A 68425-nucleotide genomic window follows, 5' to 3' on the forward strand; every position below is an offset into this window, starting at 1 on the left:
CGTCTGAGCGGCTGAGGGGGTGAGCGTTTAAGCGTCTTAGGGGGTGAGGGGGTGAGCGTCTGAGGGGGTGAGCATCTGAGGGGGTGAGGGGGTGAGCGTCTTAGGGGGTGAGGGGGTGTGCGTCTTAGGGGGTGAGGGGGTGTGCGTCTGAGCGTCTGAGGGGGTGAGCGTCTGAGGGGGTGAGCGTCTGAGGGGGTGAGCGGGTGAGTGTCTGAGGGGGTGAGTGTCTGAGGGGGTGAGCGTCTGAAGGGGTGAGCGTCTGAGGGGGTGAGCGTCAGAGGGGGTGAGCGTCAGAGGGGGTAAGGGGGTGAGCGTCAGAGGGGGTGAGCGTCAGAGGGGGTGAAGGGGTGAGCGTCTGAGGGGGTGAGCGTCTGAGGAAGTGAGGGGGGTAAGCGCCTGAGGGGGTGAGCGTCTGAGGGGGTGAGCGTCTGAGGGGGTGAGGGGGTGAGCGTGTGAGTGTCTGAGGGGGTAAGGGCGTGACGGCGTTAGGTGGTGAGCGTCTGAGGGGGTGAGGGGGTGAGCGTCTGTGGGGGTGAGGGGGTGAGCGTCTGAGGGGGTGAGGGGGTGAGCGTCTGAGGGGGTGAGCGCCTGAGGGGGTGAGGTGGTGAGCGTCTGAGGGCGTGAGCGTCAAAGCGTCTTAGGGGGTGAGGGGGTGAGCGTCTGATGGGGTGAGGGGGTGAGCGTCTTAGGGGGTGTGCGTCTGAGGGGGTATGGGGGTAAGGGAGTAAGCGTCTGAGGGGGTGAGCGGGTGTGCGTCTGAGGAGGTGAGCGTCTGAGGAGGTGAGCGTCTGAGGGGGTGAGCGTCTGAGGGGGTGAGCGTCTGAGGGGGTGAGCGTCTCAGAGGGTGAGGGGGTTAGAGTCTGAGGGGGTGAGTGTCTGAGGGGGTGAGTGTCTGAGGGGGTGAGTGTCTGAGGGGGTGAGTGTCTGAGTGGGTGAGCGTCTGAGGGGGTGAGGGGGTGAGCGTGTGAGGGGGAAAGCGTCTGAGGGGGTGAGGGGGAAAATGTCTGAGGGGGTATGGGGGTGAGGGGGTAAGCATCTGAGGGGGTGAGGTCGTGAGCGTCTGAGGGGGTGAGCGTCTGTGGGGGTGAGGGGGTGAGCGTCTCAGAGTCTGAGGGGGTGAGCGTCTGAGGCTGTGAGCGTGTGAGGGGGTGAGCGTCTGAGGGGGTGAGCGTCTGAGGGGGTGAGCGTCTGAGGGGGTGAGCGTCTGAGGGGGTGAGGGAGTGAGCGTCTCAGCGTCTTAGGGGGTGAGCGTCTCAGCGTCTTAGGGGGTGAGGGGGTGAGCGTCTGAGGGGGTCAGCGTCTGAGGTGGTGAGGGGGTGTGCGTGTGATGGGATGAGCGTCTGAGGGGGTGAGCTTGTGAGGGGGTGAGCGTCTGAGTGGGTGAGAGGGTGAGGGGGTGAGCGTCTGAGGTGGTGAGGGGGTGTGCGTGTGATGGGATGAGCGTCTGAGGGGGTGAGCTTGTGAGGGGGTGAGCGTCTGAGTGGGTGAGCGTCTGAGGGGGTGAGCGTCTGAGGGGGTGAGGGTCTGAGGGGGTGAGGGGGTGCGTCTGAGGGGTGAGCGTCTCAGGGGGTGAGGGGGTGAGCGTTTGAACATCTGGGGGGGTGAGCAAATGAGCGTCTGAGGGGGTGTGCGGGTGAGGGGGTGAGCGTCTGAGGGGGTGAGAGGGTGAGGGGGTGAGCGTCTGAGGGGGTGAGCGTCTGAGGGGGTGAGCGTCTGAGGGGGTGCGTCTGAGGGGTGAACGTCTCAGGGGGTGAGGGGGTGAGCATCTGAACGTCTGGGGGGGTGAGCGGATGAGCGTCTGAGGGGGTAAGCGTCTGAGGGGGTGAGCGTCTGAGGGGGTGAGGGGGTGAGCGTCTGAGGGGGTGAGTGGGTGAGCATCTGAGGGGGTGAGCGTCTGAGGGGGTAAGGGGGTGAGGGGGAGAGCGTCTGAGGGGGTGAGCGGCTGTGCGTCTGAGGAGGTGAGCGTCTGAGAGGGTGAGGGGGTGAGCGTCTGAGGGGGTGAGCGTCTCAGAGGGTGAGGGGGTTAGAGTCTGAGGGGGTTAGAGTCTGCGGGGGTGAGTGTCTGCGGGGGTGAGTGTCTGAAGGGGTGAGCCTCTGAGGGGGTGAGCGTCTGAGGGGGTGAGGGTCTGAGGGGGTGAGGGGGTGCGTCTGAGGGGTGAGCGTCTCAGGGGGTGAGGGGGTGAGCGTTTGAACGTCTGGGGGGGTGAGCAAATGAGCGTCTGAGGGGGTGTGCGGGTGAGGGGGTGAGCGTCTGAGGGGGTGAGAGGGTGAGGGGGTGAGCGTCTGAGGGGTTGAGCGTCTGAGGGGGTGAGGGGGTGCGTCTGAGGGGTGAACGTATCAGGGGGTGAGGGGGTGAGCATCTGAACGTCTGGGGGGTTGAGCGGATGAGCGTCTGAGGGGGTAAGCGTCTGAGGGGGTAAGCGTCTGAGGGGGTGAGCGTCTGAGGGGGTGAGCGTCTGAGGGGGTGAGTGGGTGAGCGTCTGAGGGGGTGAGCGTCTGAGGGGGTAAGGGGGTGAGGGGGAGAGCGTCTGAGGGGGTGAGCGGCTGTGCGTCTGAGGAGGTGAGCGTCTCAGAGGGTGAGGGGGTTAGAGTCTGAGGGGGTTAGAGTCTGAGGGGGTGAGTGTCTGAGGGGGTGAGTGTCTGAAGGGGTGAGCCTCTGAGGGGGTGAGCGTCTGAGGGGGTGAGGGGGAGAGCGTCTGAGGGGGTATGGGGGTGAGGGGGTAAGCGTCTGAGGGGGTGAGGGGGTGTGCGTCAGAGGGGGTGAACGTCTGAGGGGGTAAACTTCTGAGGGGGTGAGCGTCTCAGAGGGTGAGGGGGTGAGCGTCTCAGAGGGTGAGGGGGTGACCGTCTCAGAGGGTGAGGGGGTTAGAGTCTGAGGGGGTTAGAGTCTGAGGGGGTGAGTGTACTGAGGGGGTGAGGGGGTGAGCGTCTGAGGGGGTGAGCCTCTGAGGGGGTGAGGGGGAGAGCGTCTGAGGGGGTGGGGGGGTGAGCGTCTGAACGTCTGAGAGGGTGAGAGTCTGAGGGGGTGAGGGGGTGAGCGTCTGAGGGGGTGAGGGGGTGAGCGTGTGAGGGGGTGAGCGTCTGAGGGGGTGAGGGGTGAGCGTCTGAGGGGGTGAGCGTCTGAGGGGGAGAGCGTCTGAGGGGGAGAGCGTCTGAGAGGGTGAGGGGGTGAGCGTGTGAGGGGGTGAGGGGGTGAGCGTCTGAGGGGGTGAGCGTCTGAGGGAGTGAGGGTCTCAGAGGGTGAGAGGGTTAGAGTCTGAGGGGGTTAGAGTCTGAGGGGGTGAGACTGAGGGGGTGAGCGTCTGAGGGGGTGAGGGGGACAGCGTCTGAGGGGGTAAACGTCTGAGGGGGTGAGGGGGTAAACTTCTGAGGGGGGTGAACGTCTGAGGGGGTGAGCGTCTCAGAGGGTGAGGGGGTGACCGTCTCAGAGGGTGAGGGGGTATGGGGGTGAGGGGGTAAGCGTCTGAGGGGGTGAGGGGGTGTGCGTCTGAGGGGGTAAACGTCTGAGGGGGTGAGGGGGTAAACTTCTGAGGGGGGTGAACGTCTGAAGGGGTGAGCGTCTCAGAGGGTGAGGGGGTGACCGTCTCAGAGGGTGAGGGGGTTAGAGGGTGAGGGGGTTAGAGTCTGAGGGGGTGAGTGTACTGAGGGGGTGAGGGGGTGAGCGTCTGAGGGGGAGAGCGTCTGAGGGGGTGGGGGGGTGAGCGTCTGAACGTCTGAGGGGGTGAGAGAGTGAGAGTCTGAGGGGGTGAGCGTCTGAGGGGGTGAGCGTCTGAGGGGGTGAGCGTCTGAGGGGGTGAGCATCTGAGGGGGTGAGAGCGTGAGGGGGTGAGCGTCTGAGGGGGTGAGCGTCTGAGGGGGTGAGCGTCTGAGGGGGAGAGCGTCTGAGGGGGAGAGCGTCTGAGGAGGAGAGCGTCTGAAGGGGTGAGCGTCTGAGGGGGTGAGCGTCTGAGGGGGTGAGCGTCTGAGGGGGTGAGCGTCTGAGGGGGTGAGCGTCTGAGCGGGTGAGGGGGTGAGCGTCTGAGCGGGTGAGAGGGTGAACGTCTTAGGGGGTGAGCGTCTGAGGGGGTGAGCGTGTGAGGGGGTGAGCGTCTGAGGGGGTGAGCGTCTGAGCTTCTGAGGGGTTCAGGGGGTGAGGGGGTGAGGGAGTGAGCGTCTGAGGGGGTGAGCGTCTGAGGGGGTGAGGGGGTGAGCGTCTGAGGGGATGAGGGGGTGAGCGTCTGAGGGGGTGAGCGTCTGAGGGGGTGAGCGTCTGAGGGGGTGAGGGAATGAGAGTCTGAGGGGATGAGCGTCTGAAGGGGTGAGCGTCTGAAGGGGTGAGCGTCTGAGGGGAAGAGCGTCTGAGGGGAAGAGCGTATGAGGGGAAGAGCGTCCGAGGGGCTGAGCGTCCGAGGGGCTGAGCGTCCGAGGGGCTGAGCGTCCGAGGGGAAGAGCGTCTGAGGGGGAGAGCGTCTGAGGGGATGAGCGTCTGAGGGGGTGAGGATCTGAGGGGGTGAGCATCTGAGGAGTTGAGGGGGTGAGGATCTGAGGGGGTGATCGTCTGAGGGGGTGAGGGTGTGAGCGTCTGAGGGGTTGAGCGTCTGGGGGGGTGAGCGTCTGACGGGGTGAGCGTCTGAGGGGGTGAGCGTCTGAGGGGGTGAGCGTCTGAGGGGTTGAGGGGATGAGCGTCTGGGGGGGTGAGCGTCTGACGGGGAGATCGTCTGAGAGGGTGAGCGTCTGAGGGGGTGAGCTTCTGAGAGGGTGAGCATTTGAGGGGGTGAGCATCTGAGGGGGTGAGCGTCTGAGCGGGTGAGGTGGTGAGCGTCTGAGGGAGTGAGGTGGTGAGCGTCTGAGGGGGTGAGCGTCTGAGGGGGTGAGCTTCTGAGGGGGTGAGGGGGTGAGCGTCTGAGGGGGTGAGCGTCTGAGGGGATGAGCGACTGAGCGTCTGAGGGGGTGAGCATCTGAGCTTCTGAGGGGGTGAGCTACTGAGGGGATGAGCGTCTGAGGGGATGAGCGTCTGAGGGGGTGAGCGTCTGAGGGGGTGAGGGGGGTGAGCGTCTGAGGGGGTGAGAGTCAGAGTCTGAGGGGGTGAGCGTCTGAGGGGGTGAGCGTCTGAGGGGGTGTGCGTCTGAGGGGGTGAGCGTCTTAGGGGGTGAGCGTCTGAGCGTCTGAGAGGGTGAGCATCTGAGCGTCTGAGAGGGTGAGCGTCTGAGGGGGTGAGCGTCTGAGGGGGTGAGCGTCTGAGGGGGTGAGCGTCTGAGGGGGTGTGCGTCTGAGGGGGTGTGCGTCTGAGGGGGTGAGGGGGTGTGCTTCTGAGGGGGTGAGCTTCTGAGGGGGTGAGCGGGTGAGAGTCTGAAGGGGTGAGGGGGTGAGCGTCTGAGTGGGTGAGCGTCTGAAGGGGTGAGGGGGTTAACGTCTGAGGGGGTGAGCGTCTCAGGGGGTGAGGGGTGAGCTTCTCAGGGGGTGAGCATCTGAGGGGGAGAGCGTCTGAGGGGGTGAGCGTCTGAGGGGGTGAGCGTGTGAGGGGGTGAGCGTCTTAGGGGGTGAGTTTCTGAAGGGGTGAGGGGGTGAGCGTCTGAGGGGGTGAGAGGGTGAGCATCTAAGGAGGTGAGCGTCTGAGGGGGAGAGGGGGTGAGCGTCTTAGGGGGTGAGCGTCTGAGGGGGTGAGGGTGTGAGTGTCTGAGGGGGTGAGAGTCTGAGCATCTTAGGGGGTGAGCGTCTGAGGGGGTGTGCGGGTGAGCGTCTGAGGGGGTGAGCGTCTTATCGTCTGAGGGGGTGAGCTTCTGAGCGTCTGAGGGGGTGAGCGTCTTAAGGGGTGAGCGTCTGAGAGGGTGAGAGTCTGAGGGGGTGAGCTTCTGAGGGGGTGAGCATCTGAGGGGGTGAGCGTCTGAGCAGGTGAGGTGGTGAGCGTCTGAGGGAGTGAGGGGGTGAGCGTGTGAGGGGGTGAGCGTCTGAGGGGGTGAGCATCTGAGCGTCTGAGGGGGTGAGCATTTGAGCGTCTGAGGGGGTGTGCGTCTGAGGGGGTGAGCGTCTGAGGGGGTGAGCGTCTGAAGGGGGGGAGGGGGTGAGCATCTGATGGAGTGAGGGGGTGTGCGTCTGAGGGGGTGTGCGTCTGAGGGGGTGAGCGTCTGAGGGGGTGAGCGTCTGAGGGGATGAGCGTCTGAGGGGATGAGGGGGTGAGCGTCTGAGGGAGTGAGGGGGTGAGCGTCTGAGGGGGTGAGCATCTGAGCGTCTGAGGGGGTGAGCGTCTGAGGGAGTGTGGGGGTGAGCGTCTGAGGGGGTGAGCATCTGAGCGTCTGAGGGGGTGAGCGTCTGAGGGGGTGAGCGTCTGATGGGGTGAGCGTCTGAAGGGGGGGAGGGGGTGAGCGTCTGATGGAGTGAGGGTGTGAGGGGGTGAGCGTCTGAGGGGGTGAGCATCTGAGGGGGTGAGCGTCTGAGGGGATGAGCTTCTGAGGGGATGAGGGGGTGAGCGTCTGATGGGGTGAGCATCTGAGGGTTGAGGGGATGAGCGTCTGAGGGGTGATCGTCTGAGGGTTGAGGGGATGAGCGTCTGAGGAGGTGAACGTCTGGGGGGGTGAGGGGGTGAGCGTCTGAGGGGGTGAGCGTCTGAGGGGTTGAGGGGGTGAGCGTCTGAGGGTGTGAAGGGGTGCGCGTCTGAGGGGGTGAGCGGGTGAGGGGGTGAGCGTCTGAGGGGGTGAGGGGAATGAGCGTCTGAGGGGGTGAGGGGGTGAGCGTCTGAGTGGGTGAGCTCCTGGGGGGATGAGCGTCTGAGGGGGTGAGCGTCTGGGGGGGTGAGCGTCCGAGGGGATGAGCGTCTGAGGGGGTGAGCGTCTTAGGGGATGAGCTTCTGAGGGGATGAGGGGGTGAGCGTCTGATGGGATGAGCGTCTGAGGGGGTGAGCGTCTGAGGGTTGAGGGGATGAGCGTCTGAGGGGGTGAGCGTCTGGGGGGGTGAGCGTCTGGGGGGGTGAGGGGGTGAGCATCTGAGGTGGTGAGGGGGTGAGAGTCTGAGGGGGTGAGCATCTCAACGTCTGAGGGGGTGAGGGGTTGAGCAGGTGAGGTGGTGAGCGTTTGACGGGGCGAGGTGGTGAGCGTCTGAGGGAGTGAGGGGGTGAGCGTCTGAGGGGGTGAGCATCTGAGCGTCTGAGGGGGTGAGCGTCTGAGGGGGTGAGCGTCTGATGGGGTGAGCGTCTGAAGGGGGGAGGGGGTGAGCGTCTGATGGAGTGAGGGTGTGAGGGGGTGAGCGTCGGAGGGGGTGAGGGGGTGAGCGTCTGAGGGGGTGAGCGTCTGAGGGGATGAGCTTCTGAGGGGATGAGGGGGTGAGCGTCTGATGGGGTGAGCATCTGAGGGTTGAGGGGATGAGCGTCTGAGGGGTGATCGTCTGAGGGTTGAGGGGATGAGCGTCTGAGGGGGTGAGCGTCTGGGGGGGTGAGCGTCTGAGGGGGTGAGCGTCTGAGGGGGTGAGCGTCTGAGGGGTTGAGGGGGTGAGCGTCTGAGGGTGTGAAGGGGTGCGCGTCTGAGGGGGTGAGGGGGTGAGAGTCTGAGGGGGTGAGCATCTCAACGTCTGAGGGGGTGAGGGGTTGAGCAGGTGAGGTGGTGAGCATTTGACGGGGCGAGGTGGTGAGCGTCTGAGGGGGTGAGCGTCTGAGGGGGTGCGCGTCTGAGGGGGTGAGCGTCTGAGAGTGAGGTGGTGAGCGTCTGAGGGGGTGAGCGTCTGAGGGAGTGAGGGGGTGAGCGTCTGAGGGGGTGAGCATCTGAGCGTCTGAGGGGGTGAGCGTCTGAGGGGGTGAGCGTCTGATGGGGTGAGCGTCTGAAGGGGGGAGGGGGTGAGCGTCTGATGGAGTGAGGGTGTGAGGGGGTGAGCGTCGGAGGGGGTGAGGGGGTGAGCGTCTGAGGGGGTGAGCGTCTGAGGAGATGAGCGTCTGGGGGGGTGAGCGTCTGAGGGGGTGAGCATCTGAGCGTCTGAGGGGGTGAGCGGGTGAGTGTCTGAGGGGGGGAGGGGGTGTGGGGGTGAGCGTCTGAGGGGGTGAGCGTCTGAGGGGGTGAGCGTCTGAGGGGGTGAGCTTCTGAGGGGGTGAGTGGGTGAGCGTCTGAGGGGGTGAGCGTCTGAGGGTGTGAAGGGGTGCGCGTCTGAGGGGGTGAGGGGGTGAGAGTCTGAGGGGGTGAGCATCTCAACGTCTGAGGGGGTGAGGGGTTGAGCAGGTGAGGTGGTGAGCGTTTGACGGGGCGAGGTGGTGAGCGTCTGAGGGGGTGAGCGTCTGAGGGGGTGAGCGTCTGAGGGGGTGAGCGTCTGAGGGGGTGAGCGTCTGAGAGTGAGGGGGTAGCGTCTGAGGGGGTGAGCGTCTGGGGGGGTGAGCGTCTGGGGGGTGAGCGTCTGGGGGGGTGAGCGTCTGGGTGGGTGAGGTTCTGAGGGGTGAGGGGGTGAGCGTCTGGGGGGGTGAGGTTCTGAGGGGTGAGGGGGTGAGCGTCTGAGGGGGTGAGCGTCTGAGGGGGTGAGCATCTGAGGGGGTGAAGGGGTGAGCGTCTGAGGGGGTGAGGGGGTGAGTCTGAGGGGGTGAGCATCTCAACGTCTGAGGGGGTGAGGTGGTGAGCGTCTGAGGGGGTGAGCGTCTGAGGGGGTGAGCGACTGAGCGTCTGAGGGGGTGAGAGTCTGAGGGGGTGAGCGTCTGAGGGGGTGAGCGTCTGAGGGGGTAAGGGGGTGAGCGTCTGAGGGGGTGAGCGTCTGAGAGTGAGGGGGTGAGCGTCTAAGGGGGTGAGAGTCTGAGGGGGTGAGCATCTGAGGGGTTGAGGGGGTGAGCGTCTGAGGGGGTGAGGGGATTAGCGTCTAAGGGGGTGAGCGTCTGAGGGGGTGAGCATCTGAGCGTCTGAGGGGGTGAGCGGGTGAGTGTCTGAGGGGGGGACGGGGTGTGGGGGTGAGCGTCTGAGGGGGTGAGCGTCTGAGGGGATGAGGGGGTGAGGGTGAGGGGGTGAGCGTCTGAGGGGGTGAGCGTCTTAGGGGGTGAGTGTCTGAGGGGGTGAGGGGGTGTGCCTCTGAGGGGTTGAGGGGGTGAGCGTCTGAGGGGGTGAGCATCTGATGGGTTGAGCTTCTGAGGGGGTGAAGGGGTGAGCGTCTCAGGGGGTGAGCGTCTGAGGGGGTGAGGGGAATGAGCGTCTGAGGGGGTGAGGGGGTGAGCGTCTGAGTGGGTGAGCTCCTGTGGGGATGAGCGTCTGGGGGGGTGAGCGTCTGGGGGGGTGAGCGTCCGAGGGGGTGAGCGTCCGAGGGGGTGAGCGTCTGAGGGGATGAGCGTCTGAGGGGATGAGCGTCTGAGGGGATGAGGGGGTGAGCGTCTGATGGGGTGAGCATCTGAGGGTTGAGGGGATGAGCGTCTGAGGGGGTGAGCGTCTGAGGTTTGAGGGGGTGAGCGTCTGAGGGGGTGAGCGTCTGGGGGGGTGAGCGTCTGGGGGGGTGAGGGGGTGAGCGTCTGAGGTGGTGAGCGTCTGAGGGGTTGAGGGGGTGAGCGTCTGAGGGGGTGAAGGGGTGCGCGTCTGAGGGGGTGAGCGGGTGAGGGGGTGAGAGTCTGAGGGGGTGAGCATCTCAACGTCTGAGGGGGTGAGGGGTTGAGCAGGTGAGGTGGTGAGCGTCTGACGGGGCGAGGTGGTGAGCGTCTGAGGGAGTGAGCGTCTGAGGGGGTGAGCGACTGAGCCTCTGAGGGGGTGAGCGTCTGAGGGGGTGAGCGTCTGAGGGGGTGAGCGTCTGAGGGGGTGAGCGTCTGAGGGGGTGAGCGTCTGAGGGGATGAGCGTCTGGGGGGGTGAGCGTCTGGGGGGGTGAGCGTCTGGGGGGGTGAGGTTCTGAGGGGTGAGGGAGTGAGCGTCTGAGGGGGTGAGGGTCTGAGCATCTGAGGGGGTGAGCATCTGAGGGGGTGAAGGGGTGAGCGTCTGAGGGGGTGAGCATCTCAACGTCTGAGGGGGTGAGGTGGTGAGCGTCTGAGGGGGTGAGCGACTGAGCGTCTGAGGGGGTGAGCGTCTGAGGGGGTGAGCGTCTGAGGGGGTGAGCGTCTGAGGGGGTGAGCGTCTGAGGGGGTGAGGGGAATGAGCGTCTGAGGGGGTGAGGGGGTGAGCGTCTGAGTGGGTGAGCTCCTGGGGGGATGAGCGTCTGAGGGGGTGAGCGTCTGGTTGGGTGAGCGTCTGGGGGGGTGAGGGGGTGAGCGTCTGAGGGGGTGAGCGTCTCAACGTCTGAGGGGGTGAGGTGGTGAGCGTCTGAGGGGGTGAGCGTCTGAGGGGGTGAGCGACTGAGCGTCTGAGGGGGTGAGAGTCTGAGGGGGTGAGCGTCTGAGGGGGTAAGGGGGTGAGCGTCTGAGGGGGTGAGCGTCTAAGGGGGTGAGAGTCTGAGGGGGTGAGCGTCTGAGGGGTTGAGGGGGTGAGCGTCTGAGGGGGTGAGGGGATTAGCGTCTAAGGGGGTGAGCGTCTGAGGGGGTGAGCGTCTGAGGGGGTGAGCGGGTGAGTGTCTGAGGGGGGGAGGGGGTGTGGGGGTGAGCGTCTGAGGGGGTGAGCGTATGAGGGGGTGAGGGTGAGGGGGTGAGCGTCTGAGGGGGTGAGCGTCTTAGGGGGTGAGCGTCTGAGGGGGTGAGGGGGTGTGCCTCTGAGGGGTTGAGGGGGTGAGCGTCTGAGGGGGTGAGCATCTGATGGGTTGAGCTTCTGAGGGGGTGAAGGGGTGAGCGTCTCAGGGGGTGAGCGTCTGAGGGGGTGAGGGGAATGAGCGTCTGAGGGGGTGAGGGGGTGAGCGTCTGAGTGGGTGAGCTCCTGGGGGGATGAGCGTCTGAGGGGGTGAGCGTCTGGGGGGGTGAGCGTCTGAGGGAGTGAGCGTCCGAGGGGGTGAGCGTCTGAGGGGGTGAGCGTCTGAGGGGATGAGGGGGTGAGCGTCTGATGGGGTGAGGATCTGAGGGTTGAGGGGATGAGCGTCTGAGGGGGTGAGCGTCTGAGGGTTGAGGGGATGAGCGTCTGAGGGGGTGAGCGTCTGGGGGGGTGAGCGTCTGGGGGGGTGAGGGGGTGAGCGTCTGAGGTGGTGAGCGTCTGAGGGGTTGAGGGGGTGAGCGTCTGAGGGGGTGAGCGGGTGAGGGGGTGAGAGTCTGAGGGGGTGAGCATCTCAACGTCTGAGGGGGTGAGGGGTTGAGCAGGTGAGGTGGTGAGCGTCTGACGGGGCGAGGTGGTGAGCGTCTGAGGGGGTGAGCGACTGAGCCTCTGAGGGGGTGAGCGTCTGAGGGGGTGAGCGTCTGAGGGGGTGAGCGTCTGAGAGTGAGCGTCTGAGAGTGAGGGGGTGAGCGTCTGAGGGGGTGAGCGTCTGAGGGGGTGAGCGTCTGAGGGGGTGAGCGTCTGGGGGGTTGAGCGTCTGGGGGGGTGAGGTTCTGAGGGGTGAGGGGGTGAGGGTCTGAGCGTCTGAGGGGGTGAGGGGGTGAGCGTCTGAGGGGGTGAGCATCTGAGGGGGTGAAGGGGTGAGGGGGTGAGGGGGTGAGCATCTCAACGTCTGAGGGGGTGAGGTGGTGAGCGTCTGAGGGGGTGAGCGACTGAGCGTCTGAGGGGGTGAGCGTCTGAGGGGGTGAGCGTCTGAGGGGGTGAGCGTCTGAGGGGGTGAGCGTCTGAGGGGGTGAGCGTCTGAGGGGGTGAGGGGAATGACCGTCTGAGGGGGTGAGCGTCTGAGTGGGTGAGCTCCTGGGGGGATGAGCGTCTGAGGGGGTGAGCGTCTGGGGGGGTGAGCGTCTGAGGGGGTGAGCGTCTGAGGGGTTGAGGTGGTGAGCGTCTGACGGGGCGAGGTGGTGAGCGTCTGAGGGGGTGAGCGTCTGAGGGTTGAGGGGGTTAGCGTCTGGGGGGCTGAGCGTCTGGGGGGTGAGCGTCTGGGGGGGTGAGCGTCTGGGGGTGTGAGGTTCTGAGGGGGTGAGCGTCTGAGGCGGTGAGGGGGTGAGCGTCTGAGGGGTTGAGGGGGTGAGCGTCTGAGGGGGTGAGCATCTGAGGGGGTGAAGGGGTGAGCGTCCGTGGGGGTGAGCGGGTGAGGGGGTGAGAGTCTGAGGGGGTGAGCATCTCAACGTCTGAGGGGGTGAGGGGTTAGCAGGTGAGGTGGTGAGCGTCTGACGGGGCGAGGTGGTGAGCGTCTGAGGGAGTGAGCGTCTGAGGGGGTGAGCGACTGAGCCTCTGAGGGGGTGAACGTCTGAGGGGGTGAGCGTCTGAGAGTGAGGGGGTGAACGTCTGAGGGGGTGAGCGTCTGAGGGGGTGAGCGTCTGAGGGGATGAGCGTCTGGGGGGTGAGCGTCTGGGGGGGTGAGCGTCTGGGGGGGTGAGCGTCTGGGGGGGTGAGGTTCTGAGGGGTGAGGGGGTGAGCGTCTGAGGGGGTGAGGGTCTGAGCATCTGAGGGGGTGAGCATCTGAGGGGGTGAGGGGGTGAGCATCTCAACGTCTGAGGGGGTGAGGTGGTGAGCGTCTGAGGGGGTGAGCGACTGAGCGTCTGAGGGGGTGAGCGTCTGAGGGGGTGAGCGTCTGAGGGGGTGAGGGGAATGAGCGTCTGAGGGGGTGAGCGTCTGAGTGGGTGAGCTCCTGGGGGGATGAGCGTCTGAGGGGGTGAGCGTCTGGGGGGGTGAGCGTCTGAGGGGGTGAGGTGGTGAGCGTCTGAGGGGGTGAGCGTCTGAGGGGGTGAGCGACTGAGCGTCTGAGGGGGTGAGAGTCTGAGGGGGTGAGCGTCTGAGGGGGTGAGCGTCTGAGGGGGTAAGGGGGTGAGCGTCTGAGGGGGTGAGCGTCTAAGGGGGTGAGAGTCTGAGGGGGTGAGCGTCTGAGGGGGTTAGGGGATTAGCGTCTGAGGGGGTTAGGGGATTAGCGTCTAAGGGGGTGAGCGTCTGAGGGGGTGAGCATCTGAGCGTCTGAGGGGGTGAGCGGGTGAGTGTCTGAGGGGGGGAGGGGGTGTGGGGGTGAGCGTCTGAGGGGGTGAGCGTCTGAGGGGATGAGGGGGTGAGGGTGAGGGGGTGAGCGTTTGAGGGGGTGAGCGTCTTAGGGGGTGAGCGTCTGAGGGGGTGAGGGGGTGTGCCTCTGAGGGGTTGAGGGGGTGAGCGTCTGAGGGGGTGAGCATCTGATGGGTTGAGCTTCTGAGGGGGTGAAGGGGTGAGCGTCTCAGGGGGTGAGCGTCTGAGGGGGTGAGGGGAATGAGCGTCTGAGGGGGTGAGCGTCTGAGTGGGTGAGCTCCTGGGGGGATGAGCGTCTGAGGGGGTGAGCCTCTGGGGGGGTGAGCGTCTGGGGGGTGAGGGGGTGAGCGTCTGAGGGGGTGAGCGTCTCAACGTCTGAGGTGGTGAGCGTCTGAGGGGGTGAGCGTCTGAGGGGGTGAGCGACTGAGCGTCTGAGGGGGTGAGAGTCTGAGGGGGTGAGCGTCTGAGGGGGTGAGCGTCTGAGGGGGTAAGGGGGTGAGCGTCTGAGGGGGTGAGCGTCTAAGGGGGTGAGAGTCTGAGGGGGTGAGCGTCTGAGGGGTTGAGGGGATTAGCGTCTAAGGGGGTGAGCGTCTGAGGGGGTGAGCATCTGAGCGTCTAAGGGGGTGAGCGGGTGAGTGTCTGAGGGGGGGAGGGGGTGTGGGGGTGAGCGTCTGAGGGGGTGAGCGTCTGAGGGGATGAGGGGGTGAGGGGATGAGGGGGTGAGCGTCTGAGGGGGTGAGCGTCTTAGGGGATGAGGGGGTGAGGGTGAGGGGGTGAGCGTCTGAGGGGGTGAGCGTCTGAGGGGGTGAGCGTCTTAGGGGGTGAGCGTCTGAGGGGGTGAAGGGGTGTGCCTCTGAGGGGTTGAGGGGGTGAGCGTCTGAGGGGGTGAGCATCTGATGGGTTGAGCTTCTGAGGGGGTGAAGGGGTGAGCGTCTCAGGGGGTGAGCGTCTGAGGGGGTGAGGGGAGTGAGCGTCTGAGGGGGTGAGGGGGTGAGCGTCTGAGTGGGTGAGCTCCTGGGGGGATGAGCGTCTGAGGGGGTGAGCGTCTGGGGGGGTGAGCGTCTGAGGGGGTGAGCGTCCGAGGGGGTGAGCGTCCGAGGGGGTGAGCGTCCGAGGGGGTGAGCGTCTGAGGGGGTGAGCGTCTGAGGGGATGAGCGTCTGAGGGGATGAGCGTCTGAGGGGATGAGGGGGTGAGCGTCTGATGGGGTGAGGATCTGAGGGTTGAGGGGATGAGCGTCTGAGGGGGTGAGCGTCTGAGGGTTGAGGGGATGAGCGTCTGAGGGGGTGAGCGTCTGTGGGGGTGAGCGTCTGGGGGTTGAGGGGGTGAGCGTCTGAGGTGGTGAGCGTCTGAGGGGTTGAGAGGGTGAGCGTCTGAGGGGGTGAAGGGGTGCGCGTCTGAGGGGGTGAGCGGGTGAGGGGGTGAGAGTCTGAGGGGGTGAGCATCTCAACGTCTGAGGGGGTGAGGGGTTGAGCAGGTGAGGTGGTGAGCGTCTGACGTGGCGAGGTGGTGAGCGTCTGAGGGAGTGAGCGTCTGAGGGGGTGAGCGACTGAGCCTCTGAGGGGGTGAGCGTCTGAGGGGGTGAGCGTCTGAGAGTGAGGGGGTGAGCGTCTGAGTGGGTGAGCGTCTGAGGGGGTGAGTGTCTGAGGGGGTGAGCGTCTGAGGGGATGAGCGTCTGGGGGGGTGAGCGTCTGGGGGGGTGAGCGTCTGGGGGGGTGAGGTTCTGAGGGGTGAGGGGGTGAGCGTCTGAGGGGGTGAGGTTCTGAGGGGTGAGGGGGTGAGCGTCTGAGGGGGTGAGGGTCTGAGCGTCTGAGGGGGTGAGGGGGTGAGCGTCTGAGGGGGTGAGCATCTGAGGGGGTGAAGGGGTGAGCGTCTGAGGGGGTGAGCATCTCAACGTCTGAGGGGGTGAGGTGGTGAGCGTCTGAGGGGGTGAGCGACTGAGCGTCTGAGGGGGTGAGAGTCTGAGGGGGTGAGCGTCTGAGGGGGTGAGCGTCTGAGGGGGTGAGGGGAATGAGCGTCTGAGGGGGTGAGGGGGTGAGCGTCTGAGTGGGTGAGCTCCTGGGGGGATGAGCGTCTGAGGGGGTGAGCGTCTGGGGGGGTGAGCGTCTGGGGGGGTGAGGGGGTGAGCGTCTGAGGGGGTGAGCGTCTGAGGGGTTGAGGTGGTGAGCGTCTGAGGGGGTGAGCGGGTGAGGGGGTTTGCATCTGAACGTCTGAGGGGGTGAGGGGTTGAGCGGGTGAGGTGGTGAGCGTCTGACGGGGCGAGGTGGTGAGCGTCTGAGGGGGTGAGCGTCTGAGGGGGTGAGCGTCTGAGGGGGTGAGCGTCTGAGGGTTGAGGGGGTTAGCGTCTGGGGGGGTGAGCGTCTGGGGGGTGAGCGTCTGGGGGGGGTGAGCGTCTGGGGGTGTGAGGTTCTGAGGGGGTGAGCGTCTGAGGCGGTGGGGGGGTGAGCGTCTGAGGGGTTGAGGGGGTGAGCGTCTGAGGGGGTGAGCATCTGAGGGGGTGAAGGGGTGAGCGTCTGTGGGGGTGAGCGGGTGAGGGGGTGAGAGTCTGAGGGGTGAGCATCTCAACGTCTGAGAGGGTGAGGGGTTGAGCAGGTGAGGTGGTGAGCGTCTGAGGGGGTGAGCGACTGAGCGTCTGAGGGGGTGAGCGTCTGAGGGGGTGAGCGTCTGAGGGGGTAAGGGGGTGAGCGTCTGAGAGTGAGGTGGTGAGCGTCTGAGGGGGTGAGCGTCTGAGGGGGTGAGCGTCTGAGGGGTTAAGGGGTTGAAGTGGTGAGCGTCTGAGGGGGTTAGCGTCTAAGGGGGTGAGCGTCTGAGGGGGTGAGCGTCTGAGGGGGTGAGCATCTGAGCGTCTGAGGGGGTGAGCGTCTCAGGGGGTGAGGGGGTGTGGGGGTGAGGGGGTGTGCCTCTGAGGGGGTGAGGGGGTGAGCGTCTGAGGGGGTGAGCGTCTGAGGGGGTGAGCGTCTGAGGGGGTGAGGGGAATGAGCGTCTGAGGGGGTGAGCGTCTGAGTGGGTGAGCGTCTGAGGGGGTGAGGGGGTGAGGGGAATGAGCGTCTGAGGGGGTGAGCGTCTGAGGGGGTGAGGGGAATGAGCGTCTGAGGGGGTGAGCGTCTGAGGGGGTGAGCGTCTGAGGGGTTGAGGGGGTGAGCGTCTGAGTGGGTGAGCGTCTGAGGGGGCGAGCGTCTGAGGGGTTGAGCGTCTGAGGGGGTGAGGGGGTGTGGTGGTGAGCGTCTGAGCGTGTGAGCGTCTGAGGGGATGAGGGGGTGAGGGTGAGGGGGTGAGGGGGTGAGCGTCTGAGGGGGTGAGCGTCTGAAGGGGGGGGTGATCGTCTGAGGGAGTGAGGGTGTGAGGGGGTTAGCGTCTGAGGGGGTGAGCGTCTGAGGGGGTGAGGATCTGAGGGGGTGAGGATCTGAGGGGGTGAGCGTCTGAGGGGATGAGGGGGTGAGCGTCGGAGGGGGTGAGGGTGTGAGGGGATGAGGGGGTGAGCGTCTGAGGGGGTGAGCGTCTGAGGGTTGAGGGGATGAGCGTCTGAGGGGGTGAGCGTCTGTGGGGGTGAGCGTCTGGGGGTTGAGGGGGTGAGCGTCTGAGGTGGTGAGCGTCTGAGGGGTTGAGAGGGTGAGCGTCTGAGGGGGTGAAGGGGTGCGCGTCTGAGGGGGTGAGCGGGTGAGAGTCTGAGGGGGTGAGCATCTCAACGTCTGAGGGGGTGAGGGGTTGAGCAGGTGAGGTGGTGAGCGTCTGACGGGGCGAGGTGGTGAGCGTCTGAGGGAGTGAGCGTCTGAGGGGGTGAGCGACTGAGCCTCTGAGGGGGTGAGCGTCTGAGGGGGTGAGCGTCTGAGAGTGAGGGGGTGAGCGTCTGAGTGGGTGAGCGTCTGAGGGGGTGAGCGTCTGAGGGGGTGAGCGTCTGAGGGGGTGAGCGTCTGAGGGGATGAGCGTCTGGGGGGGTGAGCGTCTGGGGGGGTGAGCGTCTGGGGGGGTGAGGTTCTGAGGGGTGAGGGGGTGAGCGTCTGAGGGGGTGAGGTTCTGAGGGGTGAGGGGGTGAGCGTCTGAGGGGGTGAGGGTCTGAGCGTCTGAGGGGGTGAGGGGGTGAGCGTCTGAGGGGGTGAGCATCTGAGGGGGTGAAGGGGTGAGCGTCTGAGGGGGTGAGCATCTCAACGTCTGAGGGGGTGAGGTGGTGAGCGTCTGAGGGGGTGAGCGACTGAGCGTCTGAGGGGGTGAGAGTCTGAGGGGGTGAGCGTCTGAGGGGGTGAGCGTCTGAGGGGGTGAGGGGAATGAGCGTCTGAGGGGGTGAGGGGGTGAGCGTCTGAGTGGGTGAGCTCCTGGGGGGATGAGCGTCTGAGGGGGTGAGCGTCTGGGGGGGTGAGCGTCTGGGGGGGTGAGGGGGTGAGCGTCTGAGGGGGTGAGCGTCTGAGGGGTTGAGGTGGTGAGCGTCTGAGGGGGTGAGCGGGTGAGGGGGTGAGCATCTGAACGTCTGAGGGGGTGAGGGGTTGAGCGGGTGAGGTGGTGAGCGTCTGACGGGGCGAGGTGGTGAGCGTCTGAGGGGGTGAGCGTCTGAGGGGGTGAGCGTCTGAGGGGGTGAGCGTCTGAGGGTTGAGGGGGTTAGCGTCTGGGGGGGTGAGCGTCTGGGGGGTGAGCGTCTGGGGGGGGTGAGCGTCTGGGAGTGTGAGGTTCTGAGGGGGTGAGCGTCTGAGGCGGTGGGGGGGTGAGCGTCTGAGGGGTTGAGGGGGTGAGCGTCTGAGGGGGTGAGCATCTGAGGGGGTGAAGGGGTGAGCGTCTGTGGGGGTGAGCGGGTGAGGGGGTGAGAGTCTGAGGGGTGAGCATCTCAACGTCTGAGAGGGTGAGGGGTTGAGCAGGTGAGGTGGTGAGCGTCTGAGGGGGTGAGCGACTGAGCGTCTGAGGGGGTGAGCGTCTGAGGGGGTGAGCGTCTGAGGGGGTAAGGGGGTGAGCGTCTGAGAGTGAGGTGGTGAGCGTCTGAGGGGGTGAGCGTCTGAGGGGGTGAGCGTCTGAGGGGTTAAGGGGTTGAAGTGGTGAGCGTCTGAGGGGGTTAGCGTCTAAGGGGGTGAGCGTCTGAGGGGGTGAGCGTCTGAGGGGGTGAGCATCTGAGCGTCTGAGGGGGTGAGCGTCTCAGGGGGTGAGGGGTGTGGGGGTGAGGGGGTGTGCCTCTGAGGGGGTGAGGGGGTGAGCGTCTGAGGGGGTGAGCGTCTGAGGGGGTGAGCGTCTGAGGGGGTGAGGGGAATGAGCGTCTGAGCGGGTGAGCGTCTGAGTGGGTGAGCGTCTGAGGGGGTGAGGGGGTGAGGGGAATGAGCGTCTGAGGGGGTGAGCGTCTGAGGGGGTGAGGGGAATGAGCGTCTGAGGGGGTGAGCGTCTGAGGGGGTGAGCGTCTGAGGGGTTGAGGGGGTGAGCGTCTGAGTGGGTGAGCGTCTGAGGGGGCGAGCGTCTGAGGGGTTGAGCGTCTGAGGGGGTGAGGGGGTGTGGTGGTGAGCGTCTGAGCGGGTGAGCGTCTGAGGGGATGAGGGGGTGAGGGTGAGGGGGTGAGGGGGTGAGCGTCTGAGGGGGTGAGCGTCTGAAGGGGGGGTGATCGTCTGAGGGAGTGAGGGTGTGAGGGGGTTAGCGTCTGAGGGGGTGAGGATCTGAGGGGGTGAGGATCTGAGGGGGTGAGCGTCTGAGGGGATGAGGGGGTGAGCGTCGGAGGGGGTGAGGGTGTGAGGGGATGAGGGGGTGAGCGTCTGAGGGGGTGAGCGTCTGAGGGTTGAGGGGATGAGCGTCTGAGGGGGTGAGCGTCTGTGGGGGTGAGCGTCTGGGGGTTGAGGGGGTGAGCGTCTGAGGTGGTGAGCGTCTGAGGGGTTGAGAGGGTGAGCGTCTGAGGGGGTGAAGGGGTGCGCGTCTGAGGGGGTGAGCGGGTGAGGGGGTGAGAGTCTGAGGGGGTGAGCATCTCAACGTCTGAGGGGGTGAGGGGTTGAGCAGGTGAGGTGGTGAGCGTCTGACGGGGCGAGGTGGTGAGCGTCTGAGGGAGTGAGCGTCTGAGGGGGTGAGCGACTGAGCCTCTGAGGGGGTGAGCGTCTGAGGGGGTGAGCGTCTGAGAGTGAGGGGGTGAGCGTCTGAGTGGGTGAGCGTCTGAGGGGGTGAGCGTCTGAGGGGGTGAGCGTCTGAGGGGGTGAGCGTCTGAGGGGATGAGCGTCTGGGGGGGTGAGCGTCTGGGGGGGTGAGCGTCTGGGGGGTGAGGTTCTGAGGGGTGAGGGGGTGAGCGTCTGAGGGGGTGAGGTTCTGAGGGGTGAGGGGGTGAGCGTCTGAGGGGGTGAGGGTCTGAGCGTCTGAGGGGGTGAGGGGGTGAGCGTCTGAGGGGGTGAGCATCTGAGGGGGTGAAGGGGTGAGCGTCTGAGGGGGTGAGCATCTCAACGTCTGAGGGGGTGAGGTGGTGAGCGTCTGAGGGGGTGAGCGACTGAGCGTCTGAGGGGGTGAGAGTCTGAGGGGGTGAGCGTCTGAGGGGGTGAGCGTCTGAGGGGGTGAGGGGAATGAGCGTCTGAGGGGGTGAGGGGGTGAGCGTCTGAGTGGGTGAGCTCCTGGGGGATGAGCGTCTGAGGGGGTGAGCGTCTGGGGGGGTGAGCGTCTGGGGGGGTGAGGGGGTGAGCGTCTGAGGGGGTGAGCGTCTGAGGGGTTGAGGTGGTGAGCGTCTGAGGGGGTGAGCGGGTGAGGGGGTGAGCATCTGAACGTCTGAGGGGGTGAGGGGTTGAGCGGGTGAGGTGGTGAGCGTCTGACGGGGCGAGGTGGTGAGCGTCTGAGGGGGTGAGCGTCTGAGGGGGTGAGCGTCTGAGGGGGTGAGCGTCTGAGGGTTGAGGGGGTTAGCGTCTGGGGGGGTGAGCGTCTGGGGGGTGAGCGTCTGGGGGGGGTGAGCGTCTGGGGGTGTGAGGTTCTGAGGGGGTGAGCGTCTGAGGCGGTGGGGGGGTGAGCGTCTGAGGGGTTGAGGGGGTGAGCGTCTGAGGGGGTGAGCATCTGAGGGGGTGAAGGGGTGAGCGTCTGTGGGGGTGAGCGGGTGAGGGGGTGAGAGTCTGAGGGGTGAGCATCTCAACGTCTGAGAGGGTGAGGGGTTGAGCAGGTGAGGTGGTGAGCGTCTGAGGGGGTGAGCGACTGAGCGTCTGAGGGGGTGAGCGTCTGAGGGGGTGAGCGTCTGAGGGGGTAAGGGGGTGAGCGTCTGAGAGTGAGGTGGTGAGCGTCTGAGGGGGTGAGCGTCTGAGGGGGTGAGCGTCTGAGGGGTTAAGGGGTTGAAGTGGTGAGCGTCTGAGGGGGTTAGCGTCTAAGGGGGTGAGCGTCTGAGGGGGTGAGCGTCTGAGGGGGTGAGCATCTGAGCGTCTGAGGGGGTGAGCGTCTCAGGGGGTGAGGGGGTGTGGGGGTGAGGGGGTGTGCCTCTGAGGGGGTGAGGGGGTGAGCGTCTGAGGGGGTGAGCGTCTGAGGGGGTGAGCGTCTGAGGGGGTGAGGGGAATGAGCGTCTGAGGGGGTGAGCGTCTGAGTGGGTGAGCGTCTGAGGGGGTGAGGGGGTGAGGGGAATGAGCGTCTGAGGGGGTGAGCGTCTGAGGGGGTGAGGGGAATGAGCGTCTGAGGGGGTGAGCGTCTGAGGGGGTGAGCGTCTGAGGGGTTGAGGGGGTGAGCGTCTGAGTGGGTGAGCGTCTGAGGGGGCGAGCGTCTGAGGGGTTGAGCGTCTGAGGGGGTGAGGGGGTGTGGTGGTGAGCGTCTGAGCGGGTGAGCGTCTGAGGGGATGAGGGGGTGAGGGTGAGGGGGTGAGGGGGTGAGCGTCTGAGGGGGTGAGCGTCTGAAGGGGGGGTGATCGTCTGAGGGAGTGAGGGTGTGAGGGGGTTAGCGTCTGAGGGGGTGAGCGTCTGAGGGGGTGAGGATCTGAGGGGGTGAGGATCTGAGGGGGTGAGCGTCTGAGGGGATGAGGGGGTGAGCGTCGGAGGGGGTGAGGGTGTGAGGGGATGAGGGGGTGAGCGTCTGAGGGGGTGAGCGTCTGAGGGGGTGAGCGTCTGAGGGCGTGAGAGTCTGAGCTTCTGAGGGGTTGAGGGGGTGAGCATCTGAGTGGGTGAGAGGGTGAGGGGGTGAGCATCTGAGGGGGTGAGCGGGTGAGGGGGTGAGCATCTGAACGTCTGAGGGGGTGAGGGGTTGAGCGGGTGAGGTGGTGAGCGTCTGACGGGGCGAGGTGGTGAGCGTCTGAGGGGGTGAGCGTCTGAGGGCGTGAGGGGGTGAGCGTCTGAGGGCGTGAGGGGTTGAGCGGGTGAGGTGGTGAGCGTCTGACGGGGCGAGGTGATGAGCGTCTGAGGAAGTGAGCGTCTGAGGGCGTGAGGGGGAGAGCGTCTGAGCGCGTGAGGGGGTGAGCGTCTGAGGGGGTGAGGGAGTGTGCCTCTGAGGGGGTAAGGGGGTGAGCGTCTGAGCGGGTGAGGGGGTGAGCGTCTGAGGGGGTGAGGGGGTGAGCGTCTGAGGGGGTGAGGGGAATGAGCGTCTGAGGGGGTGAGGGGGTGAGCGTCTGAGGGGGTGAGCGTCTGAGGGGGTGAGCGTCAGGGGTTGAGGGGGTGAGCGTCTGAGTGGGTGAGCGTCTGAGGGGGCGAGCGTCTGAGGGGTTGAGCGTCTGAGGGGGTGAGGGGGTGTGGTGGTGAGCGGGTGAGCGTCTGAGGGGATGAGGGGGTGAGGGTGAGGGGGTGAGCGTCTGAGGGGGTGAGGGGGTGAGCGTCTGAGGGGGTGAGCGTCTGAGGGGGTGAGCGTCTGAAGGGGGGGTGATCGTCTGAGGGAGTGAGGGTGTGAGGGGGTTAGCGTCTGAGGGGGTGAGGATGTGAGGGGGTGAGGATGTGAGGGGGTGAGGATGTGAGGGGGTGAGGATCTGAGGGGGTGAGGATCTGAGGGGGTGAGCGTCTGAGGGGATGAGGGGGTGAGCGTCGGAGGGGGTGAGGGGGTGAGCGTCTGAGGGGATGTGGGGGTGAGCGTCTGAGGGGGTGAGCGTCTGAGGGCGTGAGCATCTGAGCTTCTGAGGGGTTGAGGGGGTGAGCATCTGAGGGGGTGAGCGTCTGAGGGTTGAGGGGGTGAGGGTTGAGGGGGTGAGCTTCTGAGGGTTGAGGGGGTGAGCGTCTGAGGGGGTGAAGGGGTGAGCGTCTGTGGGGGTGAGCGGGTGAGGGGGTGAGAGTCTGAGGGGGTGAGCATCTGAACGTCTGAGGGGGTGAGGGGTTGAGCGGGTGAGGTGGTGAGCGTCTGACGGGGCGAGGTGGTGAGCGTCTGAGGGGGTGAGCGTCTGAGGGCGTGAGGGGGTGAGCGTCTGAGGGCGTGAGGGGTTGAGCGGGTGAGGTGGTGAGCGTCTGACGGGACGAGGTGATGAGCGTCTGAGGCAGTGAGCGTCTGAGGGCGTGAGGGGGTGAGCGTCTGAGGGGGTGAGCGTCTGAGGGGGTGAGGGAGTATGCCTCTGAGGGGGTAAGGGGGTGAGCGTCTGAGTGGGTGAGGGGGTGAGCGTCTGAAGGGGTGAGCGTCTGAGGGGGTGAGCGTCTGAGGAGGTGAGCGTCTGAGGGGGTGAAGGGGTGAGCGTCTGAGGGGGTGAGGGGGAGAGCGTCTGAGGGGGTGAGGGGGAGAGCGCCTGAGGGGGTGAGGGTCTGAGCGGGCCATGGGGTGAGCGTCTGAGGGGGTGAGCGTCTGGGGGGGTGAGGGGGTGAGCGTCTGAGGGGGTGAGCGTCTGGGGGGGTGAGGGGGTGAGCGTCTGAGGGGGTGAGGGGAATGAACGTCTGAGGGGGTGAGGGGAATGAGCGTCTGAGGGGGTGAGGGTGTGAGGGTCTGAGAGGGTGAGGGTGTGAGGGTCTGAGCGGGTCATGGGGTGAGCGTCTGAGGGGGTGAGCGTCTGAGCGGGTCATGGGGTGAGCGTCTGAGGGGGTGAGCGTCTGAGGAGGTGGGGGGGATGAAGGGTTGAGCATCTGAGGGGGTGAGGGTCTGAGCGGGTCATGGGGTGAGCGTCTGAGGGGATGAGCGTCTGAGGGGATGAGGGGAATGAGCGTCTGAGGGGGTGAGCGTCTGAGGGGGTGAGGGTCTGAGGGGGGTTGCGTCTGAGGGGGTGAGAGGGTGAGCGTCTGAGGGGGTGAGAGGGTGAGCGTCTGAGGGGGTGAGAGCGTGAGCGTCTGAGGGGGTGAGGGTCTCAGCGTCTGAGGGGGTGAACGTCTGAGGGGGCGAGCGTCTGAGGGGGCGAGCGTCTGAGGGGGCGAGCGTCTGAGGGGGCGCGCGTCTGAGGGGGCAAGCGTCTGACGGGGTGAGGGGGCGAGCGTCTGAGGGGGTGAGTGTCTGAGGGGGTGAGGGAATGAGCGTCTGAGGGGGTGAGGGAATGAGAGTCTGAGGGGGTGAGCGTCTGAGGGGGTGAGGGAATGAGCGTCTGAGGGGGTGAGGGGGCGAGCGTCTGAGGGGGTGAGGGAATGAGCGTCTGAGGGGGTGAGGGAATGAGAGTCTGAGGGGGTGAGCGTCTGAGGGGGTGAGGGAATGAGCGTCTGAGGGGGTGAGGGAATGAGCGTCTGAGGGGGTGAGAGGGTGAGCATCTGAGGGGGTGTGGGGTTGAGCTTCTGAGGGGGTGAGCTTCTGAGGGGGTGAGCGTATGAGGGGGTGAGGGGAATGAGCGTATGAGGGGGTGAGGGTCTGAGCGGGTTATGGGGTGAGCGTCTGAGGGGGTGAGGGGGCGAGCGTGTGAGGGGGTGAGGGGGCGAGCGTCTGAGGGGGTGAGCGTCTGAGGGGGTGAGGGAATGAGCGTCTGAAGGGGTGAGGGAATGAGCGTCTGAGGGGGTGAGGGAATGAGAGTCTGAGGGGGTGAGTGTCTGAGGGGGTGAGGGAATGAGCGTCTGAGGGGGTGAGGGAATGAGCGTCTGAGGGGGTGAGAGGGTGAGCATCTGAGGGGGTGTGGGGGTGAGCGTCTGAGGGGGTGAGCGTCTGAGGGGGTGAGAAGGTGAACGTCTGAGGGGGCGAGCGTCTGAGGGGGCGAGCGTCTGAGGGGATGAGGGGGCGAGCGTCTGAGGGGGTGAGGGGGCGAGCGTCTAAGGGGGTGAGGGAGCGAGCGTCTAAGGGGGTGAGGGAATGAGCGTCTGAGGGGGTGAGGGAATGAGCGTCTGAGGGGGTGAGGGTATGAGCGTCTGAGGGGGTGAGGGAATGAGCGTCTGACTGGGTGAGCGTCTGAGGGGGTGAGCGTCTGAGGGGGTGTGGGGGTGAGCGTCTGAGGGGGTGAGCGTCTGAGGGGGTGTGGGGGTGAGCGTCTGAGGGGATGAGGGGGTGAGGGTGAGGGGGTGAGTGTCTGAGGGGGTGATCGTCTGAGGGGGTGATCGTCTGAGGGGGTGAGCGTCTGAGGGGTGAGCGTCTGAGGGGGTGAGCGACTGAGGGGGTGTGCTTCTGAGGGGGTGAGCGTCTGAGGGGTTGAGCGTCTGAGGGGGTGTGCTTCTGAGGGGGTGAGCGTCTGAGGGGGTGAGGGTGTGAGCGTTTGAGGGGGTGAGGGGGTGAGAGTCTGAGGGGGTGAGGTTGTGAGGGGGTGAGCGTCTGAGGGGGTGGGGGGGTGAGGGGGTGAGCGTCTTAGGGGGTGGAGGGTGAGCGTCTGGGGGGTGGGGGGGTGAGCGTCTGAGGGGGTGGGGGGTGAGCGGGTGAGCGTCTGAGGGGTTGATCGTCTGAAGGGGTGAGCGTCTGAGGGGGTGACCGTCTGAGGGGGTGAGCGTCTGAGAGTCTGAGGGGGTGAGGTTGTGAGAGGGTGAGCGTCTGAGGGGGTGGGGGGGTGAGGGGGTGAGCGTCTTAGGGGGTGGCGGGTGAGCGTCTGGGGGGTGGGGGGGTGAGCGTCTGAGGGGGTGAGCGTCTGAGGGGGTGAGGGGGTGAGCGTCTGAGGGGGTGGGCGTCTGAGGGGGTGAGGAGGCGAGCTTCTGAGGGGATGAGGAGGCGAGCGTCTGAGGGGGTGAGGGGGCGAGCGTCTGAGGGGGTGAGGGAATGAGCGTCTGAGGGGGTGAGGGAATGAGCGTCTGAGGGGGTGAGGGAATGAGCGTCTGAGGGGGTGAGGGCATGAGCGTCTGAGGGGGTGAGGGAATGAGCGTCTGAGGGGGTGAGCGTCTGACGGGGTGAGAGGGTGAGCGTGTGAGGGGGTGTGGGGGTGAGCGTCTGAGGGGGTGTGGGGGTGAGCGTCTGAGGGGATGAGGGGGTGAGGGTGAGGGGGTGAGTGTCTGAGGGGGTGATCGTCTGAGGGGGTGAGCGTCTGAGGGGGTGAGCGTCTGAGGGGGTGAGCGTCTGAGGGGTGAGCGTCTGAGGGGGTGAGCGTCTGAGGGGGTGTGCTTCTGAGGGGGTGAGCGTCTGAGGGGGTGAGCGTCTGAGGGGGTGAGGGGGTGAGCGTTTGAGGGGGTGAGAGTCTGAGGGGGTGAGGTTGTGAGGGGGTGAGCGTCTGAGGGGGTGAGGGGGTGAGCGTCTTAGGGGTGGCGGGTGAGCGTCTGGGGGGTGGGGGGGTGAGCGTCTGAGGGGGTGGGGGGGTGAGGGGGTGAGCGTCTGAGGGGTTGATCGTCTGAAGGGGTGAGCGTCTGATGGGGTGACCGTCTGAGCGGGTGAGCGTCTGAGAGTCTGAGGGGGTGAGGTTGTGAGGGGGTGAGGTTGTGAGGGGGTGAGCGTCTGAGGGGGTGAGAGTCTGAGGGGGTGAGGTTGTGAGGGGGTGAGCGTCTGAGGGGGTGAGGGGGTGAGCGTCTTAGGGGGTGGCGGGTGAGCGTCTGGGGGGTGGGGGGGTGAGCGTCTGAGGGGGTGGGGGGGTGAGGGGGTGAGCGTCTGAGGGGTTGGGGAGGTGAGCGTCTGAGGGGGTGGGGCGGTGAGCATCTGAGGGGGTGAGCGTCTGAGGGGGTGGGGGGGTGAGCGTCTGAGGGGGTGGGAGGGGTGAGCGGGTGAGCGTCTGAGGGGTTGGGGAGGTGAGCGTCTGAGGGGGTGGGGGGGTGAGCGTCTGAGGGGGTGGGGGGTGAGCTTCTGGGGGGGTGAGGGGGTGAGCGTCTGAGGGGTGAGCGTCTGAGGGGTTGGGGAGGTGAGCGTCTGAGGGGGTGGGGGGGTGAGCGTCTGAGGGGGTGGGGGGTGAGCTTCTGGGGGGGTGTGGGGTGAGCGTCTGAGGGGGTTGTGGGAGAGGAGGTGAGCGTGTGAGGGGGTGAGCTTCTGGGGGGTGAGGGGGTGAGTGACTGAGGGGGTGAGCGTCTGAGTGGGTGGGGGGGTAATGGGGTGAGCTTCTGAGGGGGTGAGGGGGTGAGCGTCTGAGGTGGTGAGCGTCTGAGGTGCTTCTGAGGGGATGAGGGGGTGAGCGTCTGAGGGGGTGAGCTTCTGAGGGGGTGAGCGTTTGAGGGGAGAGCGTCTGAGGCGAGAGCGTCTGAGGGGGTGAGAGTCTGAGGGGGTGAGGTGAGGGGGTGAGCGTCTGAGGGGGTGGGGGGTGAGGGGGTGAGCGTCTGGGGGGGTGGGGGGGTGAGAATCTGAGGGGGTGGGGAGGTGAGGGGGTGAGCGTCTGAGGGGTTGGGGAGGTGAGCGTCTGAGTGGGTGGGGGGGTGAGCGTGTGAGGGGGTGAGCGTCTGAGGGGGTGAGCGTCTGAGAGGGTGAGGGGGATGAGCGTCTGAGGGGGTGGGGGGTGAGGAGGTGAGAGTTTGAGGGGGTGGGGGGGTGAGGAGGTGAGCGTCTGAAGGGGTGGGGGGTGAGGGGACGAGCGTCTGAGGGGGTGGGGGGGTGAGCGTCTGAGGGGGTGGGTGGGTGAACGTCTGAGGGGGTGAGCGTCTGAGGGGGTGAGCGTCTGAGAGGGTGAGGGGATGAGCGTCTGAGGGGGTGGTGGGTGAGGGGGTGAGCGTGTGGGGGGGTGGGGTGTGAGGGGGTGAGCGTGTGGGGGGGTGAGCGTCTGAGGGGGTGGGGGGTGAGCGTTTGAGGGGGTGGGGGGGTGAGCGTCTGAGGGCGTGAGCTTCTGAGGTGGTAAGCGTCTGAGGGGGTGGGGGGTGAGGGGACGAGCGTCTGAGGGGGTGGGGGTGAGGGGACGAGCGTCTGAGGGGGTGGTGGGTGAGGGGACGAGCGTCTGGGTGGGTGAGGGGGTGAGCGTCTGAGGGGCTGGGTGGGTGAGCGTCTGAGGGGGTGAGGGGGTGAGCGTCTGAGGGGGTGAGCGTCTGAGAGGGTGAGGGGGATGAGCGTCTGAGGGGGGGTGAGGAGGTGAGCGTTTGAGGGGGTGGGGGGGTGAGGGGGTGAGCGTCCGATTGGGTGAGGGGTTGAGCGTGTGGGGGGGTGAGGGGGTGAGCGTCTGAGGGGCTGAGCGTCTGAGGGGGTGAGCGTCTGAGGGGGTGAGCGTCTGAGGGGGTGTGCTTCTGAGGGGGTGAGCCTCTGAGGGGGGTTGAGCGTCTGAGGCGGTGGGGGGTGGGGGGGTGAGCGTCTGAGGGGCTGAGCGTCTGAGGGGGTGAGAGTCTGAGGGGGTGAGGTTGTGAGCGTCTGAGGGGGTGGGGGGGTGAGCGTTTGAGGGGGTGAGCGTCTGAGGGGGTGAGCGTGTGAGGGTTTGGGGAGGTGAGCGTCTGAGGGGGTGAGGGGGTGAGCGTTTGAGGGGGTGAGCGTGTGGGGGGGTGAACGTCTGAGGGGGTGGGGGGGTGAGGCGGTGAGCGTCTGAGGGGGTGGGGGGGTGAGGGGATTAGCGTCTGAGGGGGTGGGGGTGAGCGTCTGTGAGGGTGAGGGGGGTGAGCGTCTGAGGGGGTGAGGGGGTGAGCGTCTGAGGGGGCTGAGCGTCTGAGGGGGTGAGCGTCTGAGGGGGTGAGCGTCTGAGGGGCTGAGCGTCTGAGGGGGTGAGGTTGTGAGCGTCTGAGGGGATGGGGGTGTGAGCGTCTGAGGGGATGGGGGTGTGAGCGTCTGAGGGGGTGAGCGTCTGAGGGGGTGAGCGTGTGAGGGTTTGGGGAGGTGAGCGTCTGAGGGGGTGAGGGGGTGAGCGTTTGAAAGGGTGGGGGGGTGAGCGTCTGAGTGGGTGAGCGTGTGGGGGGGTGAGCGTCTGAGGGGGTGGGGGGTGAGGCGGTGAGCGTCTGAGGGGGTGGGTGGGTGAGGCGGTGAGCTTCTGAGGGGGTGGGGGGTGAGGGGATTAGCGTCTGAGGGGGTGGGGGGTGAGCGTCTGTGAGGGTGAGGGGGATGAGCGTCTGAGGGGGTGGGGTGTGGGTGGGTGAGGGGGTGAGCGTGTGGGGGGGTGAGCGTCTGAGGGGGTGGGGGGTGAGGGGGTGAGCGTCTGAGGTGGTGGGGGGGTGAGGGTCTGGGGGGGTGAGGGGGTGAGCGTCTGGGGGGGTGAGGGGGTGAGCGTCTGAGGGGGTGGTGGGTGAGGGGGTGAGCGTCTGAGGTGGTGGGGGGGTGAGGGTCTGGGGGGTGAGGGGGTGAGCGTCTGGGGGGGTGAGGGGGTGAGCGTCTGAGGGGGTGGTGGGTGAGGGGAGAGCGACTGGGGTTGAGGTGAGGGGGTGAGCGTCTGGGGGTGTGAGGGGGTGAGCGTCTGAGGGGGTGGAGGGGGTGAGCGACTGAGGGGGTGAGCGACTGAGGGGGGGTGAGGGGGTGAGCGTCTGAGGGGGTTGGGGGGTGAGCGTCTGAGGGGGTGAGGGGTTGAGCGTCTGAGGGGGTGAGCGTCTGAGGGGGTGGGGGGGGGTGAGGGGGAGAGCGTCTGAGGGGGTGGGGGGTGAGGGGGTGAGGGGGTGAGCGTCTGAGGGGGTGGGGGGTGAGCGTCGGAGGGGGTGGTGGGTGAGCGTCTGAGGGGGTGAGCATCTGAGGGTGGGGGGGTGAGGGGATGAGCGTCTGAGGGGGTGGGGGGTGAGGGGGTGAGCGTCTGAGGGTGTGAGGGATGAGCGTCTGAGGGGCTGAGCGTCTGAGGGGGTGAGCGTCTGAGGGGGTGATCGTCTGAGGGGTTGAGGGGGTGAGCGTCTGTGAGGGTGAGCGTCTGAGGGTGTGAGGGGGTGAGCGTCTGAGGGGCTGAGCGTCTGAGGGGGTGAGCGTCTGAGGGGGTGATCGTCTGAGGGGTTGAGGGGGTGAGCGTCTGAGGGGGTGAGAGGGTGAGCGTCTGAGGGGGTGAGCGTCTGAGGGGGTGAGTGTCTGAGGGGGTGAGCGTCTGAGGGGGTGTGCGTCTGAGGGGGTGAGCGTCTGAGGGGGTGAGAGGGTGAGCGTCTGAGGGGGTGAGCGTCTGAGGGGGTGAGAGTCTGACGGGGTGAGCGTCTGGGGGGGTGAGCGTCTGAGGGGGGTGAGGGGGTGAACGTGTGAGGGGGTGTGCGTCTGAGGGGGTGAGCGTCTGAGGGGGTGTCGGGTGAGGGGGTGAGCGTCTGAGGGGGTGGGGGGTTGAGGGGGTGAGCGTCTGAGGGGGTGAGCGGGAGAGCGTCTGAGGGGGTGAGCGGGAGAGAGTCTGAGGGGGTGGGGGGGTGAGGGAGTGAGCGTCTGAGGGGGTGGGGGCTGAGGAGGTGAGCATCTGAGGGGGTGGGGGTTGAGCGTCTGAGTGAGGGGGTGGGGGTGAGCGTTTGAGTGGGTAGGGGGGTGAGCGTCTGAGGGGGTGGGGGGGTGAGCGTCTGACGGGGTGAGCGTCTGAATGGGTGAGGGGGTGAGCGTCTCAGGGGGTGGGGGGGTGAGCGTGTGAGGGGGAGAGCGTTTGAGGGGGTGAGGGGGAGTGAGCGTCTCAGGGGGTGAGCGTCTGAGGGCGTGGGGGTGAGCGTCTGAGGGGGTGGGGAGGTGAGCGTCTGAGGCGGTGGGTAGGTGAGGGGGTGAGCGTCTAAGGAAGTAAGCGTCTGAGCGTCTGAAGGGGTGAGCGTCTGAGGGGGTGAGCTTCTGAGGGGCTAGCGTCTGAGGGGGGTGTGCATCTGAGCGTCTGAGGGGGTGAGCGTCTGAGGGGGTGAGAATCTGAGGGGGTGAGAATCTGAGGGGGTGAGCGTCTGAGGGGGTGAGCGTCTGAAGGGGTGAGGCGGTGAGCGTCTGAGGGAGTGAGGGGGTGAACCTCTGAGGGGGTGAGCGTCTGATGGGGTGAGGGGGTGAGTTGGTGAGGGGTTGAGCGTCTGAGGGGGTGCGGGGGTGAGCGTGTGAGGGGGTGAGCGTGTGAGGGGGTGAGGGGTTGAGCGTCTGAGGGGGTGGGGGGATGGGGGGGTGAGCGTCTGAGCTGAGGGGGTGAGCGTCTGAGGGGGTGAGCGTCTGAGGGGGTGGGGTGTGAGCGTCTGAGGGGGTGAGCGTCTGAGGGGGTGAGGTGATGGGGTGGGGGTTTGGGGGGGTGAGCGTCTGAGGGGGTGAGCGTCTGAGGGGGTGGGGGGTGAGCGTCTGAGGGGGTGAAGGGGTGAGCGTCTGAGGGGGTGGGGGGTGAGCGTCTGAGGGGGTGGAGGGGTGAGCGTCTGAGGGGATGGGGGGGTGAGCGTCTGAGGGGGTGAGCGTCTGAGAGGGTGAGCGTCTGAGGGGGAGGGGGTGGGGGTGAGGGGGTGAGCGTTTGAGGGGGTGGTGGGGTGAGGGGGTGAGCGTCTGAGGGGGTGGGGGGTCGGGGGTGGGGGTGTGGGGATGGGGGGGTGAGCGTCTGAGGGGGTGGGGGGGTGAGCCTGTGGGGGGCTGAGAGTTTGAGGGGGTGAGGGAGTGAGCGTCTGAGGGGGTGGGTGGTGAGGGGGTGAGTGGGGGGGTGAGCGTCCGAGGGGGTGGGGGTATGGGGGTGAGCGTCTGAGGGGGTGAGCGTCTGAGGGGGTGAGCATCTGAGGGTGTGAGCGCCTGAGGGGGTGAGGGGGAGAGCGTCTGAGTTGGTGAGGGGATGAGCGTCTGAGGAGGTGATATTGTGAGGGGGTGAGCGTCTGAGGGGTTGGGGATGTGAGAGTCTGAGGGGGTGGGAGGGTGAGCGTCTGACGGGGTGAGCGTCTGAGGGGGTGGGGGGTGAGCGTCTGAGGGGGTGAGCGTCTAAGGGGGTAGGCAGGTGAGCGTCTGAGGGGGTTGGGGGGGTTAGGGGGTGAGTGTCTGGGGGGGTGAGGGGGTGAGGGAGTGGGGGTGGGGGGGTGAGCGTCTGAGGGGGTGGGGGGTCAGGGGGTGAGCGTCTGAGGAGGTGGGGGATGGGGGTGTGAGCGTCTGAGGGGGTGGGGGGGTGAGCCTGTAGGCGGTGAGAGTTTGAGGGGGTGAGCGTCTGAGGGGGTGGGGGGTGAGGGGGTGGGTGGAGTGGTGAGGTGGTAAGCAAGCGTGTGAGGGGGTGGGGGGTGAGCGTCTGAGTGGGTGGGGGGGTGAGCGGGTGAGCGTTTGAGGGGGTGGGGGGGTGAGGGGGTGAGCGTCTGAGGAGGAGGGGGGTGAGCTTGTGGGGGGGTGAGCGTCTGAGGGGGTGGGGGGTGAGCGTCTGAGGGGGTGGGGGGGTGAGGGAGTGAGCGTGTGAGGGGGTGAGCGTCTGAGGGGGTGGGGGGGTGAAAGTGTGAGCGTCTGAGGCGGTGTGGGGGTGAGGGGGTGAGCGTCTAAGGAGGTGAGCGTCTGAAGCGGTGAGCGTCTGAGGGGGTAGCGTCTGAGGGGGTGAGCGTCTGAGGGGGTGTGCATCTGAGCGTCTGAGGGGGTGAGCGTCTGAGGGGGTGAGAATCTGAGGGGGTGAGAATCTGAGGGGGTGAGCGTCTGAATGGGTGAGGCGGTGAGCGTCTGAGGGGATAAGCATCTGAGGGGGTGAGTTGGTGGGGGGGTGAGCGTCTGAGGGGTTGGGGGTTGAGGGGTTGAGAATCTGAGGGGGTGCGGCGGTGAGCGTCTGAGGGGGTGAGCGTCTGAGGGGGTAGGGGGTGAGCGTCTGAGGGGGTGGAGGGGTGAGCGTCTGAGGGGGTGAGCGTGTGAGGGGGTGAGGGGTTGAGCGTCTGAGGGGGTGGGGGGATGGGGGGGTGAGCGTCTGAGGGGGTGAGAGGGTGAGCGTCTGAGGGGGTGAGCATCTGAGGGGGTGGGGTGGTGAGCGTCTGAGGGGGTGGGGGATGAGTGTCTGAGGGGGTGGGGGGGTGAGGGGGTGAGGTGGTGGTGAGGTGGGGGTTTAGGGGGTGAGCGTCTGAGGGGGTAAGCGTCTGAGGGGGTGAAGGGGTGAGCGTCTGAGGGGGTGGGGCGTGAGCGTCTGAGGGGGTGGAGGGGTGAGCGTGTGAGTGGGTGAGAGGGTGAGGGGTTGAGCGTCTGAGGGGATGGGGGGGTGAGCGTCTGAGGGGGTGAGCGTCTGAGGGGGTGGGGGTGAGGGGGTGAGCGTCTGAGGGGGTGGGGGTGAGGGGGTGAGCGTTTGAGGGGGTGGTGGGGTGAGGGGGTGAGTGTGTGAGGGGGTGGGGGGTCAGGGGGTGAGCGTCTGAGGGGGTGGGGGGATGGGGGGGTGAGCGTCTGAGGGGGTGGGGGGGTGAGCCTGTGGGGGGGTGAAAGTTTGAGGGGGTGAGGGAGTGAGCGTCTGAGGGGGTGGGTGGTGAGGGGGTGGGGGGGTGAGCGTCTGAGGGGGTGGGGGTATGGGGGTGAGCGTCTGAGGGGGTGAGCGTCTGAGGGGGTGAGCATCTGAGGGTGTGAGCGCGTGAGGGGGAGAGCGTCTGAGTTGGTGAGGGGATGAGCGTCTGAGGAGGTGAGGTTGTGAGGGGGTGAGCGTCTGAGGGGGTGGGGGGTGAGCGTCTGAGGGGGTGGGGGGGTGAGGAGGTGAGCGTCTGGGGGGGTGGGGTATGAGCGTCTGAGGGGGTGGGGGGTGAGGAGGTAAGCGTCTGGGGGCGTGAGGGTCTGAGTGGGTGGGGGGGTGAGCGTCTGAGGTGGTTGGGGGGTGAGCGTCTGAGGGGGTGAGGGGGGTGGGGGGGTGAGCGTCAGAGGGGGTGGAGAGGTGAGCGTCTGAGGGGATAGGGGGGTGAGCGTCTGAGGGGGTGGGGGGGTGAGCGTCTGAGGGAGTGTGGGGTGAGGGGGTGAGCGTCTGAGGGGGTGGAGGGGTGAGCGTCTGAGGGGGTAGGGGGGTGAGCGTCTGAGGGAGTGGAGGGGTGAAGGGGTGAGCGTCTGAGGGGGTGGGGGGATGGTGGATGAGCATCTGAGGGGGTGAGGGGGTGAGCGTCTGAGGGGGTGACCGTCTGAGGGGGTGGGGGATGGGGGATGAGCATCTGAGGGGGTGCGGGGGTGAGCGTCTGAGCATCTGAGGGGGTGAGTGTCTGAGGGGGTGAGTGTCTGAGGGGGTGAGCGTCTGTGGGGGTGAGCGTCTGAGGGGGTGAGGTTGTGAGGGGGTGAGGTTGTGAGGGGGTGAGCGTCTGAGGGTGTGGGGGGGTGAGGGGTTGAGCGTCTGATGGGTTGGGGGGTGAGCATCTGATGGGTTGGGGGGTGAGCATCTGAGGGGGTGGGGGTGAGCGTCTGAGGGGGTGGGGGGTGAACGTCTGAGGGGGTGAGGGTCTGAGGGGGTGAGGGCATGGGTGGTTGAGCATCTGAAGTGGTTGGGGGTTTAGCGTCTGAGGGGATGGGGGGGTGAGGGGGTGAGCGTCTGAGGGGGTGGGGATGTGAGAGTCTGAGGGGGTGGGAGGGTGAGCGTCTGAGGGGGTGAGCGTCTGAGGGGGTGGGGGGGTGAGCGTCTGAGGGGGTGAGCGTCTGAGGGGGTGGTGGGTGAGCGTCTGAGTGGGTAGGGGGGTGAGCGTCTGAGTGGGTAGGGGGGTGAGCGTCTGAGGGTGAGAGCGTTTGAGGGGGTTGGGGGGGTTAGGGGGTGAGTGTCTGGGGGGTGAGGGGGTGAGCGTGTAGGGAGGTGAGCGTCTGAGGGGGTGAGCTTCTGAGGGGGTGGGGGGGTGAGGGAGTGGGGGTAGAGGGGTGAGCGTCTGAAGGGGTGGGGGTCAGGGGGTGAGCGTCTGAGGGGGTGGGGGGATGGGGGGTGAGCGTCTGAGGGGGTGGTGGGGTGAGCCTGTGGGGGGGTGAGAGATTGAGGGGGTGAGGGAGTGAGCGTCTGTGGGTCTGGGGGGTGAGTGGGGGGGTGAGCGTCTGAGGGGGTGGGGGGTGAGCGTCTGAGTGGGTGGGGGGTGAGCGTCTGAGGGGGTGAGCGTTTGAGGGGGTGGGGGCGTGAGGGGGTGAGCGTCTGAGGGGGAGGGGCGTGAGCGTGTGGGGGGGTGAGCGTCTGAGGGGGTGGGGGGGTGAGGGAGTGAGGGGGTGAGCGTCTGAGGGGATGGGGGGGTGAGCGTCTGAGGGGGTGAGCGTCTGAGGGGGTGGGGGTGAGCGTCTGAGGGGGTGGTGGGGTGAGGGGGTGAGCGTCTGAGGGGGTGGGGGGGTCGGGGTTGGGGGGTTAGGGGGGTGAGCGTCTGAGGGGGTGGGGGGATGGGGGGGTGAGCGTCTGAGGGGGTGGGGGGGTGAGCCTGTGGGGGGGTGAGAGTTTGAGGGGGTGAGGGAGTAAGCGTCTGAGGGGGTGGGTGGTGAGGGGGTGAGTGGGGGGGTGAGCGTCTGAGGGGGTGGGGGTATGGGGGTGAGCGTCTGAGGGGGTGAGCGTCTGAGGGGGTGAGCATCTGAGGGTGTGAGCGCCTGAGGGGGTGAGGGGGAGAGCGTCTGAGTTGGTGAGGGGATGAGCGTCTGAGGAGGTGAGGTTGTGAGGGGGTGAGTGTCTGAGTGGGTGGGGGGGGGTGAGCGTCTGAGGGGGTGGGGGGGTGAGGAGGTGAGCGTCTGAGGGGGTGGTGGGTGAGCGTCTGAGTGGGTAGGGGGGTGAGCGTCTGAGTGGGTAGGGGGGTGAGCGTCTGAGGGTGAGAGCGTTTGAGGGGGTTGGGGGGGTTAGGGCGTGAGTGTCTGGGGGGTGAGGGGGTGAGCGTGTAGGGAGGTGAGCGTCTGAGGGGGTGAGCTTCTGAGGGGGTGGGGGGGTGAGGGAGTGGGGGTAGAGGGGTGAGCGTCTGAAGGGGTGGGGGGTCAGGGGGTGAGCGTCTGAGGGGGTGGGGGGATGGGGGGGTGAGCGTCTGAGGGGGTGGTGGGGTGAGCCTGTGGGGGGGTGAGAGATTGAGGGGGTGAGGGAGTGAGCGTCTGAGGGTCTGGGGGGTGAGTGGGGGGGTGAGCGTCTGAGGGGGTGGGGGGTGAGCGTCTGAGTGGGTGGGGGGTGAGCGTCTGAGGGGGTGAGCGTTTGAGGGGGTGGGGGCGTGAGGGGGTGAGCGTCTGAGGGGGAGGGGGGTGAGCGTGTGGGGGGTGAGCGTCTGAAGGGGTGGGGGGGTGAGGGAGTGAGCGTGTGAGGGGGTGAGCGTCTGAGGGGATGGGGGGGTGAGCGTCTGAGGGGGTGGGGGTGAGCGTCTGAGGGGGTGGTGGGGTGAGGGGGTGAGCGTCTGAGGGGGTGGGGGGTTAGGGGGTGAGCGTCTGAGAGGGTGGGCGTCTGAGGGGGTGGGGGGGTGAGCCTGTGGGGGGGTGAGAGTTTGAGGGGGTGAGGGAGTAAGCGTCTGAGGGGGTGGGTGGTGAGGGGGTGAGTGGGGGGGGTGAGCGTCTGAGGGGGTGGGGGTATGGGGGTGAGCGTCTGAGGGGGTGAGCGTCTGAGGGGGTGAGCATCTGAGGGTGTGAGCGCCTGAGGGGGTGAGGGGGAGAGCGTCTAAGTTGGTGAGGGGATGAGCGTCTGAGGAGGTGAGGTTGTGAGGGGGTGAGCGTCTGAGGGGGTGGGGGGGGTGAGCGTCTGAGGGGGTGGGGGGGTGAGGAGGTGAACGTCTGAGGGGGTGGGGTGTAAGCTTCTGAGAGGGTGGGGGGTGAGGAGGTAAGCGTCTGGGGGGGTGAGGGTCTGAGGGGGTGGGGGGGTGAGCGTCTGAGGTGGTTGGGGGGTGAGCGTCTGAGGGTGAGAGCGTCTGCGGGGGTGGGGGGGTGAGCGTCTGAGGTGGTTGGGGGGGTAAGCGTCTGAGGTGGTTGGGGGGTGAGCGTCTGAGGGGGTGGGGGGGTGAGCGTCTGAGGGGGTGAGGGGGGTGGGGGGGTGAGCGTCAGAGGGGGTGCGGGGGTGAGCGTCTGAGGGGTTGAGCGTCTGAGCATCTGAGGGGGTGAGCGTCTGAGGGGTGAGCGTCTGTGGGGGTGAGCTTGTGAGGTTGTGAGCGAGTGAGGTTGTGAGGGGGTGAGGTTGTGAGGGGGTGAGCGTCTGAGGGGGTGAGCGTCTGACGGGGTGGGGGGGTGAGGGGTTGAGCGTCTGATGGGTTGGGGGGTGAGCGTCTGATGGGTTGGGGCTTGAGCGTCTGAGGGGCTGGGGGTGAGGGGTTGGGGAGGTGAACGTCTGAGGGGGTGAGCGTCTGAGGCGGTGGTGTGTGAGCGTCTGAGTGGGTAGGGGGGTGAGCGTCTGAGGGTGAGAGAGCGTTTGAGGGGCTTGGGGGGGTTAGGGGGTGAGTGTCTGGGGGTGAGCGTGTAGGGAGGTGAGCGTCTGAGGGGGTGAGCTTCTGAGGGGGTGGGGGTGGAGGGGTGAGCGTCTGAAGGGGTGGGGGGTCAGGGGGTGAGCGTCTGAGGGGGTGGGGAGATGGGGGGGTGAGCGTCTGAGGGGGTGGTGGGGTGAGCCTGTAGGGGGGTGAGAGTTTGAGGGAGTGAGCGGCTGATGGGCTGGGGGGTGAGTGGGGGGGTGAGCGTCTGAGGGGGTGGGGGGTGAGCGTCTGAGTGGGTGGGGGGTGAGCGTTTGAGGGGGTGAGCGTTTGAGGGGGTGGGGGCGTGAGGGGGTGAGCGTCTGAGGGGGAGGGGGTGAGCGTCTGAGGGGGTGGGTGGGTGAGGCAGTGAGCGTGTGAGGGGGTGAGCGTCTGAGGGGATGGGGGGGTGAGCGTCTGAGGGGGTGAGCGTCTGAGGGGGTGGTGGGGTGAGGGGGTGAGCGTCTGAGGGGGTGGGGGGGTCGGGGGGTGAGCGTCTGAGGGGGTGGGGGGATGGGGGGGTGAGCGTCTGAGGGGGTGTGGGGGTGAGCCTGTGGGGGGGTGAGAGTTTGAGGGGGTGAAGGAGTAAGCGTCTGAGGGGGTGGGTGGGTGAGCGTCTGAGGGGGTGGGGGTATGGGGGTGAGCGTCTGAGGGGGTGAGCATCTGAGGGTGTGAGCGCCTGAGGGGGTGAGGGGATGAGCGTCTGAGGAGGTGAGGTTGTGAGGGGGTGAGCGTCTGAGGGGGTGGGGGGGTGAGCGTCTGAGGGGGTGGGGGGTGAGGAGGTGAGCGTCTGAGGGGGTGGGGTGTAAGCTTCTGAGGGGGTGGGGGGTGAGGAGGTAAACGTCTGGGGGGGTGAGGGTCTGAGGGGGTGGGGGGGTGAGCGTCTGAGGGTGAGAGCGTCTGAGGGGGTGGGGGGGTGAGTGTCTGAGGTGGTTGGGGGGTGAGCGTCTGAGGGGGTGGAGGGGTGAGCGTCTGAGGGGATAGGGGGGTGAGCGTCTGAGGGGGTGGGGGGTGAGCGTCTGAGGGGGTGGGGGGTGAGGGGGTGAGCGTCTGAGGGGGTGGAGGGGTGAGCGTCTGAGGGGGTGGGGGGGTGAGCGTCTGAGGGGGTGAAGGGGTGAGCGTCTGAGGGGGTGGGGGGATGGTGGATGAGCATCTGAGGGGGTGACCGTCTGAGGGGGTGGGGGGATGGGGGATGAGCATCTGAGGGGGTGCGGGGGTGAGCGTCTGAGGGGTTGAGCGTCTGAGCATCTGAGGGGGTGAGCGTCTGAGGGGTGAGCGTCTGTGGGGGTGAGCTTGTGAGGGGGTGAGGTTGTGAGGGAGTGAGGTTGTGAGGGGGTGAGGTTGTGAGGGGGTGAGCGTCTGAGGGGGTGAGCGTCTGACGGGGTGGGGGGGTGAGGGGTTGAGCGTCTGATGGGTTGGGGGGTGAGCGTCTGATGAGTTGGGGCTTGAGCGTCTGAGGGGGTGGGGGTGAGGGGGTGGGGAGGTGAACGTCTGAGGGGGTGAGGGTCTGAGGGGGTGGGGGGTTGAGCGTCTGAAGTGGTTGGGGGTTTAGCGTCTGAGGGGATGGGGGGGTGAGGGGGTGAGCGTCTGAGGGGGTGGGGATGTGAGAGTCTGAGGGGGTGGGAGGGTGAGCGTCTGAGGGGGTGAGCGTCTGAGGGGGTGGGGGGGTGAGCGTCTGAGGGGGTGAGCGTCTGAGGGGGTGAGCATCTGAGGGGGTGCTGGATGAGCGTCTGAGTGGGTAGGGGGGTGAGTGTCTGAGGGTGAGAGCGTTTGAGGGGGTTGGGGGGGTTAGGGGGTGAGTGTCTGGGGGGTGAGCGTGTAGGGAGGTGAGCGTCTGAGGGGGTGGGGGGGTGAGCGTCTGAGGGGGTGGGGGGTCAGGGGGTGAGCGTCTGAGGGGGATGGGGGGGTGAGCGTCTGAGGGGGTGAGCCTTTGGGGGGTGAGAGTTTGAGGGGGTGAGGGAGTGAGCGTCTGAGGGAGTGGGGGGTGAGGGGGTGGGTGGAGTGGTGAGGGGGTAAGCGTGTGAGGGGGTGGGGGGGTGAGCGTCTGAGGGGGTGGGGGTATGGGGGTGAGCGTCTGAGGGGGTGAGCGTCTGAGGGGGTGAGCATCTGAGGGTGTGAGCGCCTGAGGGGGTGAGGGGGAGAGCGTCTGAGTTGGTGAGGGGATGAGCGTCTGAGGAGGTGAGGTTGTGAGCGTCTGAGGGGGTGGGGGGGTGAGCGTCTGAGGGGGTGGGGGGGTGAGGAGGTGAGCGTCTGAGGGGGTGGGGTGTAAGCTTCTGAGGGGGTGGGGGGTGAGGAGGTAAGCGTCTGGGGGGGTGAGGGGGTGGGGGGGTGAGCGTCTGAAGTGGTTGGGGGGTGAGCGTCTGAGGGTGAGAGCGTGTGAGGGGGTGGGGGGGTGAGCGTCTGAGGTGGTTGGGGGGTGAGCGTCTGAGGTGGTTGGGGGGTGAGCATCTGAGGGGGTGGGGGGTGAGCGTCTGAGGGGGTGGGGGGGTGAGCGTCAGAGGGGGTGGAGGGGTGAGCGTCTGAGGGGATAGGGGGGTGAGCGTCTGAGGGGGTGGGGGGGTGAGCGTCTGAGGGGGTGGGGGGTGAGGGGGTGAGCGTCTGAGGGGGTGGAGGGGTGAGCGTCTGAGGGGGTGTGGGGGTGAGCGTCTGAGGGGGTGGAGGGGTGAGCGTCTGAGGGGGTGGGGGGATGGTGGATGAGCATCTGAGGGGGTGACCGTCTGAGGGGGTGGGGGGATGGGGGATGAGCATCTGAGGGGGTGCGGGGGTGAGCGTCTGAGGGGTTGAGCGTCTGAGGGGTGAGCGTCTGTGGGGGTGAGCTTGTGAGGGGGTGAGGTTGTGAGGGAGTGAGGTTGTGAGGGGGTGAGGTTGTGAGGGGGTGAGGTTGTGAGGGAGTGAGGTTGTGAGGGGGTGAGCGTCTGACGGGGTTGGGGGGTGAGGGGTTGAGCGTCTGATGGGTTGGGGTGTGAGCGTCTGATGAGTTGGGGCTTGAGCGTCTGAGGGGGTGGGGGTGAGGGGGTGGGGAGGTGAACATCTGAGGGGGTGAGGGTCTGAGGGGGTGGGGGGTTGAGCGTCTGAAGTGGTTGGGGGTTTAGCGTCTGAGGGGATGGGGGGGTGAGGGGGTGAGCGTCTGAGGGGGTGGGGATGTGAGAGTCTGAGGGGGTGGGAGGGTGAGCGTCTGAGGGGGTGAGCGTCTGAGGGGGTGGGGGGGTGAGCGTCTGAGGGGGTGAGCGTCTGAGGGGGTGAGCATCTGAGGGGGTGGTGGGTGAGCGTCTGAGTGGGTAGGGGGGTGAGTGTCTGAGGGTGAGAGCGTTTGAGGGGGTTGGGGGTGTTAGGGGGTGAGTGTCTGGGGGGTGAGCGTGTAGGGAGGTGAGCGTCTGAGGGGGTGGGGGGGTGAGCGTCTGAGGGGGTGGGGGGATGGGGGGGTGAGCGTCTGAGGGGGTGAGCCTGTGGGGGGGTGAGAGTTTGAGGGGGTGAGGGAGTGAGCGTCTGAGGGAGTGGGGGGTGAGGGGGTGGGTGGAGTGGTGAGGGGGTAAGCGTGTGAGGGGGTGGGGGGGTGAGCGTCTGAGGGGGTGGGGGTATGGGGGTGAGCGTCTGAGGGTGTGAGCGTCTGAGGGGGTGAGCATCTGAGGGTGTGAGCGCCTGAGGGGGTGAGGGGGAGAGCGTCTGAGTTGGTGAGGGGATGAGCGTCTGAGGAGGTGAGGTTGTGAGGGGGTGAGCGTCTGAGGGGGTGGGGGGGGGTGAGCGTCTGAGGGGGTGGGGGGGTGAGGAGGTAAGCGTCTGGGGGGGTGAGGGGGTGGGGGGGTGAGCGTCTGAAGTGGTTGGGGGGTGAGCGTCTGAGGGTGAGAGCGTGTGAGGGGGTGGGGGGGTGAGCGTCTGAGGTGGTTGGGGGGTGAGCGTCTGAGGTGGTTGGGGGGTGAGCATCTGAGGGGGTGGGGGGGTGAGCGTCTGAGGGGGTGGGGGGGTGAGCGTCTGAGGGGGTGGGGGGGTGAGCGTCTGAGGGGGTGGGGGGGTGAGCGTCAGAGGGGGTGGAGGGGTGAGCGTCTGAGGGGATAGGGGGCTGAGCGTCTGAGGGGGAGGGGGGTGAGCGTCTAAGGGGGTGGGGGGTGAGGGGGTGAGCGTCTGAGGGGGTGGAGGGGTGAGCGTCTGAGGGGGTGGGGGGGTGAGCGTCTGAGGGGGTGGAGGGGTGAAGGGGTGAGCGTCTGAGGGGGTGGGGGGATGGTGGATGAGCATCTGAGGGGGTGACCGTCTGAGGGGGTGGTGGGATGGGGGATGAGCATCTGAGGGGGTGCGGGGGTGAGCGTCTGAGGGGTTGAGCGTCTGAGCATCTGAGGGGGTGAGCGTCTGAGGGGTGAGCGTCTGTGGGGGTGAGGTTGTGAGGGGGTGAGGTGTGAGGGGGTGAGCGTCTGAGGGGGTGAGCGTCTGACGGGGTGAGGGGTTGAGCGTCTGATGGGTTGGGGGGTGAGCGTCTGATGAGTTGGGGCTTGAGCGTCTGAGGGGGTGGGTGTGAGGGGGTGGGGAGGTGAACGTCTGAGGGGGTGAGGGTCTGAGGGGGTGGGGGGTTGAGCGTCTGAAGTGGTTGGGGGTTTAGCATCTGAGGGGATGGGGGGGTGAGGGGGTGAGCGTCTGAGGGGGTGGGGATGTGAGAGTCTGAGGGGGTGGGAGGGTGAGCGTCTGAGGGGGTGAGCGTCTGAGGGGGTGGTGGCTGAGCGTCTGAGTGGGTAGGGGGGTGAGCGTCTGAGTGGGTAGGGGGGTGAGTGTCTGAGGGTGAGAGCGTTTGAGGGGGTTGGGGGGTTAGGGGGTGAGTGTCTGGGGGGTGAGCGTGTAGGGAGGTGAGCGTCTGAGGGGGTGGGGGGTGAGCGTCTGAGGGGGTGGGGGGTCAGGGGGTGAGCGTCTGAGGGGATGGGGGGGTGAGCGTGTGAGGGGGTGAGCCTGTGGGGGGGTGAGAGTTTGAGGGGGTGAGGGAGTGAGCGTCTGAGGGAGTGGGGGGTGAGGGGGTGGGTGGAGTGGTGAGGGGGTAAGCGTGTGAGGGGGTGGGGGGTGGGGGGGTGAGCGTCTGAGGGGGTGGGGGTATGGGGGTGAGCGTCTGAGGGTGTGAGCGTCAGGGGGTGAGCATCTGAGGGGGTGAGGGGGAGAGCGTCTGAGGGGGTGGGGGGGTGAGGAGGTGAGCGTCTGAGGGGGTGGGGTGTAAGCTTCTGAGGGGGTGGGGGGTGAGGAGGTAAGCATCTGAGGGGGTGAGGGTCTGAGGGGGTGGGGGGGTGAGGAGGTAAGCATCTGGGGGGGTGAGGGTCTGAGGGGGTGGGGGGGTGAGCGTCTGAGGTGGTTCGGGGGTGAGCGTCTGAGGGTGAGAGCGTCTGAGGGGGTGGGGGGGTGAGCGTCTGAGGTGGTTGGGGGGTGAGCGTCTGAGGGGGTGGGGGGGTGAGCGTCTGAGGGGGTGGAGGGGTGAGCGTCTGAGGGGGTGGGGGGGTGAGCGTCTGAGGGGGTGGAGGGGTGAGCGTCTGAGGGGGTGGGGGGATGGTGGATGAGCATCTGAGGGGGTGACCGTCTGAGGGGGTGGGGGGATGGGGGATGAGCATCTGAGGGGGTGCGGGGGTGAGCGTCTGAGGGGTTGAGCGTCTGAGCATCTGAGGGGGTGAGCGTCTGTGGGGGTGAGCTTGTGAGGGGGTGAGTTTGTGAGGGGGTGAGCATCTGAGGGGGTGAGCGTCTGACGGGGTGGGGGGGTGAGGGGTTGAGCGTCTGATGGGTTGGGGGGTGAGCGTCTGATGAGTTGGGGCTTGAGCGTCTGAGGGGGTGGGGGTGAGGGGGTGGGGAGGTGAACGTCTGAGGGAGTGAGGGTCTGAGGGGGTGGGGGGTTGAGCGTCTGAAGTGGTTGGGGGTTTAGCGTCTGAGGGGATGGGAGGGTGAGCGTCTGAGGGGGTGAGCGTCTGAGGGGGTGGGGGGGTGAGCGTCTGAGGGGGTGAGCGTCTGAGGGGGTGGTGGGTGAGTGTCTGAGTGGGTAGGGGGGTGAGTGTCTGAGGGTGAGAGCGTTTGAGGGGGTTGGGGGGGTTAGGGGGTGAGTGTCTGGGGGGTGAGCGTGTAGGGAGGTGAGCGTCTGAGGGGGTGGAGGGGTGAGCGTCTGAGGGGGTGGGGGGATGGTGGATGAGCATCTGAGGGGGTGACCGTCTGAGGGGGTGGGGGGATGGGGGATGAGCATCTGAGGGGGTGCGGGGGTGAGCGTCTGAGGGGTTGAGCGTCTGAGCATCTGAGGGGGTGAGCGTCTGTGGGGGTGAGCTTGTGAGGGGGTGAGTTTGTGAGGGGGTGAGCATCTGAGGGGGTGAGCGTCTGACGGGGTGGGGGGGTGAGGGGTTGAGCGTCTGATGGGTTGGGGGGTGAGCGTCTGATGAGTTGGGGCTTGAGCGTCTGAGGGGGTGGGGGTGAGGGGGTGGGGAGGTGAACGTCTGAGGGGGTGAGGGTCTGAGGGGGTGGGGGGTTGAGCGTCTGAAGTGGTTGGGGGTTTAGCGTCTGAGGGGATGGGAGGGTGAGCGTCTGAGGGGGTGAGCGTCTGAGGGGGTGGGGGGTGAGCGTCTGAGGGGGTGAGCGTCTGAGGGGGTGGTGGGTGAGTGTCTGAGTGGGTAGGGGGGTGAGTGTCTGAGGGTGAGAGCGTTTGAGGGGGTTTGGGGGGTTTAGGGGGTGAGTGTCTGGGGGGTGAGCGTGTAGGGAGGTGAGCGTCTGAGGGGGTGGAGGGGTGAGCGTCTGAGGGGGTGGGGGGATGGTGGATGAGCATCTGAGGGGGTGACCGTCTGAGGGGGTGGGGGGATGGGGGATGAGCATCTGAGGGGGTGCGGGGGTGAGCGTCTGAGGGGTTGAGCGTCTGAGCATCTGAGGGGGTGAGCGTCTGTGGGGGTGAGCTTGTGAGGGGGTGAGTTTGTGAGGGGGTGAGCATCTGAGGGGGTGAGCGTCTGACGGGGTGGGGGGGTGAGGGGTTGAGCGTCTGATGGGTTGGGGGGTGAGCGTCTGAGGGGGTGGGGGGGTGAGCGTCTGAGGGGGTGGAGGGGTGGAGGGGTGAGCGTCTGAGGGGGTGGGGGGATGGTGGATGAGCATCTGAGGGGGTGACCGTCTGAGGGGGTGGGGGGATGGGGGATGAGCATCTGAGGGGGTGCGGGGGTGAGTGTCTGAGGGGGTGAGCGTCTGAGGGGGTGGGGGGGTGAGCGTCTGAGGGGGTGAGCGTCTGAGGGGGTGAGCATCTGAGGGGGTGGTTGAGTGTCTGAGTGGGTAGGGGGGTGAGTGTCTGAGGGGGTTGGGGGGGTTAGGGGGTGAGTGTCTGGGGGGTGAGCGTGTAGGGAGGTGAGCGTCTGAGGGGATGGGGGGTTTAGCGTCTGAGGGGATGGGGGGGTGAGCGTCTGAGGGGGTGGGGATGTGAGAGTCTGAGGGGGTGGGAGGGTGAGCGTCTGAGGGGGTGAGCGTCTGAGGGGGTGGTGGGTGAGTGTCTGAGTGGGTAGGGGGGTGAGTGTCTGAGGGTGAGAGCGTTTGAGGGGGTTGGGGGGGTTGGGGGGTGAGCGTCTGAGGGGGTGGGGGGGTCTGCCAGAGAGACCCTCAGATAATAATAATAATTTTATTTTTATATAGCGCTAACATATTCCGCAGTGCTTTACATACATTATTGTCGCTGTCCCCATCGGGGCTCACAATCTAGATTCCCTATCAGTATGTCTTTGGAGTGTGGGAGGAAACTGGAGAACCCAGAGGAAACCCACGCAAACACGGGGAGAACATACAAACTCCTTGCAGATGTTGTCCTTGGTGGGATTTGAACCCAGGACCCCAGCGCTGCAATGCTAACCACTGCGCCACCGTGCCGCCCTCAGATAACTCATCCCGACCCTATCAGACCACCATAGAGGACTTACAGAGAGACCCTCAGATATCTCATCTTGACCCTATCAGACCACCATAGCAGGCTGCCAGATGGAACCTCAGATAACTCATCCTGACCCTATCAGACCACCATAGTGGGATGCCAGACAGACCCTCAGATATCTCATCTCGACCCTATCAGACCACCATAGCAGGCTGCCAGATGGAACCTCGGATAACTCATCCCGCCCCTATCAGACCACCATAGCGGACTGCCAGACGGACCCTCAGATAACGCATCCCGACCCTATCAGACCACCAGAGCGGGCTGCCAGACGGACCCTCAGATAACTCATCCCGATCCTATTGAACCACCATAGCGGGCTGCCAGACAGACGCAGATAACTCATCCGGCAGTTAGATGGTGCAAATATTTTAATGAAAGTCAATTGAAAAAAGATTTTTCGCCCTAAATACATGCATTTATATAATTGACCTTAGAGGTGGACATCCTCTTTCATTGTTGAATATATCCATGTAAAAAAAAAAAAAAAAAAAAGACAGTGTGAACATGTGATAGAGGTGCGTTCACAGAGGGTGTTTTGACATCAAAAAATGATTCAAATATTCTTTGATGTGAATTATGAAGTAGATTTGCTTCACAGTGCACAAAATCCACGCTGTGTGAACACCCTCCTAGATAGGCAGTTTGCCCTGCTGTTCGTACTGTTGTGGACTGTAGATTTAAAAAATAAAAATGTTATTCTACCATTCTCGTCTAAATTGGACTTTTCCATATACGGCCCGCAGTATACTGCAGTATAAAGTAGTGTTCAAAATAACAGCAGTCCAATATGACTAACCAGATTAATCACTGTTTGGTATAAATTATATTACCACATGTTAAACAATGAAGCTAATCACTTAGCAAGAAGTCCCCGCAAAGTCCCACTGTTAAAAAAAAAAAGAAGACATGTACTGAAGCGGATACAATTTGCCAAAGAACATATCACCTGGCCTAAAGAGAAATGGAGAAGCATTTTATGGACCGATGAAAGTAAAATTGTTCTTTTTGGGTCCAAGGGCTGCAGACAGTTTGTCAGACGACCCCCAAACTGTGCATTCAAGCCACAGTACACTCTGAAGAAAGTGAAGCATGATGCAAGCATCATGATGTGGGCATGTTTCTCTTACTATGATGCCGGACGTACAAGTGCTTCTCACTAAATTAGAATATCGCCAAAAAGTTAAATTTATTTCAGTTCTTCAACACAAAAAGTGAAACTCATATTATATGGAGTCTCCACGAGTAGATACATAACGCTCAAGAACATCCTACATGAAGCAAGCATCCAGCATATCAGCAAGGCAAAACAGTAAAAAGCAAAAGATATCACTCTGGACAAACACATTTTTAACCCCTTTGCCCCGAAGTCTGTTTTCCCCTTCCTGATCAAGCCAAATGTTTCCAATTCTGACCAATGTCACTTTATGGAGCAACAACTCTGGAACACATCAATGTATCCCAGTGGTTCTGAGACTGTTTTTCGTGACACATTGTACTTTATGGTAGAGGTAAATTTAGGTTGATATTTTTTATTGCAATTTTCAAATTCTTAATTTCTATGCCCTTAAACCAGAAAGTTATATCACCCAAAATAGTGTACTCTATTATTAATTTATTTATTAACTATCGCGCTGCTCATTAATCACAATCTATCATAAAACTAATCTGAACTACATGTCTAGATCACCAATTGGAATGTGCATACAATATGGTGATATGTCCTCAAAACATATACAAGTGCTTCTCACTAATTTAGAATATCATCAAAAAGTAAATTTATTTCCGTTTTCAATACAAAAAGTGAAACTCATATTATAGAGTCATTACAAACAGTGATCTATTTCAAGTGTTTATTTCTGTTATATTAATGTTGATGATTATGCAAGCACAAAAGTCATTATCTCAGTAAATTAGAATAATTAACAAAAAACACCGGCAAAGGCTTCTGATGCTTTTTGGGACACAGCACAATAGGGAGGAGAGGTAACACAAAACCCACATTTCTGATATTTTGATTATTTTTCTACTTATGGCATTTTCCGTAGGGGTTGATTAATTTCATATTTTGATAGACTGGACTTTTACAGCGAAACCAAATATTTTTTTTTTTTATGAAGAGTGAACAGTAACATTTTAGCTGAAGCAACCACAATATAGGAGATTGTGGTTGGATGCTAACCTGGTCCCCTGTGGCTGCCATATTTGATGTAACAGCTCGCTCCCACTTGCGATGAAGCCAGGCAACTAGATGTACCAGACAACTGGATTACCTTCATGTCAGACAGATGAGGATTATGTTGGTTTATTATTTTTATTCTTTTACAGGGGACATAGGTTTCAGTGGATTAAAATTAAAGGGGAATATAACTGTGCTTTTTATTTAAAATAAAGGTGTCTGTCAGGAAAACATTAATGTCAGGGACATATTAACAGAATATTAGCCCCTTCTCCCATGCCCTCTCCTGTAGTGTTTGTCCAGAGATGATAATTATACAGTGTCTTACTGCAAATTATCACCACTTGTCAGCACCGAGCTGTCCCATTTTCCTCAGCACAAAAGCCCCAATTAACACACGCCTGGGAAATAGCTTATGCAAACAATGCCAGCTAAGGAGGCTTGCACTAATTTGCGTGTAACCGTGAGGCTGCTTCCCGAACCTCAAAGGAAAATTTGCAGACACGCTGACTCCGATATGAACTATGAAATATTATGAGTTCCATACGTCCGACAGTAACGGGACCCATATGTTTAGTGACAAAATCAGCCCAGGAATGTATAGGTAGTTGTCCAGGGCTGTAGGCAAAATCAGGGAGCTGTAGCGCATAAACACCATAATAGCAGACTGCACCTATGTGATGTGTGGTCTCTAAAGATAAAATCATAAGGGAAAAAATGGCGTAGTTTGCAAGCTTCTGCGATCAATAAGCGATGAGTTATTGCAGAAGTTAGCGTTTTTAATAAAAATTGACAGGCAGGAGACTGGCCCACATGATGTCACCACAAGGGGCATGTGGGCAGATCTCCCCTTAGGTATAAGAGAACTTATGGACAGTACAGAAGCACTCATTGCCAGGGGGGAATAAGAATTATAAGCAGCGGGTTCAATAACAGCATAATCCATCTGGTGAGCCCCTCCTCCACCTATATTGAATAGTCTCCACGATCGTATAGTGTAAGTTATCTTCTTTCATCCTGTTTATTTTATGTAACTGCATATGCATTTTAATGTCTCCTTTGTAACATCCTTATGTATATTGTTTTCCTAAACACTGCCTCCCTTTTGGATTAAACATAAAATGTAATAGTTCTGTTTCTTTTGTTCTGTAATCATTCCCTTCCCCGAAGCCATATACGCTACCAAAATGCAGGCATCCTGCCAGGCCTGTATTATATTTCAAACTCGGCCGGTGGTGGCAGCGAATATTAATAACTGGGCTATTGTGAAGCTGACAGTGACCATACAGAGGGCGTTAAACACGGATTCCAGGCGTTGAAATCCCTGAAGTGTGGCGCCATACGCTCACTTGCCGATATCCACGTAGCGAGTAGTCTGGATTGCGTGCTCGCAACTCCGGACGAAAGACGGACGGTGTGACGGCAACGGCGAGATATTGCGTGATCTCCCCGGTGTCGTGCCTCAGTGTGGGTTGGAATTCCTGACAGTGTCATTGTGATTATTTCAATTAAAAGAACTTTATTTTGGGTGTTTTCTATTTACAATATGACTATGGGGTTAGTAATGGGGGCATCTTATAGACGCCTCTCCATTACTAACCCATGGGCTTGATGTCAACAGCCAATACAAAGCTGACATTACCCCAACCCTACCCCACTTGCCAATGCACCAAGTCAAGTGGGAAGAGCGGAAGCTAAGCCCCAGAATTGGTGCATCTTCTGGATACGCCATTTCTGGGGAGGCTGAGAGCTGATTTTTTAGTCTGGGAGGAGGCCAATATCCATGGCCCCTTCCTAGCTTATTAATATCAGTCCGCAGCTGTCGTCCTAGCCTTTGCTGGTTAATAATAAGGGGGGGGGCACGTTTTTATTTTGGGGTCCCCCATTTTAATAACCAGTAAAGGCTAAGTATACAGATGTGAGCTGACATTTATAGCCTCGGAAGCTCCATGTGTATTACCCCCTTCCCAGGCTATAAAAATCAGCCCCTAGCTGTCCGCTTTCCCTCTGCTGGTTAATAACATTTTGGGGGATCCCACGCCATTTTTTTTTTCAGAAAGGTATTTTTTTATTAGTAAAATACATGTACAGTAAGCTAGACACGCAAAGCACTGATTATATATGTCACACATTTCTATCTACAGTGGGGAAAATAGGTATTTGTTACACTGACGATTTTGCAAGTTTCGCCACCTACAAAGAATGGAGGGGTCTGTAATTTTTATCGTAGGTACACTTCAACTGTGAGAGACAGAATCTTAAAAAAAATCCAGAAAATCACATTGTATGATTTTTAAATAATTAAATTGCATTTTATTGCATGAAATAAGTATTTGATCACCTACCAACCCGCAAGAATTCTGGCTCTCACACACTTGTTAGTTTTTCTTTAAGAAGCCCTCCTACTCTGCACTCATTACCTGTATTAATTGCACCTGTTTGAGTGTGTGGACAGGTATCTTTTATCCAGGTAACGAGTTTAATTAATCACACTCCAACCTGTCCACCATGGCCAAGACCAAAAAGCTGTGTAAGGACACCAGGAACAAAATTGTAGACCTGCACAAGGCTGGGATGCGCTACAGGACAATAGGCAAGCAGCTTGTTGAAAAGGCAACAACTGTTGGCACAATTATTAGAAAATGGAAGAAACACAAGATGACAAAATGTCAATCTTCCTCGGTCTGCACTCCATGCAAGATCTTGTCTCGTGGGGTAAGGATGATTCTGAAAAAGGTTAGGAATCAGCCCAGAACTACACGGGAAGACCTAGTTAATGGCTTGAAGAGAGCTGAGACCAGAGTCTAAAACATTACCGTTAGTAACACACTACGGCATCATGGATTAAAATCCTGCAGGGCACGGAAGGTCCCCCTGCTCATGCCAGCACATGTCCAGGCCTGTATGAAGTTTGTCAATGACCATCTGGATGATCCAGAGGCGGCATAAAAAAAAGGTCATGTGGTCAGATAAGACCAAAATAGAACTTTTTGGTATCAACTCCATTCGCCGTGTTTGGAGAAGGATGAGTACAACCCCAAGAACACTGTCCCAACTGTGAAGCATGGTGGGGGAAACATAGTACTTTGGGGATGCTTTTCTGCAAAGTGGACAGGACGACTGCAATGTATTGAAGGGAGGATGGATGGGGTCATGTATCGCGAGATTTTGGCCAACAACCTTCTTCCCTCCGTAAGAGCATTGAAGGTGGTTTGTGGCTGCGTCTTCCAGCATGACAATGACCTGAAACACACAGCCAGGGCAACTAAGGAGTTGCTCCATAAGGAGCATTTCAAGGTCCTGGGGTGGCCTAGCCAGTCTCCAGACCTAAACCCAATATATAATTTTTGGAGGGAGCTGAACCTCAATGTTGCCCAGTGACAGCCCAAAAACCTGAAAGATCTGGAGAAGATCTGTATGGAGGAGTGGACTAAAATCCCTGCTGCAGTGCGTGCAAACCTGGTCAAGAACTACAGGAAACATCTGACCTCTGTAATTGTAACAAAGGTTTCTGTACCAAATATTAAGTTCTGTTTTTCTATTGTTTATTTCATGCAATAAAATGCAATTTAATTATGCAACAGTCACATAATGTGATTTTCTGGATTTGTTTTTAGATTCTGTCACAGTTGAAGTGTACCTACCATAAAGATTACAGACCTGCCAATTCTTTGTAGGCGAGAACACTTGCAAAAATCGGCAGTGTATCAAATACTTTTCCCCACTGTATATAGGTATTGAAGAATATTTACTTTGAAAACTATGTTTAAATGACAGAGAATTACTCTATGTAAAAGCTAATGGTAAAATCGCATTGCATAAGGATTGCATTTTGATGCTAGGTGATAAAAAAAAAAAAAAAATAATAAAATAAAATCGCATTATACTCTCATGAAAATCGCATGCCACTTGCATGACACCCGTCCGACTCTTCTGCATCAAAATTGGACCGATTTTAAAAACGTTAGTGTGTCTTTGGTCTAAGTGTTCTGCTTAGACACTTAGGCACCGGAAAAATAAAACTGGCAGCCTCCAGTGGCTGAAGAAAAAAATACATCACTTAATTTCAAACAGCCATAAATACATTTTTAAACAAATTATAAAACATTAAAGAAAAATTTGACACATTCTACTTAACAATAACAATCTACACTATATCCACGTTCACATGTTCAGCATTCGGTCAGTATTCTACATCAGTATTTGTAAACCAAAACCAGGAGTGGTGACGTGTTTCTATTATACTTCTCCTCTGATTGTTCCTCTCTTGGGAGAGATATTCTAACGTTGCTTATTTTCATGTGTACTCTTGATTTATGAAATAAAAATGAAAAACGACGGTTACTCTTTAATCCCAGAGTACATCACAGCTTCAATTGGCAAGTTTTGCAAAGCAGTAAATGGGGCATATTACAGTATGACGACTATAGCCTTATGCAAATATGCCCTGTATTATATCATGCCAAGTCATCTCCTTGTGTCAGTATTAGAAAGCAGCCCAGGTGTTTGTCCAGGGAAGGGCCATAGCTTAGGACACGTGCACATCACAGAGGTTTTATGAGCAGGTTCGCTACGAGAGGAGGGAAGAGGTTAAGGTGGAAATCGCTGAAACCGCTTGAAAGATTCTCTTATTCTTTGTTATTGTAAAACCACTTTGCTGTATTTTTTTTAGCTTTTTTTGTGCTTCAAGCTTTGAAAACTGCCCGGTGGGAGAAAAGAAAATCTATGTCAATTCTTTGAAGCATCTCCTAATGGAAAACACTCGAAACTAAGAATTGTCCAAACAAAAAGCTATGAAAAAATGATTAAGAAAATAAACTCTTCAAACACACTTGGAAAAATTATTCAAAACCACTTAAAAAAACAAACAAAAAACTGTCCAAGGAACATTTCCTGAAGCCCTTTCCATTGGAAAACTCGTTATTTTTTTTACCACACACCCTAAAGATTTCATTCTGCTGAGTGTATTTTCTGTCTGTGCAAAAAGTAGTAAGACAAGGACCAAAGTGACTGTGCTAATTCAGATGCGGCATTGTCACACAGATTGTGTGTCCGTGTGAAAATAAATAAAAATGAAGCAGCGTGCACCATTCTGACTTGTTTTTCAAGAAACTCGCGCATAAAACTCAATGTGTGCATAAAAAATGAATGCCAAATTGACATTTTATATGGCATCCGTTTTTAACCAATCCAATGTAAATATAACAGATACTGTATTACAGTATTATTGTTTTCCGGTGTGGATGTAAAAAGCAGACATACAGTGAACGTATAAATGTAAAGAATGGACATGCAAATGAAAATAATCACATTTTTTAATGTGGAAAAAAACTGGATTTTTTTTGTATGCTAAAATTGGTCTTGTGCTACATTTACACATCCGTGTAACACATCCTAGTGCTTTGTTTTTTTTTTCTCGGACAACACACTGACCCATAGAGATTAATTAAAAAACTGATGTGTATATGGATCAAACTGTCCGGTCTGTGAGACTCGGAGCTTGTTACATAGGTTGAGAAAAGATCTAGGTCCATAAAGTTCAACCTTCCTCCAAAAATTGTCCATTTTGTCACTAATTTAACTATAACCCTCAATGTTATGTGTACTGAGGAAATCGTCCAGCCCTTTTTTGAAAGCTGTTATAGTGTCGGCCATTACTACCTCTTGGGGTCGGGCATTCCACGGTCTGACTGTAAAGAACCCTTTCCTGTTTAGGTGACGGAATCGCCTTCCACCCGTAATGAGTGCCCCCTGGTCCTTAGTGTGGTCTTTGGAAGGAATAAGCCATATTCTAGTCCTTTGTACTGACCACACATATATTTATACATGTAAATGAGATCCCCTCTGAGGACTATTTTTTCTGAGCTAAACAAGCCAAACTTTTCCAACCTCTCATCATATGAGAGGCCTTCCATCCTTCTAATAATCTAGTTGCCCACCTTTGAACTGACTCCAACTTCTGAATATCCTTTTAAGCCCCAAACTGGATCCCATATTCTAGATGTAGCCTCACCAGTGCTTTATAAAGGAGCAACAGTGCATTGGGATTACGGGATTTTCTCTCTTTTTATACACCCTAAAATCTTGTTTGCGCTTGACATTGAGTACTGCTGCTCAGCTTAGTTGTAACCAGAATACCCAAGTGCCTTCTCCTCTTCTGTAGTCCCGAGTATACTCCCATTTAATGTGTATACAGCAATAGGATTACTCCATGCTAGGTGCATTGCTGTACATTTATCTACATTAAACCTCATCTGCCAAGTGTTTGTCCATTCAGTCATCTTATCCAGATCGTTCCGCAATATCATGTCAAGATCAGATTTTAATATCCTACATAGTTTGGCATCATCAGCAAAGACTAACACTTTATTAATGACCTTGGGGATGGGATTGAGAGTAAAGAGGTTAAAAAGAATCGGTCCTAGAACAGATCCCTGCGGTATCCCACTGCTGACTATGCCCCATTTAGAGAATGTACCATTTATGACGACTCTTTGTTTCCTGTCATTTAGCCAATTCCTTACCCATCTGCATATAGTTCCCCCAAGTCCTTGCTTCTGTAGCTTCAGTATAAGACTTATGTGGTACAGAATCAAATGCCTTTGCAAAGTCCAGATAAATCACATCAGCCGCATTACCAACATCCAAATTTGCACTCACCTCCTCATAGAAACCCAACATGTCTTATTCTTATTTGTTCTGCGGATCAGACTACCATTAAAGTCTATGCGGATGCATTAATATTTTAAAAACGGAAGCCTTACCATGTTCTTCATAGTTCCATCTGTTTTTCACTGGTCCATTGTTAAGAGTCAATGTTAAGGGAGTGAGTGATTCACATAAGGAATATGTACAGTGGGGACTTATATGTAAGAATGTTGCCATACACTGGACAGAGATATTAATAAAAAAAAGAGATGGAAACTAACGGATCAATGGAGAAACTAGAATGAGAAGCTTGCTTGCCCGAGAGGAGGAGAGACCAGAGTCACAGGAACACGTGATATACTGCGACACAGAAAATATAAAAAAAAAACCCCGAGGCCAAGGCAGGGGGGTGGTTCATTGGCCAGATTTGTATCAAGTCAGATGTGCACTGTCAATTGAACTGGCTTAAAGCCGCAACTCAAGAGAAGAATTGCTCAGAAGAGCAGCAGGACTGATCTTTAAGCCAGGGTCAGATGGTCTACTTAATGGGACGGTCAACCGAGTGAGCTGAAAGGCCAGCTTAATGGGACGGTCGACCGAGTGAGCTGAAAGGCCAGCTTAATGGGACGGTCGACCGAGTGAGCTGAAAGGCCAGCTTAATGGGACGGTCGACCGAGTGAGCTGAAAGGCCAGCTTAATGGGACGGTCGACCGAGTGAGCTGAAAGGCCAGCTTAATGGGACGGTCGACCGAGTGAGCTGAAAGGCCAGCTTAATGGGACGGTCGACCGAGTGAGCTGAAAGGCCAGCTTAATGGGACGGTCGACCGAGTGAGCTGAAAGGCCAGCTTAATGGGACGGTCGACCGAGTGAGCTGAAAGGCCAGCTTAATGGGACGGTCGACCGAGTGAGCTGAAAGGCCAGCTTAATGGGACGGTCGACCGAGTGAGCTGAAAGGTCAGGAGTTCTACTTAATGGCACAGAAGGGATTTGAGCTGCGCTCCAGGAGATGCAGGCAGCCAGTATAGCTTGCTGCTACAAGACGTTGCCAGTAGACTACAGCACAAGATTTGCATTTTAATGGGGAAACAGAGCAGAGCTTAGGTGGGTATATCAACACAATAAATAGAAAAATTGTATAACTGCTCAAAGTTTTGTGCATTATCATTTGCCAGACCCTGCATCTTTGGCTACTTGAATTGTAAATCGTTACTAAATAGCAAAATTGTTTTTAAAAACGGATGAGGAAAAAAAAACAGGTGCATCACAGACATTGTGGAAGACGCATGAAGAAAAAAATGTTTTGTTTTTCAATGATGCAAAAACTAAAACGGATGTTTAAATGTAAGCTTATTGCTGAAGAGGTTAGGAGTGGAAAGTGACCACCAAAAGAATCTGTCTTTCTGTAGGATTTATCATATAAACGTATTACAAGGACAGACCACTGATCTCTTAGGATTTCCCCTGAGGTGGTGATGCATTGGAAAATTAACTCTTTGCTGCTGGGTTCCCCAACAGTTTACAGCTATTCAGAGTTGCAGCATGGAGACACCCTGCAAAAAGCTTCATGTTAGGGGGACTAGGTAACAAATGAGGCGATTCAAAATGGACAACCCTTTCTGGCCATCTGTACATTTATTGCATTGTACTTATATGCGGAGTTGCTACAGTGGCTTTCCAAGACTTTTTTATTTGCTTGTGGGGCCAAGCACTATCTCAGCCGAATACAGTGGGGAGCGGACAGTCAATCAGTAGGACACCGACAGTGACGCCCAACTGACAAAGCAGACCAGAAGAGAAGACACTGCTCTGTCAACATGACATCTCCGGAGGCAGGAGCGGTCCGTCACTGCTCTTATTCGGGAGACATTGTCTCAGGGCAGAACAGCCAGGTAGTGAGCAACTATCTGATAAGTTCTTAGCCCCAAAGGAAAAAAAAGTCCTCGACAAATCCTTTAAGCTGCATTTACACTGAAAGATAATCGTGAACATGATAATCTTTCAGTGTAAACAGGCTGCCGATCACCTGATAAATGATCAAAATGCCTGTTCATCAAATGAAATGATCTTTTGGTTTGCAGAAAATGTGATCGTTCTGTGTAAACAGGACTTGCTCTGCCAAGAACTATGACAGCCTATGTGCACTGAGCAATGTATTACAGATCTCTCAGTGCGCATCATTTAGTACAGTCTGCCTGTGTAAACAGGCTATTAAACAGCAGCCGATCAGTAAAGGCTTACCCATCTGTGGTCATTAAGAGCCTCCCGTCAGTCCCCATGTAAATGGACCCTTACTTCATAGGAGAGTAACAATACGACAACCAACGCATTATGTCAGCATACTGAACCTGAGGCAGACGGAGAATGTGCCATAAACGAAGATTACACATGCATCATCATTTTCTCTAGGACATGTGAGAAGCAGCAAAGTAGTGTCACCAATAGTTTATATTCCACAGATTGTAAAACATGGTCTCTTTGCCAATAATAATTACAATCCAAGAACCGGATGGAAAGCAATAGCCTTAATTTAATATTCATTTTGTTATAAAAATCTTCAACAGGCAAAATAGAGAAGCAGCAAACATTTGGTGTTTCCAGTGAATACTTTGTATGTATGAACTTGAAATACTGTCTGGTGAGGTGAAACATGTCACCCCAGAGGTCCTTCACTGCTCTCACATTTAAGTAATGTCTTATGAATCAGTTCTGATCAAAGTTTTTCAGAAATATCCTTAACAAGGCCATTTTTTCTACTTGAATTCATGTATTTTGAGCTAAAAATCACTTTTAGAAAGTGGGTTTCATTGAAAATATTCCACATTTTGCCTTTTATAACCTCTGTGTTGCACTGTCTATTGCTGGCTGCAGAATGAGGTATCAGAGAATCCATCAGTAAGCTCACTATGATGGTCTGACAGGGAGTCTGTAACTCTTATCTGTCTTTTTCTTTCTCTCAATTTTGATGTCCTCTTTGGTTTTAAATCAGCTGAATATACAAAAAAATAAAGCCTGTAAAAGAAAAATGGTTAAAGACTTTTATTTAAACCCATTTGGAGAAATAATTTTTAGTCCTCAACAATACATGTATTTAAGGAAGAAAAAATAAATAAAAATAAAATGTCCCCAGAAGTGGGCAACCCCTTCAAGGTGACTGTCCACAAAATGGAAAGGTTGCACAGCCATAAATTGGCCATATGTTCTCATCCATATTAATGCTAGTCCAACTACAGTTCTTGTGATCCAAATTATTAGTGTAATAAGCATATTTGATGCGGTTAGTTTGGGTCACAAAATGTGTGGTTGGGCCAGGAATGGTCTCTGTGAGGGCGCAGTCAGACGGCCGTATAACACGGATGATGATCACATAGCAATGCTTGGACTAGCCGACAGCCCTCATGACCCGAGCGTGACAGCTGCATAGAAATACATGCTGTCATGCACGGATCAAGAGAGCTGCCGGCCAGTCCGAGCATTGCTATGTGAGAGTCATCCGTGTTATACGGCCGTCTGACCGCCCCTAATAAGAACATACAGGTATCCTGTAGCCGTGTGAATTAGTCCTTTTCTGTCTAAGGCATATGGGTTCAGGATCCACCACTATGATCCAGAGAGAAGAGTTGCTTTCCTTCTGGAGGACCCAGCCTATCGGTGCAAAATATTGGCGTCCCATTGATTTTATTGAATAAGTGCCATTGAATGCTTCATTTATTCATTGCTTTCCCTGGAAGCAGAAGCTGATGGCGAGATGGGGGGGGAGGGGTTGCCGCATTGAGTGCAATGTATCTGAAGAGGTATTCCAGTTTAAACATTTTAACTAATTAACTGTATAATAAAGTTTCTTGAGTACTTTGAGTATCAATTCTTTACAGTTTTTAGTCATTTTGAACATTCATAAGGTTTTTTCTACGAATATAAATCGGTCGTTGCCACGTGACGTACACACAGATGCAGTGCATGGCACCGGAAACACTAGTCTGTATACTGTGACAGGCCGCGCTGGTGTGTGACCATCACAAGACCCGGACAGATTGCTAGCCTCAGGAAGCAATCCAATATGGTTCTCATTCAGTGACTACAATTAGAGATTTTGAATACTGTGAGGAATTGGTACACAAGGTAGATCACGTTTTACTTTATAACAAATCACCTTTACTTGCCATTATTGGCAACCTGAATAATGGGTAGACAAACCAATATAGGCAGCTTGGTGTAGGATTACAGGAAAAGTCATCTCAGCTTGGCTCCTAATTGAATTCCTGCAAAGTTGGGGGAGCAGGATAGGGATACATTTATAGCTACTTGGATCTATGATGGGTCTTTTTGACAAGTGATCTAAGACAGTGGACCAAGAAAAGGACGAACAGCAGGTGCTACATTCATCAGTCAGGAATATTGTAGAAGGTCTTCCCACTGGATTGGATTGGAGAACACCTCCCTTTCCAGCCAGAGCTCATAAGTATAATGGAAATCTTCAGGGAGTTCAAGATTTTGTCCCACAACACTCTGCAAACAGTTATCCACCGGGGCAAACTCCCAGTTTGTATTCTTCTCATATCTCCAACTGTTGAAACTCTCGATGTTTCCCCGCAAAGTGCACTCTTCAGCCTGGAAGTCCCAGGGTCTGGCATCTATGTATAATGTAATAAATAGGGATAGAAAGTCACCAAAATGTTATTTAACTATGCCATTACTAAGAAACATGAATGGGTGGACAATGACCTCTATATTCTGCTGCAATCTCCAGATTTCACACTACAAACTGCATACATTACTAAATTGATCTCTTAGGGTATGTGCAGAAGATCAGTAAACGCTGCGGATTGGTCGCAGCACACTTGCACTGCGTGCAATCCGCAGCGGCCAGATGTTACAGCATAGTGGATGGGATTTGTACAAATACCATGCCCACTATGCATTCCCGTGCTCATGCGACTCACCAGCGGAGATGGACATGCGGCGCGTCTTCACAGAACGCAGCATGTCAATTCCTCTTGCGGAGACGCTGATCTCCACAAGAGAGATTCAACCAGTGCAATGCACATGCGGCTTCACCTGTGTGCAGCGCTTTGAACGCAGCATCAAGTATGCTGCATTCAAAGTGCTACCATTCCTGACGGTGTGCACATACCCTTAGACCCGATGAGGATGCAGAGGTTAATTTGAAGAGCCATGTCAAAGTGGCTGCATAATCCCTTTATGAATATTTAAAGGGGTTTTCCCACAAACGAAAGCTGATTTTAATCAATAGATCTTGGAATAATAATAACTTCCACAATTGGATGTGTTAAATAAAATGTTCCTGTGCTGAGATAATCTTATAAATGTGCCTCTGCTGTGTACTGTGTAATGGATGTGTCTGACCCTGCAGGAACATGGTCTGATCGTACCACAGCTCCTGGACAGGGGAGGAAGCAAAGGAGTATACAGACATTACAGCACGGGGTCACAGCTGATTCTTTTTGTGAGGTAAAACGTTTCACTGCCTGTTTTTAAACTATGTTTTACTTCAAAGAAAGAATCAGCTGTGATCCCGTGCTGTAATGTCTGTATATTCGAGCTGTGGTATGATCAGATCGTGTTCCATACACGGTCAGACACAGCCATTGCACAGGGGAACATTTATAAGATCATCTCAGCACAGGGACAGTTTATTTAAACACATCCAATTGTGGAAATTATTATTTAAAGATCTATTGATTAAAATTAACTTTTGTTCGTGGGAAAACACCTTTAATTCAATTTCACTCTACCTAGCCAGAAAGCGCTTCAGGGACCCTCCTGCTGCCGAGATCTCACATTGCTCAGTACAAGCCGCAGCTCTCAGTCCAGCTAGATGGTTGGAAATTGTATTCACTTGAATTAATGAGCCATTTCTTTCTACGGCTAAACTAAAAATGATCACCTTAATATCTTAACACGTATTTTAAAAGTAAATAAATTAATCTCTTAGACCTGATGAGGTTGGTATAATAAATGCATTTTTTGTGTATTGTGAAAACTTGTGACTGATCCACTTTAAAGGGCATCTGTTAGTAGGTTCAACCCTTCTAAGCAGTTTATATGGGCATGTAGGTCATAAAAAGTGGACTAAAATGCTACCTTAATATCTGTAAACCGATATAATATTCCACAGATATTCATGTTTTTCCTATATGTAATGAGCTGTTAAGATCTATTGGCCGGACATAGATCTGCATGAGAATCTGCCTCCAGAGCTTATTTTAAATTAAAGGGGACGTCACCATGGCGGACTGGAGAGGGAAGAAGGAAAGAAGAAAAGGGGAAGAGAAGGAAAGGGAGTAGGGGAAGGAAAGAAAAGGAGTAAAGTAGGGAAAGGAAAGGAAAGAAGGGGGGGGATAAAAAAAAAAAAAAAAAGAGAAATAAAGGTCTCCATGGGGGGGACTTACTGTAATATTGTAAAACGAGTACTATCATGTAATATCTGTTCCAAGTTTTGATATGTTTAATAAAAATTTATCCGATTAAAAAAAAAAAAAAGGGGGGACGTCACCAACCTGAGACATGTAGATCAAGAGAGCAGACTTTCAGTCATTACATGTCTCATACTGGTAAAGTCCCTTTTCATTTAAAATAAGCTCTGGAGGCAGATTGTCATGCGGATCAGTGTGAATGCACCATGCAAACAATGTACTAATATAATTCCAAGTAATGGTTAAAAGGGTAACGGTCACTTTCATTTTTCTTTCATAAATCAATAGTACACATGAAGGTAAGCAACTTTGTAATATATCGTATCAGAGATCTGCTTCTTTCTGTGACAGAAATGATCAAATTATCAAAATTCTCAATTCTGAGATAAAATCTGTATTCAGTGAAGACATTTTCCCATTCCTGAGATAGGTTTGCATCAATAGCAGCTGCCAACTCCTATGTAGACGGGAGGAGGAGCTAGAGACAGAGCTCCTCCCCCTACATAGAATTGTATCAGTAGTATCTGCCATCTCCTATCTCAGGAATGGGAAAGTCTGTCTTCACTGAATACAGATTTTACCTCAGAATCAAGAATTTTGATAATACCTGATCAATTCTGGCAAAGAAAGAAGCAAATTAGTCTGATAAGATATATTACAAAGTTGCTTATTTTCATGTGTACTATTGATTTATGAAATAAAAATTAAAAAACGGCGATTACGCTTTAAGTATTAACCCCTTAAAAGCCCAGGGCGTACTAATACATACCTGCGCCCTGGGCTTTAAGAGCCAGGTACGTATTTGTACACCCGGTTGATTTTGCCTGCACACAGGCTGTGCGGGCGCGATCGCCGCCGGCTGTCAGATTACACCCGGTGTTATGTGCTGGGAGCGGTCCCACACCGCTCCCGGCACATCGATCACAGCATTGCGGAGGTAAGCGCCGATACGCACCTCTTCCCCGGCGTCCCACGCTGTCTGAGGCCGGGTCCCGTGGTTGTCATGATGACCCGGATGTCGACATGACAACATCTGGGTCACCAGACAGCAGGAAGGTACTTTGATCATGCGCAGTGCATGACCAAAGTATCTTCTGAATCTGCAGCGCTTACAGCCTGTATAGCACAGGGATGGTGCTCCATCCCTATGCTATACAGGCGATCAAAGTAAAAAAAAGTGAAAGTCCCATAGTGGGATAAAGTATAAAAGTAAAAAACTGTTAAAAAATGAAAAAATAAAAATAAAAAAAATAATCCACCAAAAATAAAAATATAATGTACCCATCAATAAATATTATGAAAAAAAACAAAAACAATAAAAGTACACATATTTGGTATCGCCGCGTCCGCAACGACCTGACCTATAAAACTGTCCCACTATTTAACCCCTTTAGTTAACACGGTAAAAGACAAAAATAAAAAACGATGCTTTATCATACCGCCAAACAAAAAATGGAATAAAACGTGATCAAAAAGACTAATATAAATAAAAATGGTACCTCTGAAAACGTCATCGTGTCCTGCAAAAAACAAGCTGCCATATAGGTCCATCAGCCGAAAATAAAAAAGTTATAGCTCTCAGAATAAAGTGATGCAAAAAATATTTTTTTTCTATAAAATAGCTTTCATTGTGTAAAAGCGCCAAAACATAGAAAAAAGATATAAATGTGGTACCATTGTAAAAGTACTGACCCGAAGAATAAAGATACCTTATCAATTTTACCACACGCAGAAACAGCATAAAAAAAACAAAAAAAAAACAAAACACAATTCCTGAATTGTTGGTTTTTGTTTATTCTGTCTCCCAAAAAACGGAATAGAAAGCGATCAAAAATGTCACGTGCATGAAAATGGTACCAATAAAAACGTCAACTCATCCCGCAAAAAACAAGCCGTCACATGACTGTCGGCCAAAATATGGAAAAATTATAGCTCTCAAAATATGGCGTTGCAAAAACTAGATTTTGCAAAAAAAATGCGTCTTTTAGTGTGAGACAGCGGTCAATCATAAAAACCCGATATGATTCTGGTATCGCTGTAATCGCACCGACCTGAAGAATAAAGTCGTCAAATCACTTATACCGCACGAGGAACGGCGTGAAAAATAAACTCTAGGGTTAGTGTTGGGGCTAGGGTTAGGGTTAGGATTGGGGTTGTATTAGGATTGGGATTTTTTTCAAAAGTAAAAAAAAAAAAAAAAAGATGACAATATGGTGACTAGTGTTGAGCGCAAGTGCATGCTACTTGAGTTTGCATCGGGTGCTTGGGTATACACTAAGTGTCGCGGATGCTCGAGTGATATGCTCGTGTCTCCGCCCCATATGCTTCGCGGCCAAAAAAAAACTCGCAGGGATTGCCTGTCATTCACAAGCGATCCTTTTTTGGGTGTCTAATAACCGTAAAACATGCGGGCGGGGACTCGAGCATGTCACTCGAGCACGCGCGATACATGGTGCATACCTGAGTACCCGATGCAAACTCAAGTAGCGAGCACTTGCGCTCAAGACTAATGACAACTTATTCAATATGATGACCTAATGTTATCAAAATCTGTGTCGTACATCTGGGTTCAAAATGTTCACTATACCCCTTGATAAAATCCTTGAGGGGGCTAGTTTCCGAAATGGGGTCACTTGTGGGGGGTTTCCACTATTTAGGCACATCAGAGGCTCTCCAAACGCCACATGGCGTCCGCTCTCAATTCCAGCCAATTTTGCGTTCAAAAAGTCACACAGTGCTCCTTCCCTTCTGAACCCTGCTATGCGCCCAAACACTGTATTTTCCCCACATATGGGGTATTGGCGTACTCAGGAGAAATTGCACAAAAGTTTTTGGGGTCCATTTTCTCCTCTTACCCTTGTGAAAATAAAAAATTTGGGGCTAAAACATCATTTTTGTGGAAAAAGTTTGATTTTTTTTATTTTCACGGCATCATGTTATAAACTTCTGTAAAGCACTTGGGGGTTCAGGGTGCTCACCACACATCTAGACAAGTTCCCTGAGGGTTCTAGTTTCCAAAATGGTGTCACTTGTGGGGGGTTTCCACTGTTTAGGCACATCAGGGGCACATACGCTAATTATTCAAGCAAATTTTACATTCAAAAAGTCAAATGGCACTCCTTCCCTTCCGAGCCCTGCCGTGCGCCCAAACAGTGGTTTTCCCCCACATATGGGGTATCTGCGTGCTCAGGAGGAATTGCACAAATTGCATGGTGCAATTTCTGCTATTACCCTCATTAAAATGCAAAATTGGAGGCTGAAAAACATTTTTGTTGCAAAAATGTGAAAATTTTATTTTTACAGTTCATTGTTCTAAACTTCTGTGAAGCACCTGGGGGTTCAAGGTGCTCACCACACATCTAGATAAGTTCTCTGAGGGATCTAGTTTCCAAAATGGTGTAACTTTTGGGGGGTTCCGACTGTTTAGGCACATCAGGGGCTCCCCAAACGCAACATGGTGTCCGTTAATTATTCAAGCAAATTTCACATTCAAAAAGTGAAATGGCGCGCCTTTCCTTCTGATCCCTGCCTTGCGCCCAAACAGTGGTTTTTACCCACATATTGGGTATCTGCGTGCTCAGGGGAAATTGTACAACAAATTTTGCGGTCTATTTTTTCCTGTTATCCCTGCAAAAATAAAAAAAATTGGGTCTAAAGTAACATTTTTGTGAAAAAATGTAAATGTTCATTTTTTTCTTCCACTTTCTCAAAATTCCTGTGAAGCACCTGAAGGGTTAATAAACTTCTTGAATGTGGTTTTGAGTACCTTGAGGGGTGCAGTTTTTAGAATGGTGTCACTCTTGGGTATTTTCTGTCATAAAGACCCCTCAAAGGGACTTCAAATGTGATGTGGTCCCTAAAAAAATAGTTTGGTAAATTTTGTTTTAAAAATGAGAAAATCGCTGGTCAACTTTTAACCCTTATACAGTGGTGGCCGAAAGTATTGGCACCCCTGCAATTCTGTCAGATAATACTCAGTTTCTTCCAGAAAATGATTGCAATCACAAATTCTTTGGTATTATTCTCTTCATTTAATTTGCTTGCAAGGAAAAAAGACAAAAGAGAATGAAGCAAAATTCAAATCATTGATCATTTCACACAAAACTCCAAAAATGGGCCAGACAAAAGTATTGGCACCCTCAGCCTAATACTTGGTTGCACAACCTTTAGCCAAAATAACTGCGAACAACCGCATCCGGTAACCATCAATGAGTTTCTTACAATGCTCTGCTGGAATTGTAGACCATTCTTCTTTGGCAAACTGCTCCAGGTCCCTGATATTTAAAGGGTGCCTTCTCCAAACTGCCATTTTGTGATCTCTCCACAGGTGTTCTATGGGATTCAGGTCTGGACTCATTGCTGGCCACCTTAGAAGTCTCCAGTGCTTTCTCTCAAACCATTTTATAGTGCTTTTGGAAGTGTGTTTTGGGTCATTGTCCTGCTGGAAGACCCATGACCTCTGAGGGAGACCCAGCTTTCTCACACTGGGCCCTACATTATGCTGCAAAATTTGTTGGTAGTCTTCAGACTTCATAATGCCATGCACACAGTCAAGCAGTCCAGTGCCAGAGGCAGCAAAGCAACCCCAAAACATCAGGGAACCTCCGCCATGTTTGACTGTAGGGACCGTGTTCTTTTCTTTGAATGCCTCTTTTTTTTCCCTGTACACTCTATGTTGATGCTTTTTCCCAAAAAGCTCTACTTTTGTCTCATCTGACCAGAGAACATTCTTCCAAAACGTTTTAGGCTTTCTCAGGTAAGTTTTGGCAAGCTCCAGCCTGGCTTTTTTATGTCTCAGGGTAAGAAGTGGTGTCTTCCTGGGTATCCTACCATACAGTCCCTTTTCATTCAGACGCCGACCGATAGTAGGGGTTGACACTGTTGTACCCTCGGACTGCAGGGCAGCTTGAACTTGTTTGGATGTTAGTCGAGGTTCTTTATCCACCATCCGCACAATCTTGCGTTGAAATCTCTCGTCAATTTTTATTTTCCGTCCACATCTAGGGAGGTTAGCCACAGTGCCATGGGCTTTAAACTTCTTGATGACACTGCGCACGGAAGACACAGGAACATTCAGGTCTTTGGAGATGGATTTGTAGCCTTGAGATTGCTCATGCTTCCTCACAATTTGGTTTCTCAAGTCCTCAGACAGTTCTTTGGTCTTCTTTCTTTTCTCCATGCTCAATGTGGTACACACAAGGACACAGGACAGAGGTTGAGTCAACTATAATCCATGTTAACTGGCTGCAAGTGTGATTTAGTTATTGCCAACACCTGTTAGGTGCCACAGGTAAGTTACAGGTGCTGTTAATTACACGAATTAGAGAAGCATCACATGATTTTTCAAAGGGTGCCAATACTTTTGTCCACCCCCTTTTTTAGGTTTGGTGTGGAATTGTATCCAATTTAGCTTTAGGACAATTCTTTTTGTGTGTTTTCATTGAAGACAAATTAAATAAAGATAATAATACCAAAGAATTTGTGATTGCAATCATTTTCAGGAAGAAACTGAGTATTATCTGACAGAATTGCAGGGGTGCCAATACTTTTGGCCACCACTGTAGCTCCCTAATAAAAAAAATGTTGGTTCCAAAATTGTGCTGATGTAAAGTAGACATGTGGGAAATGTTATTTATTAACTATTTTGTGTGACATACAGTACAGACCAAAAGTTTGGACACACCTTCTCATTTAAAGATTTTTCTGTATTTTCATGACTATGAAAATTGTACATTTACACTGAAGGCATCAAAACTATGAATTAACACATGTGGAATTATATACTTAACAAAAAAGTGTGAAACAACTGAAAATATGTCTAATATTCTATGTTCTTCAAAGTAGCCACCTTTTGCTTTGATGACTGCTTTGCACACTCATGGCATTCTCTTGATGAGCTTCAAGAGGTAGTCACCGGAAACGGTTTTCACTTCACAGGTGTGCCCTGTCAGGTTTAATAAGTGGGATTTCTTGCCTTGTAAATGGGATTGGGACCATCAGTTGTGTTGTGCAGAAGTCTGGTGGATACACAGCTGATAGTCCTACTGAATAGACTGTTAGAATTTGTATTATGGCAAGAAAAAAGCAGCTAAGTAAAGAAAAACGAGTGGCCATCATTACTTTAAGAAAAGAAGGTCAGTCAGTCAGAAAAATTGGGAAAACTTTGAAAGTGTCCCCAAGTGAAGTTGCAAAAACCATCAAGCGCTACAAAGAAACTGGCTCACATGAGGACCGCCCTAGGAAAGGAAGACCAAGAGTCACCTCTGCTTCTGAGGATAAGTTTATCCGAGTCACCAGCCTCAGAAATCGCAGGTTAACAGCAGCTCAGATTAGGGACCAGGTCAATGCCACACAGAGTTCTAGCAGCAGACACATCTCTTCAACAACTGTTAAGAGGAGACTTTGTGCAGCAGGCCTTCATGGTAAAATAGCTGCTAGGAAACCACTGCTAAGGACAGGCAACAAGCAGAAGAGACAAGGAATGAACATTAGACCAGTGGAAATCTGTGCTTTGGTCCGATGAGTCCAAATTTCAGATCTTGGGTTCCAACCACCATGTCTTTGTGCGATGCAGAAAAGGTGAACGGATGAACTCTACATGCCTGGTTCCCACCGTGAAGCATGGAGGAGGAGGTGTGATGGTGTGGGGGTGCTTTGCTGGTGACACTGTTGGGGATTTATTCAAAATTGAAGGCATACTGAACCAGCATGGCTACCACAGCATCTTGCAGCGGCATGCTATTCCATCCGGTTTGCGTTTATTTGGACCATCATTTTTTTTGGAACAGGACAATGACCCCAAACACACCTCCAGGCTGTGTAAGGGCTATTTGACCAAGGAGAAGAGTGATGGGGTGCTATGCCAGATGACCTGGCCTCCACAGTCACCAGACCGGAACCCAATCGAGATGGTTTGGGGTGAGCTGGACCGCAGAGTGAAGGCAAAAGGGCCACAAGTGCTAAGCATCTCTGGGAACTCCTTCAAGATTGTTGGAAGACCATTTCCGGTGACTACCTCTTGAAGCTCATCAAGAGAATGCCAAGAGTGTGCAAAGCAGTCATCAAAGCAAAAGGTGGCTACTTTGAAGAACCTAGAATATAAGACATATTTTCAGTTGTTTCACACTTTTTTGCTAAGTATATAATTCCACATGTGTTAATTCATAGTTTTCATGCCTTCAGTGTGAATGTACAATTTTCATAGTCAGGAAAATACAGAAAAATCTTTAAATGAGAAGGTGTGTCCAAACTTTTGGTCTGTACTGTATCTCTCTGATTTAAGGGCATAAAAAGACGGATTTTGGTAAGACCTTACCTGTAAAATCCTTTTCAGCGAAGGAAGGAAGGGAGACACAGGATCATTACTAGTGGGTAGGCGGAGCCCCACAGGATAGTTCACCTCAGATTTATAAAAAGTGACGACCGGCCCCTCCAGCCTAGGCTCCTCCTACTCCCATGATTCTCCAGTCCGTACACAAGCTAAGGAAGAGCAGATAACACCAGCGGAGCAACACAACCTCTTCTGAAAACTCAGAAAAAAATGAGAGAACAGGTTATGCATATAGTAGAAGAAACCACACAGTCCCAGGTACTACTCACTGGACCTGACAACTGCGATGAGCTGGCAATGCTGGAACAGAGCCTTTGCGCGCCAACCCCAACCCAGATAACCGCCATCAGAGAGGGGTCGCGCCGCATCTGAAAAACTATAATAAACTTCTGCCATGGGAGGGTGCTGTGTCTCCCTTCCTTCCTTCGCTGAAAAGGATTTTACAGGTAAGGTCTTACCAAAATCCGTCTTTCAGCAGCAGAAGGGAAGGAAGGGAGACACAGGATCATTACTAGTGGGACGTCCCAAAGCAGTCCAGAACTTAAGGGTGGGAAACAGTGGCAGAATCGCCAACACCCCAACAACTTAGATAAAAGCGCAACCAGCGCTAAACTAAAGTTAAAGAGATAACCTAAACCACCGCAGCCTGCAGGACCCTACGTCCTAGGGCCGCATCAGCGGAAGCACTGACGTCCACCTTATAAAATTTTGTAAAAGTGTGAACGGAACGCCAGGTAGCTGCCCGGCAGAGTTGAGCTACCGAGGCCCCTTGGTGAAAGGCCCACGACGACTCCACAGCTCTAGTGGAGTGAGCTCGAACCTTAATAGGGCAAGGCTCGCCTCTAAGCCGGTACGCCTCTAGGATAGCCGACCGTATCCACCGAGCTCTAGTGTCTTTGGAAGCCCGCTGACCACGTCGACGACCAGCAGGAATCACAAAAAGAGAGTCCGACTTCCGAAACCCTTGCGTGATTGAAAGATAAAATTTCAAAGCCCGCACTAAATCCAACGAGTGCAAGGCCCGCTCCTTTGAATTCCTTGGTTCTGGACAGAGTGAGGGCAACACGATGTCCTGATTAACATGGAAACGTGACACCACTTTAGGCAGAAAGTCACAACGGGGGCGAAGCACCACACGATCCGAGTGGAATTCCAGAAAAGGGGGCGAGCAAGACAGTGCCGCCAATTCAGAAACCCTTGTCAAAGAGGTGAACGCCACCAGAAAGGCCACCTTCCAAGAAAGCAAAAAAAGCGTAGCAGAATCCATAGGCTCAAAAGGTCTGTGTTGAAGAGTCTCCAAGACTAGATTAAGACGCCAAGGAGCCACAAACTTCTTCCGAGGCGGAAACTGACGTGTTACCCCGTGAAAAAAGGAACGCACATCCCTGCGCGAGGCAATAGCCTTCCGAAAAAGCAAGGATAGAGCAGATACCTGACCCCGCAAGGTACTGACTGCCAGACCCTTGTACAATCCATATTGCAGGAAGGCCAAGAAGTTGGGAATGGAAAAAACCCTCGGGTTTCTTGAAGATCCAGAACACCACGAAAAGAAGGCCTCCCAAGTTTTGTGATAAACCCTAGTCGTAGGAGGCCCTCTGGCCACTCGCAGAGTGGCAATGACCTCGGCTGAAAACCCTTGACGGGTCAAGATTTCGGTCTCAAGAGCCACGCCGTCAAACGAAGAGACTTCAGGCCCGGATGACGAATGGGTCCTTGGGTTAACAAGTCCGGGCGAAGAGGTAGTGGAAACGGAGGTGCTGCCAGAAGCGACACCAGCGTTGAAAACCACGCCCTCCTTGGCCAATCTGGCGCCACCAAAATTGCCGAGA

Source organism: Phyllobates terribilis, unplaced genomic scaffold (assembly GCF_046119375.1).
Source record: "Phyllobates terribilis strain yellow unplaced genomic scaffold, ASM4611937v1 Scaffold_92__1_contigs__length_6168646, whole genome shotgun sequence".
In the NCBI taxonomy this organism is placed as follows: Eukaryota; Metazoa; Chordata; class Amphibia; order Anura; family Dendrobatidae; genus Phyllobates; species Phyllobates terribilis.